Genomic DNA, 71,808 nt, shown 5'->3' with positions numbered 1-71,808 from the left:
AAGCATGTAATAGTTTGGTGAGTGCTCAGAATTGTAAAAAGTGTCTAAGATGATATATTTATATGTGAACCTCTCTTTCCTTATTACTTCTTATTAATTGCAACAATGAGTGGGGTCTATGTTGGTCTATTCTCAACAAGTTTCAATCATCATACTTGTCATATGTGAAGCTATCACTTTCCATAAGATCTTCTCATGATCTTTCATGCTATCGTTCTTTTAATACTTTTGATCACGGCACAAAACAAAGCCCTTGACTAAGATACTCTTTATTATATAGCTCGCAAGCTCGAATACATCGGGGAGACACAAAGCAAAAGACTCAAACTAAACACTGAAGACTTATTCCACTAATTGAAGAAATAAAAACTAAAAAGGAAAGAACCAAAACAAAGGTAAAAGCAAATATAAAGGTGATACGATACCAGGGCAACTCCCCCAAGCTTGGCAAAAGCCAAGGGGATTGCCCATACCAATGCTTAGTTGTCTTCCTTTGGTGGTGATGGTGGTGGTGTTGTTGAAGTAGTCTGATCCTCCGTCTTCCAAGGAATAGGTGCTCCATCATGGAAGGATGAACGAGTCGCTGGAATCCTCAAATCTGCAGCCAACCATATTGATTTAAATCTATACTCATACTCATAGTTTTGGTTCTGCAGGTCATAGATCTGGCCCTGAAGTTGATCAACCCTGTCATAGAGCGTGGAGAGGTGCTTCCCGATGTCAATAGCATCCATCTTGTGATTGTTAGTGAACTCCGTGATCATCATGTGGTTGGCGTTGAGTCCATGCTCCACCATCCCTTGGCACTTGAAGACTTTTTGCTCCATTGCTTCGAGCCTCGTCTCCATGCTTCCGGTCTTCTTAGGCCCCTCAACATCACGGATGTGTAACATCCCCTCACTCATCTTGATAGATTGATGGTGTTTCAGCACTCTCGTGAGGTAAGGATTGATGACTTTCTCGAAGATCTTGTCCTTAGGAGCTTTTGGGGAAGTCATGACGATCTAGATCTGCAACAGAAATAGGCTCGAAACGAAAACAGAGGAAAACTGCGCGATACGGATATCAAAACCCTCGGGCGTATATATAATGATTTTTTTTCTCGACCAGAAGGAGTCATCCGCAAGAAAATGGAGTCCGGGAGGCACACGAGGTGCCCACAAGACCTGTAGCCGTCAGGGGGGTAGGTGGCGGCTACCAAGCTTGTGGCTGCCTCGTGCACTCTCCGGACTGCTTTTTGTTTTTCTAATTTTCCAAAAATGCCAAAACGGAGAAAAATTCCTATTGGAAAAGTTTCGGAGTCCAATTACTTACCGAAACACATACCTCTTCGTTTTCAGTGTCTGAAACAGGCAGATAAACCTCCCTTATATACTCCTCTGGAGTTATAATATTGATGATATTGGTCTCAACATTTATGGGAGTACCAGAGATATAATGCTTGATTCTTTTCCCATTTACCACTCTAGGAAAATTACCTTCCGGGTTATTGATTTTGATGGCACCGGAATGATATACTTCCTCGACAACGTAAGGACCTTCCCATTTGGAGAGAAGCTTGCGTGCGAAGAATCTTAAGCGAGAATTGTATAGCAGGACATAATCTCCTACAATGAACTCTTGTTTTTTTATTCTTTTATCGTGCCATCTCTTAACCTTATCCTTGAACAACTTGGCATTCTCATATGCGTGGGCCCTCCATTCATCTAATGAGTTGATATCAAACAACCGCTTCTCACCGGCAAGTTTGAAATCGAAGTTGAGCTCTTTGATTGCCCAATAAGCCTTGTGTTCTAGCTCAAGAGGTAAATGACAGGCCTTACCGTAAACCATTTTATACGGCGACATGCCCATGGGATTCTTATAAGCAGTCCTATAAGCCCATAGTGCATCGTCAAGTTTGCTAGACCAATTCTTTCGAGATCTATTGACAGTCTTTTGTAAGATCAATTTGATCTCCCTATTACTCAACTCCACTTGACCACTAGACTGAGGATGATAAGGAGATGCAACTCTATGGTTGACATCATACTTAGCAAGCATCTTGCGGAAAACACCATGAATGAAGTGTGAACCGCCTTCAGTCATCAGATATCTAGGGACTCCAAATCTTGGGAAAATGACTTCTTTAAGCATCTTAATAGATGTGTGATGATCAGCATTTCTAGTGGGGATAGCTTCTACCCACTTAGTGACATAATCAACAGCGACTAAGATGTGAGTGTACCCATTGGAACTCGGGAAGGGTCCCATATAATCAAAGCCCCAGACATCAAATGGTTCAATGACAAGTGAATAGTTCATAGGCATTTCCTGACGTTTACTGATGTTCCTTATTCTTTGGCATTCGTCACAAGAGAAGACAGACTTACGGGCATCCTTGAAGAGAGTGGGCCAATAGAAACCTGATTGCAATACCTTATGAGCAGTTCTATCTCCAGCATGGTGTCCTCCGTAGGCTTTGGAATGACACTTCTGCAAGATCTGTCCCTGTTCATGTTCAGGCACACAATGTCTAATAACACCATATACTCCTTCCTTATAAAGGTTAGGATCATCCCAAAAGTAGTGTCTCAAATCAAAGAAAAATTTCTTCTTTTGCTGGTAGCTGAAACTGGGTGGTATGTATTTGGCTACGATATAGTTTGCGTAATTAGCATACCACGGTGCACTATGTGAAGTGCATATGACATTCAATTGCTCATCAGGAAAGCTGTCATCAATAGGTCGTGGGTCATCAAGGACATTCTCTAGCCTCGACAAGTTATCTGCTACAGGGTTATCAGCACCCTTTCGGTCAACAACGTGCAAATCAAATTCCTGTAGCAGGAGAACCCATCTGATTAGCCTAGGCTAAGCGTCCTTCTTCTCCATAAGGTACTTAATAGCAGCATGATCAGAGTGAATAGTGACTTTAGAGTCAACTATATAAGATCTGAACTTTTCTCATGCAAACACGACTGCTAAAAACTCCTTCTCCGTAGTGGCATAGTTTCTTTGGGCACTGTCTAGAGTTTTACTAGCGTAGTGAATAACATTCAAATTCTTGTCAACTCTTTGTCCTAGAACAGCACCAACAACATAATCACTAGCATCGCACATGATTTCAAAGGGCAAGTTCCAATCAGGTGGTTGACCTATAGGTGCGGTTAGCAAGGCCTTCTTAAGTATTTCGAAAGCTTCCTCACAATCCTCATCAAAAACAAAAGGAACATCCTTCTGCAAGAGGTTGGTAAGAGGCCTAGAAATCTTAGAGAAGTCTTTAATGAACCTTCTATAGAAACTAGCATGACCTAGGAAACTTCGTATACCTCTGATATCTGTGGGTCAAGGCATTTTCTCAATTATATCAACCTTAGCCTTATCAACTTCAATACCTTTCTCAGAGATTTTGTGTCCTAATACGATGCCTTCATTAACCATGAAGTGGCACTTCTCCAAGTTCAAGACGAGGTTGGTATCTTTGCATCTCTGTAAGACTCGATCAAGGTTGCTGAGGCAATCGTCAAAGGAAGAACCGTAAACGGAGAAATCATCCATGAAAACCTCAACAATATTTTCACAAAAGTCAGAGAATATAGCCATCATACATCTTTGAAAGGTGGCAGGTGCATTGCATAAGCCAAAAGGCATACGTTTATAAGCAAAGGTACCGAAGGGACATGTGAAAGTGGTTTTCTCCTGATCAGATTGTGCAACAGGTATTTGCGAGAAACCTGAATAACCGTCTAGAAAGAAGAAGTGTGTGTGTTTAGATAGCCTTTCTAGCATTTGGTCGATATATGGCAAAGGATAATGGTCTTTCCTGGTTGCCTTGTTCAGTTTCCAGAAGTCTATCACCATCCTATAGCCAGTAATAATCCTCTGTGGGATTAGTTCATCTTTATCATTAGAAACGACGGTGATACCTCCCTTCTTAGGTACGCAACGTACTGGACTTACCCAATCACTATGAGCAACATGATAAATGATTCCTGCTTCCAGAAGCTTTAATATTTCTTTTCTCACGACCTCTTTCATCTTAGGGTTTAATCTCCTTTGATGATCAGCAACTGGTTTAGAATCAGGGTCAGTTTTAATCTTGTGCTGACATAGAGTGGGACTAATACCCTTAAGATCATCAAGAGTATATCCAATAGCATCACGGTGCTTCCTCAAAGTTTTTAATAACTTCTTCTCTTCATGATTCGAGAGGTGAGCACTAATAATAACAGGATGTATCTCCTTCTCATCAAGGTAGGCATATTTAAGAGTATCTGGTAACTGTTTTAGCTCGAACACAGGATCACCCTTTGGTGGGGGAGGATCCCCAAGCAATTCAACAGGCAGATTATTCTTGAGAATAGGATATTGTTCTAAAACAATTTTATCTATCTCATCTCTTTCATCCATATGCATATCATTTTCATGCTCAAGCAGATATTGCTCTAAAGGATCCGTAGGAGGTACGACAATAGAGGCAAGAGCAATGATTTCATCCCTACCAGACGACTCTTTTTCATGGGGTTGTCTTCCAAACTTGGAGAAGTTAAATTCATGAGACACACCCTCGAAACTAACAGTGACAGTCTGTTTAGTGCAATCAATATGAGCATTGACAGTGTTGAGAAAGGATCTACCAAATATGATGGAACAAAAGCTATCTTGTGCAGTAGCAAGGACGAGGAAATCAGTAGGATACTTCGTCTTACCACACAAGACTTCTACGCCTCTCACAATTACCAGAGGGCACATAGTGTCTCTATTAGCTAGTGTAATAGTGACATCAATGGGTTCTAACTCAGCAGGTGCAATTTCATTTTTGATTTCATCATATAGGGACCGGGGTATTGCACTAACACTAGCACCCATATCACATAAACCATGATAACAGTGATCTCCTATCTTGACAGAAACAACGGGCAGGCCAACTACATGTTTGTATTTGTCTTTCGCGTGAGGTTTAGCAATTCTAGCGGAGTCCTCACAGAATTTGATAACATGCCCGTCTATGTCTTCGGCTAAGAGATCTTTGATAATAGCAACACTAGGTTCAACTCTAATTTCCTCAGGGGGTACAAGTGGTCTAATGTAACCCCTACGTGTCACAGTTGGAGCTTTAGAATAATCCTTTTTCCTAGCAGGGTAAGGTGGTTTCTCAGCGTAGGCACAAGAAACAATAGGATCACTAAAGGCAATGACTTTATCATCAACTAGATTGGGTTTAACTATGTTGACTTCTACAGGGGGATGATACTTAAACCACTTCTCTTTGGGAAGATCAACATGAGCAGCAAAAGATTCAGATAGAGAAGCTACTATCTCAGAGTCAAGTCCATACTTAGCGTTAAAATCTCTAGAAGTGTTTGTTTCAACAAAAGATTTAATGCAATCAAACTGGAAATTCATACCTGATGTTGGGGAACGTCGCATGGGAAACAAAAAAATTCCTACGCGCACGAAGACCTATCATGGTGATGTCCATCTACGAGAGGGGATTTCCGATCTACGTACCCTTGTAGATCGCACAACAGAAGGTTAAGAAACGCGGTTGATGTAGTGGAACGTCCTCACGTCCCTCGATCCGCCCCGCGAACCGTCCCACGAACCGTCCCGCGATCTGTCCCACGATCCGCTCCGATCTAGTGCCGAACGGACGGCACCTCCGCGTTCAACACACGTACAGCTCGACGATGATCTCGGCCTTCTTGATCCAGCAAGAGAGACGGAGAGGTAGATGAGTTCTCCGGTAGCGTGACGGCGCTCCGGAGGTATGTGGTCGGGCTGCCGTGGCAAAAGTTGTCTCAAATCAGCCCTAAAACCCCACTATATATAGGAGGGAGGGAGGGGAGGAGGCAGCCTCAAAACCTAAAGGTTTGGCCGAAATTGGAGGTGGAGGAGTCCTACTCCAATCCTACTTGGAGTAGGATTCCACCTTCCCACTTGGAAACTCTTTCCACCTTGTGTTTTTTCCTTCTCAAACCTTATGGGCCTTAGTGGGAACTTATTCCAGCCCACTAGGGGCTGGTTTATCTCTTCCCATAGCCCATGAGACCCCTTGGGGCGTGACACCCCTCCGGATGGTCCCCGGCACCCCTCCCGGCACTCCCAGTACACTACCGATGAGCCCGAAACTTTTCCGGTAATGCACGACAACCTTCCGGTAACCAAATGAGGTCATCCTATATATCAATCTTCGTTTCCGGACCATTCCGGAAACCCTCGTGACGTCTGTGATCTCATCCGGGACTCCGAACAACATTCGGTAACCAACCATATAACTCAAATACGCATAAAACAACGTCGAACCTTAAGTGTGCAGACCCTGCGGGCTCGAGAACTATGTAGAGATGACCCGAGTGACTCCTCGGTCAATATCCAATAGCGGGACCTGGATGCCCATATTGGATCCTACATATTCTACGAAGATCTTATCGTTTGAACCTCAGTGCCAAGGATTCATATCATCCCGTATGTCATTCCCTTTGTCCTTCGGTATGTTACTTGCCCGAGATTCGATCGTCAGTATCCGCATACCTATTTCAATCTCGCTTATCGGCAAGTCTCTTTACTCGTTCCGTAATACAAGATCCCGCAACTTACACTAAGTCACATTGCTTGCAAGGCTTGTGTGTGATGTTGTATTACCGAGTGGGCCCCGGAAATGCTCCAAATAATCCAACTAGCATGATGAATATAACTCGTGATGCAGCCGGCTGTAAATCTACGAACGGGCGTGGCTAGAGATCATGTGACTGAATTTACAATGTCGTTCAGTCACTTCTCCGGTCCGGCGGCCCGGTCGTTTGTTCGTCCCACCGCGCGCGTACATTCATGTTGCATGCCTGCTCAGAGTGGCTTAAAAGCAGAGCCACTTCACATTCTAGTGGATTTAGAGAACGAAATTACTTCACGTGAGCCTTTTAATTTCAAAGAAACGGACTTCTACAGTTAAAAATCATACTTTTATGTACGCACTCATGTAATGTCGTATATCCTGAGAATTTGAATAAAAATGATTTTTGCACACGACAGATATAAAGAAGATAAATAATAATGAATATAAAATGTGAAGACATCTGAAAATTAAAAAGGGTGTGTCTAGGGCTTATCTAGATGAGACTTAACGAAGTCACATCTAACTCATATGCCACTTTATTTTTATGAAGATTCGTGTAGGTTTTTTATTTTTTATAATAATAAGCATATAATAGTGAAGTTTCAACAAAAATCAGAAGAAGCAAAAAAATTAACGGCATTGGTATTATCATTAAATAATAAATAAAATACAATAAAAACTAAGAAAAGTAGTTAAGCAAATCTTCTAAGGGAAACTAATTTGTGGCATTGGTATTATCCTTTAAGATACAACATATTAAACGAAATTAAAAAATTAAATATAGAAAAAAATCAAAATATCAAATTGTCTAAGGAACAATGAATTAGTGGGATTTGTATTACCCATCACAAGGAACGGGAAAAAGAAATAATCCAAAACAAACAATACCAAAATTTGCACATAATTTACCTAAAATAACACCTTTTATACTATGCAAGAACGTGCATATAATATTGGAATTTTCACAAAAAATAAAGTTTCCTAAGCAGGAATGAATTAGTGTCATTCCAATTACGATTAAAGAAAAAATAATAAAACTAAAATTAAACAAAATCAAAATAATGAAGCGGTTGAAAGAAAGAATGAATTAGTGGCTTCGGTTTTACCCTTTAAGAAGAAAGAAAGTGAAATAGAAACTAATAATAATAATAATAATAGTAATAATAATAAAGTGCTCTAAGTAATAAAAAAATGAACTAAACTCAAACAAAATCAAAATAATGAAGTATTTCTTTGAAAGAATGAATTAGTTGCTTTGGTGTTACCTATTAAACCGAAAGAAAATGAAACAGAAGGATTCTAAGGAAGAATGTATTAGCGACATTGGAATTACCCTTTAAGAAGAAACAAAACAATAAAATAAATAAATAAAATAATGCATGCAATATTCGTAAGAAATGTGCTCTTTACTAATATGCAATAATAATCATATAATATTAAAATTCAACAAAAAAATGGCTCCTAAGTAGCAATGAATTAGTGGCATTGGAATTACCCCCAAAGAAGAAAGAAATGAAATAAAAATTTAAATAAAATCAACATAATAAAGTTTTTAAAGAAAAATAAATTGTGTCATCGGTATTACCCATTAAAATGAAAAAAGCGACCAAATATGCATACAATATTAATAAATGTGTTTAAAAAAAAAGAATAATCATATAATATTGTAACTTTATCAAAAACAATTCGTAAGAAGGAATGAATTAGTGGCATTGATTTCACCCTTGAAGAAGAAACAAAAAAATAACAAAAAATTTGAAGAAACAATGAATAGTCAACAAAAGTATTATCATCTAAAGAAGAAAGATAAGGATTTTTTTTTACAAAAGCTTGCACAGAACTTGGCTCCAAAAGTGCACTTTTTGTAGTATGCAATAATCATATAATAGTATATTTTTCACACATATTGCATAGTATTTATCTGTATACATTTACACTCATCCAACATCCCAAAAATACCCTCAAAGAAAAATAAAAATCAACCAACAAAGAAGAACAAAAGCAAAAAAGCAAAAACACAAAGAAACAGGGAAAAAAGACAGAAAATAAACGAGGGCAGGATTGCACAGTTAATGGACATCAGCGCAGTAGCAAATCGAATGGGCCAACAAGTTTAGTAATAAGCATAACGACCCTATTTTTCGATGGAGAGAAGAACCGATAATTTAGCTTTTCGGGAAATTTCAAACGAACAATTTCAATGAAATCTTTCAATTTGTCATTGTCTACCGCTTACAAGAAAGATCTGATGATAGTCCATATGGTCTCTCTAGATTTTTATCGGATTTTTTGGTGGTATGGCCAAGGATATGGCAGGGGACTGCAAATTATTCACCCCCAGTTCAAATCTGGATGCCGCTAGTTCAATAAAATACTTATGCATTCGATCAATTTTTACTCTGTATAAGTTCGGGCAATATGGGATCAGTAGAAAAAACCAGCACAAAAAACAACACATGCCATAAAAAAATGCAGCATCTGTGAACAAAAATTAATGGCCAAAAGATCGACTAACCCAAATTCAAAATTCAGGCAACTTACATGTAGCTAAAATGTAAATCTACATTTTATTTCTATTCTCTCTTTCGACACAGCAATTTTTTATAAATCTACATGAATAATATATAAAGTCCTTATAGCCCCTTCACATCATCTTATGATACTTGCTCTATATGCATTTTACTCGTTGATTTTGATAGGCGTTTAAGATGACCCGAGACCCGGGTCATCGTTGGCCGGTCATGCGCAGTCCTAATCATAATTTTCCTGGTACCTTCTTTTCTGAAAAAGACGATGATTATCGGCCTCTACATATGGAAGATGCATGCAACTATTTTATTAATTATTTATAAAGAGTTAAAGACCTTGCAAAGTAGTACATCAGAAAGACTGAAGCAACCATCTTAGCAACATTTGTTGCTACTCCTATTCACTTGATGAAGGGTTGTCGATAGTCCGAGCCTAATACCAAACATACATCGCACACATGCCTAATATCTAAAGCCGGATTCCCAAACCAAGCCCCATACTAGGTTTGAGATGCAAACCAGTCCGACACCATCTCATAGGTCATCGTCATCATCATCCACTGATCCATCTTCAGAGTAGGTACTGACGCATCAACATTGCCAAGTCTGTCGTCGATGCCCACACGGCGCCTGACAACGCCTTCTTCCACGCGCGTCCATCATCACGCATCCTTCATCGAGTCCCTGTCGTTCCACGCTCCCAAGAATCCATGCCGTTGATGCGTCACATTGAATGTTGCTCCACCGTTGGAACCGTCCACTCGTCCCTCAAGCCAATGCACACCTTTAAGAACGACGCCCCCAAGGGGCGAACGACACAAGTGCGCCGCCGTCATCCGATCGACTGATCTTGGGTGTCCCATGAAGGTAGCGGAAGGAGTTGGGAGCTTCACCTCAATGATGCTTTCAAGAAGGAAATGACGCCGAGGGCGTCACCATTACCGGCTCCGTCCACCGGTTGGAGACGAGGTTTTCACCCTAATTAAGGTTCCAACACCGGAGCCTCATCTTCTCTCTCCAATTCCTCACCGAAGCCGTCATCTCCTGCCGGTTCTACTCCCTCACCAGAGTCGTTCAGAAGTTGTGTGGTGATATCATCATCTCCCCTCGCGGATTATCCCCCCCCCCCAACATCTCTTCTTGTTATTTGTCTCTGCCTTGTTCCATAGTTTCTGCAAATATTACAACATGGCGTAAACATAGGAGCAACGGGTTCATGGGAATCATCAAGGCAATATACAACCGTGAGATGACTATTTTTAGACTTAATGAAATCATATGCATATGAGCAATGGATTAGTGGCAAACATCATGCAAAGTTGATAAGTTTTATAATAGGCAGTTTCAGACTTAGTAGTTTTTTAGCAAGTGTAAAACAACAACAATATCATAGCATGTTTGCAAGCTTGTTAGAGTGCCTAACCAACTCCTGTAAGGCAGCGGGGAGGACGCCGGTGGACACAAGGATTCCTCCGGCGATCATCAGGGACTCCTCCTACGATCCTTGGGGACTCTCCTCACTACCGATCGTCGGGGACTCCTACGACGATCTTCGGGGACTCTCCTCACCAGCGATCGTCGGAGACGACTCCTCCGACGATCTTCGAGGACGAGTGAAGCGATCATCGAAGACTCCTCACGGGCGATCATCGGGGAATGGTCACCGATGACCGTCGGGGACTCTCATCACCAGCGATCATCGAGGACCCCTCCGTCAATCACCGAGGACTTCTTCGGCAATCGCCGGGGACTCGTCACCGGCAATTGTCGGGGACTCGTCACCGGCAATCGTCGGGGACTCGTCACCGTCTATCGTCGAGGACACCTCCTACGATGGTCGGGGACTCCTCACCGGTGATCATCGGGGACTCCTCCGACGATCGTCGCGGACTCCTTCGGCAAGCGTCGTCTAACTAATCCTTCTCCCGAGCAAAGTTTCTAACAACAACCACAACATTTTTTTAACCAAATCATCTTCCCTTCACAGTCACATTGAGCATTCACAATAGAGAAACTAATTACATGATTGGTCCTTTAATCCATCCATCTATGAAATCCCTAGCACCATGCATCCATCCATCAAGGAAATCATGTACTAAGCATCTACATACATACATCTTAGCCAAATTCCACCGTTCCATGTACAAGACAGAAAAGAAGATGAACAAACCAAAGGAGGAGGAGAGGCTCACCAGGCTCGTTGGGGACGGGGGACTAAGGAGGTTGCCGGGGGGATGGGCTCGTCAGGGCAGGGATGACTTGGGGCCGGCGGGATGCTGCGTGGGGGCGTGCTTACTAGCTCCTGTAGGGCAGCAAGGAGGACGTCGGTGGACAGAGTACGGGCAACGACGCGCGCGTGGAGGAGCGCCGTTGCGGGCTCGCGCAAAACATGGAGGAGAGCGGCGACATTGAGGCGGCGGCGCGCATGGAGGAGCGGCGGATGGAGCGGACGCATCGACGGCGCGGTGGGGTAGCATGAAGGCGTCGCGTGGAGGCCGACGGCGAGAGTGGTGTCGAGGGCGCGATCAGGCGAGAGAATTGAGGAAAATTGGGGGAGCGAGAAGGGGTCGAGACTAAAGGTGAGCCTTTCGTATAAATTGGAGCCACCAACCGGGACTAAAGATAATATTCAGCAGCCTAAAAGGGTGCTAAAGCTTAGGCCTATAGTCCTGGTTGGTGGCAGCAACCGAGACGAAAGGCTCACCTTCAGTCTCGGTTGGAGCCACCAACCGAGACTAAATCTATTTTTTAGTTTTATCAAAAACGGATTTTGTTTAGTTCTTTTAGTTTTATACATGTTTCCTTTGTTTTAATTATTTTAGTTTAATTAATTCTACCACATTTATTCTCATTTAGCTCAAATTTTTACAAGAGCTCACCCTAGTCATATTAATTCTACCTCCAATAACTCTCTCTCTCTCTCTCTTACATAGCTCAAAATATTGGTCAAAACACTCAATTACCCTTTCTAGTTTATTCAAGCTTTTAAAATATTTAGAAAGGAAATATTCACCATAAATTCCAAGAAAATTCTATCATGTCACAAATGTCATATTTAATGATCTTGCCAAGTCTCATGTGTTGGAGAACAAGATAACATCCTCAAATTTCCTCAAAACCATCTCTATCCATTTTCTAGTATGAGCAACTTTACATTGCCAAACATGTCCAAATGATCTCAAACTTGGTACACCTGCTACAATTGCCTAAATATTCATCTAGGCCAAGTGGTGCATCAAGGAGAACAAATTACCTTGGTCAAAGTATACCAAAACCAATTCTGCCCATCTCTAGGGTTTGACAAAGTTACATTGGCAACTTTCTCCCATTGATCTCCAATTTGTACCACATTGCCAAGAGCATCACCCCCATCAAGTGCGACAAGTTTGAGAACAACTTAACTTGGTCAAAGCTTGTCAATACCATTTCTGCCCATTTCTAGGGTTTTAAAAAAATTCATTGCAAAGTTTCTTTAGATGAGCTACGTACAAATTTGTAAACTAGCTCAAATTGATACCAATCTCATTCCTGTTAAATTCCAAAGTCATTGGATTCCTCTAAGTACCTCTATTCATCATCAAACACCTTCTGCAAAAAATCTTGTGATCAATGAATGGGGTACCAAATGGATTCTCCTTTAGCTCATTTTTTTACGAGAGCTAACCCTAGTCATATTAATTCTACCTTGAGCAACTCTCTCTCTTACATAGCTCAAAATATTGGTCAAAGCACTCAATTACCCTTTTTGGTTTTAATCGAGCTTTTGAAATATTTAGAAAGTAAATATTCACCATCAATTCCAAGAAAATTCTAGCATGTCACAAATGCCATATTTGATGGTCCTGCCAAGTCTCATGTGTTGGAGAACAAGATAACATCGTCAAATTCCCTCAAAACCATCTGTGCCCATTTTCTAGTTTGAGCAACTTTACATTGCCAAACATGTCCAAATGAGCTCAAACTTGGTACACCTACTACAATGGTCTAAATATTTATTTAGGCCAAGTGGTGGATCAGCAAGGAGAACAAATTAGCTTGGTCAAAGTATGCCAAAACCAATTCTGCCCATCTCTAGGATTTGACAAAGTTACATTGCAACTTTCTCCCATTGATCTCAAATTTGTACCACATTGCCATATGGTCATGAGCATCGCCCCCATCAAGTTCCATAAGTTGGAGAACAACTTAACTTGGTCAAAGCTTGTCAAGACCATTTCTGCCCATTTCTATGAAAAAATCACATTGCAAAGTTTCTTCAAATGAGCTACAAATTTTCACACTAACTCAAGTTGATACCAAGCTCATTCCTGTCAAATTCCAAAGCCATTGGATTCCTCTAAGTAGCTCTATTCATCATCAAACACCTTCTGCCAAAATCTTGTGGTCAATGATTGGGGTACCAAATGGATTCTCCTTTAGCTCAAATTTTTATCACAGCTCACCCTAGTCATATTAATAGCACCTCCACTAACTGTTTCTCTTACATAGCTCAAAATATTGGTCAAAATACTCAATTACCCTTTTAAATTTTAATCAAGCTTTTGAAATATTTAGAAAGGAAATATTCACCATAAATTCTAAGAAAATTCTAGCATGTCACAAATGCCATATTTGATGATCTTGCCAAGTCTCATGTGTTGGAGAACAAGATAACATCTTCAAATTCCTTCAAAACCATCTCTGTCCATTTTGGTTGAAATAGTAAAAGGATAGGATAATTGAAAATTCAAAACGATATTTAGTCCCAGTTGGAGACACAAACCGGGACTAAAGGGTTAGTCCCGGTTGGTGTCTCCAACTGTGACTAAATGTCCCATCCGAACTGGGACTGATGCCGGCCGAGCCCCGTCCAGCGTCCCCACCGCTCGAACTGGTACTAATGCCCATATTAGTCCCGGTTCGTAACGCGACCGGGACTATTGCTCCGATCCAGCTAGAATGAAAGCCCTATTTTCTACTAGTGTTATGTATTGAATATTTTTGTAGTGCTAGCATCTTAACGAGTATAAGTACTTCGTCGACATAGTTAGACTCCTAATGTTATTGCTAAATATTATTGTGTTGTTCGTCATATAACTTTTTTACATTCATCATTGAAAAATGTCTTGACTTGTGCTAAAGTTAAATCGTATATGTAACAAGAATTAATCTTATGGTTTTTTTACAACTGCACAAAGTATATAGTGTGAATTCGCATGTGTGCGCATATTTTTGTACATTTTTCACATTCTTAAATATCATGATAAGACATATCTAAAGCGTAACATATATCTTAATAATAGCAACATTCTATTAGTATATGATTAGGCAAACATATTTATAGAAACTTCTAGAATGTAAGTTTAACTATGTGTATTCTTTATCGGTATTTCTGTGGTTAATATGTCTTGCATATTATAATGTATTTAATAATTAGTTGACAACACATGCATGACACATACTTCGTATCGAAATAGCAACGCTTACATTATGACTGCTAAAGAAATTGTAGAGAAGTGGGAGTAATGTGTCAATTAAGACTACTGAATTGAAGTGGTGTTAGGATTCAAAATTTCAATAAACTTCTTAATAATTTAAATGGATACCAAAAAGTATAACCTTGAAAATACTGAATCAGATTCAAACTAATTTCAATCAAATTCAAATTCAATAAAAATAGTTAAGTTAAGTGAATTTTGACAAATAAATTCCAAACCATTTTTAAATATGTTTATGAACCTAAAAACCCCTCTTCTTGTAAGAACATGTATGTGGTAACCATTTTTTTCTAGTTGATGCACCTACATACTAGCAGGCTCATGCTCCACATTGGGCGGGGGTCATCCACCAGCCCCCTCCGCTATGGCTTGCTCAGATATGGGCCAACCCATATTCGCGAATTCTCACCTGCCTTTCTCCAGCCGGTTTTGGGAAGAATGTTCTAAAACCTTCCTTAAAGAAGGTTTTCGAGGAAAAAATAGGTTTTCTATTTTCTTATTCCTTTTCCTTTTAGTTTTTATCGTTTTCCTATTTTTGTTTTCGGAAAAAAAAAATCAAATTTGGGAATATTTTTTGAATCGATGACATTTTTTAAATTTTGGGAACAAATTATGAAATTGCTAGTTAGAGAGTGCTACCATCACCTTCCTTGAGCTACAATAGCCTAGATCTAGGTTGCGTGATTGTTCTCTCTAGTGAACTCAGGCCGAGCAGTTTTCGTCTAAAGGTTCTCCTCAAGTTCACCTCTTCCCGGGACAGTTTCCGTCCCCACATCCAATCTAAAAATCGCTTGGATGACAATAAGAATTTGCATTTTTATGTTGGCGATCTAACGACTGCTCCACCTTGAGAGAGCCTTAGAAGTGGTCCCCAATTTATCGTGCAACTCGTTGAAGGGACACCCGATTGACGGGATAGAGTTCCACGCCGCAGCCACTACTTCCTGCAAGCCTTCTGCCCGAACCCAAAAGCTCTAGGATCTGAAGCGTTTGCCCAAGTGAATTCTTGTGTCTAGGTCCAGAAGCAACGGACAGTGATCAGATGTTGTCGTGCTAGCCGTCGATGAGAAACACTCATGGTAGCGCTCCTCCCAAGAGATCATGGCAACTACATGATCCAACTTGTTAAAGGTGGTATGCTCATGCTCAGTGGACCAAGTGTATCGACGCCCGATATATCCCTTTGAGCTCAAGCTTGTTAGCAGCTTGCGGAATCTGGCCATCATCCTATGGTTTAGATTGTCCAAGTCTTCGACGCAACCTTGCGGGAAGGTTGCAACGATTCAGCATTCGACCCGAAAACGCCTGGAGCATTGAGCCAGCACGACAGAGGCTGTATACAACCAGGTTGCGGGAAGGTTGCAAGAGTTGAGGCTGCATCGGGTCATGAGGCTTACCCCCTCCCTCCCATTCAGGATCTCCCAAAAGTGCAATACGGCGACGTCTCCCTCCCTCCCAACCCTAGCCGCCTCCACCTCCCCCTCCCTTCCTCGTCGCCGCCTGAGGCAGCCGCCGGGCAAGCCCGGGGCGCCAAGGATGGTGGCGGCGGGGCCTAGGCTGCCCTGCATCTGCATGCGGAGGCCCGGATCTGGAGCGGCGGCTCCATTGGCGAGACACGGCAGGCTAGCAGCCATGCGGGAGGTGGATCCGGCGTCTCGGCCGCGCGGGCGGCGAGATCCGGTGGTCGTTGGCGTCCTGCGACGGCTTTTGCGGTGGCCGGTGCGCGCGATCTGGCGCCTCTCCCCTCCTCCCCTGTTCGGCGTGCGGGGCAGCCTGGTCGGGCCGCGCTTTCTTGGATTGCCGGTTTTGTACAGAAGGTGCTGCTGGTGGTGGGGATCTAGTTCGGACGAAATCCCTGGTCGGCCATGGCCGGCCGCGTCGATGGCGACGCCTGAGGGCGCCGTTCCCCTCCTTGGAGGCGTCGGTATGGACTGATCCCCTCACTTCCCCTTCCCCTAGGTCTCCCGGGCGAAAGCCTTAACTTTGTTGGGCGGCGGCGGCGCTCACGGCGTCGTTCCCTTCTTGAAGGCGCCGCTTTGGGAACCTTGGGGCTGGGTGGCGCTTGTGGGTGGTGGGCGACGGCGGTGGTGCGGCCCTATCCTAGCATGGATCTCCGTCCGTTGCTTGGAGAAGGACTCGCGTAGGTGGAGGTCGTCGTTTGGCGTCATGATGGCGTCGATGGCGGAGGCACCTGCCAAGGCTGGTACCTCAATCTGATCTGAAGATGGACCAGTGGAAGATGACGGCGATGACACATGTGAGTGCGTCGGATCGGTTTGTGCCCCGGACCCGGTATGTGGCTCGGTCAGGGTCTCCGGCTTTAGATGTTAGGCTTAGGTGAGAGGTCTGGGTATTTGGTCCAACTTGCACCCCTTCATCATATGAATAGGAGTAGCGACAGATGTTGCCAAGATGGTGGATTCAGACATATTGTTGTACTACTTTGTAAGGTCCTCGAAAATAATCAATAAATGGTCGCATGCATCTTCCAGATGCAGAGGCCGGGGGTCATCCTCCTTTTCTAAAAAAAAGGCTTACCCCCCTTTTCAGAGCATGGTTCATAAGGTTCTCGCAAAAATAAAAAATACAACCAGTTGTTGGCTATATGATGTTGACACATCATCTATAGTCAAGTTTATAGCTGTCATGTACAATAAGTACATGTTAATCAGTACTACTTTATTGATACAAGGCTCACCGGCCTTCATCTTTCATAAAATGTTTAGGAGCACGTGTTACAGCTGGTTGTTAGTTTGTAGTCTGTTTTTTTTTCTGTCCTCTTTTTTCTATTTCAACTCAGCATAAATATATCATTTTAAGTCTTACAGACTGTCTATGCCATCGTATTATACTTACTCTCAGTACTTACATGACAAAAATACAAAGTTACAGACAATAAAAGGCACAGGAGGAGGAAAAAGAAGAAACGACTTCAATGCATTATCAGGAAACCGCTATGCACGCCAACAATCAGCTTATGCACCTCGGGCAAAAACCTAACAACATTACTTTAGAAACCTACAAGTTACACACAGAACAACTCAATCAAAAGTAAACATATAGGAACACTAATAACCCTCCCCACGCGACCAAATCCTCCCGCACCGCGGGCGAGGCGATGGGGAGGGACCTTTCGATCTCCGCCTCCTCCTGCCTCCCTTTCCCTCTCTACCACCCAAGGGCGCGGACGGGACGTCTTCTTCCCCTCGCGCGATGGGGCAGCGCGGGCCGACCTCCTCGGGCCTGGGCGCGGCACAGGACATCACGGCGCGGAGGCTCGTCGGCGTGGGGTGCTTGTGTGGGTGATGCGGCGGCGTGGAGGACTTCGTAGCGGTGGTGACCCGGTGCGGCGGCCATGGAAGGTGGTGGCGGGTGAAACCCAGGCCTCTCGCGGCGGCATGGCGTGACGATATCCCTATCCAAGGTGGAACTACACCGGCGATCTGGTGACCTTGGCTCCGGATTAGATCAGATCACAGCCGGTGACGAGCGTACGGGATTCCTCTCAGCGGCTTTCGTGGTTTGGCGAGGTGGGGTGGCAGACCTCCTCACAGGCTCCAGTAGTGGCACACACAGGCAGTGGCCAGTGTGCCGGGGCTCCCATGGTGGCAGTGCAGTTGTGGATGGTCGACGGATCTAGGTGGCCAGATTTGGAGCTTTGAAGGCAGTCTGGATGGTGCACATGTTGTCGGTTGGATGCTCATGGGACAGATTCGGGTGAAAACCTGGTCTCAGGCTGGTGGTCGAAGCCGGTGATGGTGACGCCCTCGGCAACGTTTCCTTCTTGAAGGCATCATCGAGGTGAAGCTCCCAACTCTTTCCGATACCTCCAAGGGAAACCCAAGATCAGTCGATCGCATGACGGCGACGCATTTGTGTCATCCCCTTCCTAGAGGGTCGTTCTTGAAGGTGTGCATTTGCTTGAGCGGGCAGTGGACGCAGCGATGGAGCGGAATTCCATGTGATGCATCGACGACGTGGACTCTTAGTGGTGTGGCGCGGCAGGGACTCGACGACGGATGTGTGATGATGGACGCGCATTGGGAGGAGGTGTTGTATGGCATTGTGGGGGCATTGACGGTAGGCTTGGGAAGGTTGATGCGTTAGTACATCCTCTGAAGATGGATCAGTGAGAGAAGGTGGTGATGACCTATGAGAGTGCGTAGGACCGGTTTGCACCCCATACCTAGTATGTGGCTTAGTTGGGACATCTGTCTTTAGTTGTTAGGTATTTGTGCGATGTATGTTCGGTATTAGGTTCGGACTATCGACATCCCTTCATCAAGTGGATAAGATTAGCGACAGATGTTGGTAAGATGATGGCTTCAGACTTCTTGATGTACTACTGTGTAAAGTCTTTGTAACTAATTAATAAAATGGATGCATGCATCTCCTAAATGCACATACTGGATCATCCTCCTTTTCGAAAAAAACACTAGCATGTAGGCCCGCCCACACGATCAGCGGGAAAGCATCTACCAGCAGCAAAATGGGACTACAACCTTTAGTTGAGAGCAACTAATAAAGGAGCGCTCTTTCGGAAGCCTCCCAAGGGTCACTCTCAGACGTCATCATTAATCGCGTTCTCAGCCATCGTCACATGTCGTGCTCTAAAAGCTCCCTCTGGATTTTTGTTCTTTTTTTTTCACGCGTTTTCGGCTTTTTAGATTTTTTTGGGGAGGGCGGGGGGGGGGCTTTTCGGTTTTTCCTCGGTCTTTCTTACCTTTTGTACCAAAAAATATTGAAAAAAATCATAAAAAAAGTGTTTTCCTTTTTGCCCTTCTTTTAAAGGCATGGTTTTGCTTCCGCGAAAGGCACGGTCATGCCTCTCAAAAACGATTCCTCGAGAGACATGATTTTGCTCCGCGAGAGGCAGCCTCTCACAAACGAAAAAAAATTGTGTTATTTTTCCCCACGAGAGGCCATGCCTCTCGAAAACGATTCCTCGAGAGGCATGGTTTTGCTCTCGCGAGAGGCACGGTCGTGCCTCTCGAAAACGGAAAAAATGTCTTTTTCCCATGAAAATATAGTCATGCCTCTCGAAAATGAAAAAAAAAATGTGTTCCTTTCATGAGAGACACGGTTTTGCTTCCGCGAGAGACTTGGATTTACTCCCACGAGAGGCCATGCCTCTCGAAAACGATTCCTCGAGAGGCATGGTTTTGCTCTCGCGAGAGGCACGGTCGTGCCTCTCGAAAACGGAAAAAATGTCTTTTTCCCATGAAAATATAGTCATGCCTCTCGAAAATGAAAAAAAAAATGTGTTCCTTTCATGAGAGACACGGTTTTGCTTCCGCGAGAGACTTGGATTTACTCCCACGAGAGGCCATGCCTCTCGAAAACGATTCCTCGAGAGGCATGGTTTTGCTCTCGCGAGAGGCACGGTCGTGCCTCTCGAAAACGGAAAAAATGTCTTTTTCCCATGAAAATATAGTCATGCCTCTCGAAAATGAAAAAAAAAATGTGTTCCTTTCATGAGAGACACGGTTTTGCTTCCGCGAGAGACTTGGATTTACTCCCACGAGAGGCCATGCCTCTCGAAAACGATTCCTCGAGAGGCATGGTTTTGCTCTCGCGAGAGGCACGGTCGTGCCTCTCGAAAACGGAAAAAATGTCTTTTTCCCATGAAAATATAGTCATGCCTCTCGAAAATGAAAAAAAAAAATGTGTTCCTTTCATGAGAGACACGGTTTTGCTTCCGCGAGAGACTTGGATTTACTCCCACGAGAGGCCATGCCTCTCGAAAACGATTCCTCGAGAGGCATGGTTTTGCTCTCGCGAGAGGCACGGTCGTGCCTCTCGAAAACGGAAAAAATGTCTTTTTCCCATGAAAATATAGTCATGCCTCTCGAAAATGAAAAAAAAAATGTGTTCCTTTCATGAGAGACACGGTTTTGCTTCCGCGAGAGACTTGGATTTACTCCCACGAGAGGCCATGCCTCTCGAAAACGATTCCTCGAGAGGCATGGTTTTGCTCTCGCGAGAGGCACGGTCGTGCCTCTCGAAAACGGAAAAAATGTCTTTTTCCCATGAAAATATAGTCATGCCTCTCGAAAATGAAAAAAAAAATGTGTTCCTTTCATGAGAGACACGGTTTTGCTTCCGCGAGAGACTTGGATTTACTCCCACGAGAGGCCTGGTTCATCTATGTCAACCCAAGTACTCCCACCATTCCTAAATATAAGATGTATTAGTTTTTGAAAAAGTCAAACGGTCTCTATGTTTGACCAACCGTACAAGAAAATATATAAATATTTGCAATATTAAATATATAAAATCTAAAAATAAACTTCATGGTGAATCTAGTGATAATGATTTGGTATTCTAGATATTGATATTTTTTGTCTGTAAACCTGATAAAAGTTAGAGAAGTTTGATTTTTTGAAAAAATAATACACCTTATATTTAGAAATGGAATGGAGGGAGTATGTAGATACGGTTCTACTCAAGAAAAGAAAAAGTATGTAGATACGGTGTCTCTCTGCCTGTAGGGAGACACCTGTGGTCAGGTGTTCCGCATGACACCCTTGTAATAGCCACAAACATCCTTTTTGTTTTCTTTTTAATGGTTTGAAGAGTGATCACCACGCATGTCGCACGGTACCCACAAACATCCTTGATCAATGAAGACTAGCTATCTTTGCTCAAAAAGAAAAAAAATGCTCAAAAAAAAAGCATCCTCATTGAATTGAGAACAAGAATCGAGAGCACAAAAAAGATATAGAGAAGAAGACAGAAGAAACTATAAGAGAAATAGATTGCACTTTTTGTTTTTGTCTTTCGTTTTTAGCTGCGTTCTACTGTGGCTACTAGTAGCATCATCGCCTCTCACACTCTCAACGTAGGTAGGTAGGTGCTGGTTCAGTGAGCGAAACACAGACGCTCAGCGCAGCACCATCGCCTCTCACACTCACTCAACTTTCTTCACATCCATCCATCCATCCATCGGTGCCGGCGACGATGGAGGCTGGCGACGACCCTGCGTTCGTCGCGGAGGGCACCATCACCTGCATCAGGCTCGCCGTCGCTTCCAACGAGGAGATCGTAACTACCAAGCCCTTCTTCTCTCCCTCCACTTCTCTTTCTTGATCCCAACCAACGATCAACATTGGTGACCGTGTGTAGGTGAAGGCGCAGCCGATGATGGAGGAGTTTCCCGTGGCGCACCCGGGCCAGCTGACCAGGAACCCGGCGCTGGGCCTGCCGCTGCAGCTAGGCCACTGTGACTCCTGCGGCGCCACCGACCTCGCCAAGTGCGAAGGTAACTGGCTCCCTGCTCTCTGTTTTACCTGCTACTAACTCAGCACAGTAGTAGTAAGTAGCCCATCAACTGATCTACGCAAAGAGAAAAAGAATGCAAGTATATCACTGAACGTCTGCAAGCATGCGGCAATAATTTTCAGACAGTTTTAAGTTAGAAACCAAATTGAAGCCAGATAAAACTGAACTAGCTGTTAGGGTAAAGCTGCAGCTCTGTTTGACAGTTCTGCATTGCCAGAGACTTTCTAGCTGAATTTTTTTGGCTTGCTGCTTGCTCTCTGTTTTACCTGCTACTAACTCAACACAGTAATTTTCTTGAATAACTCGTCAATTAATCCATGCAGAGAGAAAAATAATGGAAGTATATCACTGAACGTCTGCAAACATGCGGCTATAATTTTCAGACAGTTTTGCATGTGTTAAGCTAGACACGGAATTGGAGTTAGATAAAACTAAACTAGCTGTTTGTTTACTGGAGCATAGGTAATTAAGTTGGGGTGTGATAGGGAAAGCTGCACCTGTTTGACACTTGCACATTGCCAGAGACTTTCTAGGTGATACGTAAATGTCAAAAGAATATCTGAACTTTTTAGGTTTCTACCAAAAGCTGTGCCATGAGACTCGTCTCATCTTCTTTGTGAAAACAATGTTGTGTCTCTCTCTCTCTCTCTTTAATTTAGCATGGATGGTGCCACTTCAGCTGACTACTCACTTGAGAGTGATACATTATAAGAGATATTCCTGGTAAAATTACTTCTGCATCAGCATTTACCTCAACTGATAGACATCTCTTGTTCCTAAGCTTTCGGCAATACTCAAAAAACTCGGCTGAAATAACAGCATCTCATTCCACCTGCAAAATATTCAGCTAAGTCAGTTTACTGGAACATAGCAAAGTTAGCTACCTCAGTTAGATCACTTTCTAGCAATATAATAAACTGTCAGATATGATAATGGTCGAACCTGGCCGTTCAGTTTATTGTTGTACACTGTCAGAGACATTGTTGGCAAAAATCAATGCTGCAGCATTTATCTCGACTGATATATGGTGTGTTCCTCCTGAGCTTAGCTGTCAAAAAGCATGGTGTAAGAGCAACTTAAACGGGGCGACCCATTTCGTCCGCCGTCGTCTGTTTGAGTCGGTGCGGACAAAAATGATTGCCCAACGTGTCGACTCATTGCCAAAACGCGTCCGCGCCGACCCATTTCCGGCCCAAATTTGGGACTGAAATGCGTCAGCGCAGACGTGACCGGACGCGCGCGCGCCTCCTCGGTGTCCTCCCCCAACCACCGCGATCAACATAATTTATAACGGCCGCCATCCTCGGGCCCACGCGTCGGCGACCGCGGCTGGCCTTTTTTAATCCGAGCGTGCGGTGGGTTCCGTCATCTGCTTTTAGAACCCGCCCCCATCCCCATCTCGCCACCTCCTCGGCGACCGAGCGACCAAACCCTAACCCACCATGGCCGGCGACTTCGCAAACAAGGGCAAGGCCCCACTCTTCCCCCGCGCCACCTCACCGACGTCGTCTTCACGGCCTCGTCGGCGCGTGAGCGTCCCGGTGCGCCAAGCGCGGTGGCACTGGGAGCACCGTGTCGCACTCCCTTACCCCGACGTCACGCTGCCGCACGGCTGGCACCTGGATCCGGAGAGGATTCCGGTGTCGGCCGTGCCGCGGTCGACGCGGGTGCATCTGGAGGAGGTGACCAAGCGACGGCGTCTGCTGACCGCGGAGCAGCGGCGAGACCCCACATACGTGGCCGACTCCCCTAACTGGGAGGTGTGGTTCGCGGTGGAGCACGAGGAGCAGCGTCGCCGTGGCGTGCGCCAAGTGCAGCCAGGAGGCCTTCCGCCGCCCCCGCCTGTCGTCAGCGATGAGGACCAGGAGGCTGAGGCCGCCTACCAGGCGGCGCTCGCTGGTGTACTCCGCAACAGCGAGGAAGAAGCGCGGCGCATGGCCGAAGAGGAGGAGGCGTACCAGCGGCAGCTCGCGGAGGCCATGACACTGTCGGCCGCCAGCGACTGCATCGTGCCACCTCTGCCGGAGCCCGAACCCGCGCTGCCGCGGCAGGTCTACCAGTGGACCGACGTCGTCCAGGAGTTCGTCAACGCGCCGCCCATCTGGCTGGGCGCGACCCCGCTGCAGGAGCAGGCCTACCTCGAGCACTGGAGGTCGGTGCACCTGCAGGCGGAGCGCGCCGAAGGCCTGCGACTCATGAAGCTGGAGAAGGAGGAGGAGGAAGAGCGACGGAAGGCAATGGAGGAGGAGCGTGCTCATGCTGCTGCGCTGCCATCGCCACCACCACAGCCCGCGCCGGCGGGGCAGACGACGGAGGTGCGGGCAGCTGCACTCTGGAACTCGGCATTCCCCTGGGCCGGCCCTGCGCCAACGCTGGTCGACCTCACGGGCCCCGACGCCGCCGCCGCCGCCTAGGGCTGCATGAACACAGTTTTAAATTTTTTTAAAAAAATTTAATTTAATGTGATGCGGACACGACGCGTGGACTATCGCCGGCCTTCGTGGCCGGCTTTTAATGTTTAATTATGTTTTTATCTTCTTTTTTCTCGCCGGCAAAAAATAGGTCCAGCCAACGTTGGACGCACAAACCGACCCATTTGCGGAAGCGGACGTCCGTGACCACATGGCCGACCCAAACGGACAAAAAACGGACGAAATCGTTGTCCGTTTGGGTCGGCCGGTTGGAGTTGCCCTAACGACCACAATTCTGCCCACCTGGAAATTTTGCATGCATACCTATGTTAGGTTCAGCAATCTTTGATCTAAGATTCTGAATCAGATACATTGCCCATATGTGTGCATACTGCACTTTCATTTATTTTTTCTGACAAAACTCGTCTTCTCATGGCTGGCTGAAGGTCACTTCGGGTTCATCAAGCTGCCTGTGTCCGTCTACCACCCAAGCCATATCGCCGAGCTGACGAAGATACTCAACATGATCTGCCTCAGCTGCCTCCAGTTCAAGAACTGCAAGGTACATGCAGGAATTAAACCCTCCCCAGGCATACTTTTATCAGAGATTTAGTGGCTAGAATTAACATGAAGTTCTGTATTTTGCAACAGAAACAGAAAAATGTGGAAAAGGAGAGCAACTTCACCTCATGTTCATATTGTCAGGTAATTAAGTGATAAGTGACGAAGGAGATCAAACTCTTCAAATCTACTTTAAGATTGCATTAGTAGGGTCAGGTTGGTCTGCACAATATGCACTTTCATATTTAGCTCACTCTAATTTCCCGAAAGAATCCTAAGGTACCGAATCGATTGATAGATACATAAATAAATGAAATGTGATGGTGAGGAATAACTTCTCTGGAAAAGTTGCTAGCAGAGACAGCATTGAGCAGTTAAATAGAAAACAAGTGCAAGTAGTTCAGCTTAAACACTAGAGTAGTCAGAAAAGATGATGAGCTGAAATTTGGAGGTGACACTAGCATAACTTGGATCTTCTCAGAAAGATGTATGATCCAATTCAAAAGCAACACGTGCAGAGTTTAAAATGCATGCAGCAACTACAATGTCAATTATCTCCAAAGGAAGCAGATGTCATGCTTTATTTAACACACATTGTTCAGTAGCCTAGACATTTGTTATGGCTAAATTCCACCACATTACCCAAACAATCAAACAGTACAAATCTCCACTCAAAGTTCAAGTTTAAATTAAGACTGCTAGTTATTAGTGGCTGGTGTTAGTTTCTAGTTTTAGGTTTCTGAGGAGCATTCCCTGTGTACGGTACAAGCACCAATTAATTATGTTTTGCCATGGTTCAATTTTTTTTAGCTGGAGTATTTCCCCCTTAATCCCTCTAACTAACCAGCCATTATCTTTGTCGAATTCTGCAATCCTCTCCTTCCAGGATCTCCCACCACTCCATGTTGCAAAAGTCAAGAAATCCAATGGAGCCCTTACCTTGGAGCTGAGAGTGCCATCCAGGAAAGAACTAGAAGAGGGATTTTGGAGCTTCCTCGATCAATTTGGCTTTCACACGAAGGGCAGCTCTCACTGTCGCCGTTTATTCGCAGAAGAGGTACTAGTACTAGGCAGGGACCTGCTGTTCCCGTAGCAAAAGCCATCCTGCAAGGGAGGAGATATATAGAACAAAAGTCTCAGAACTTAGTTGCTCTGCTTTGCATTAGAAATGGTTATGACAAGACAAATTAATCAATACTTCAGGAATTAACAGGTGCTAGAGGTACTAACATTTTGTTCTTCTGTTTCGTAGGTTCATAAAATAATGGAGAAGATCTCTGAAAAAACAAGAAGGCAGATTGCTGCTAAGGGATATATTCTTCAGGATGGATTTGTGATGAGCAATCTCCCTGTTCCACCAAACTGCCTCCGCACTTACAATGTTCTAGATGAAACACTCATGTGCTCTCCCGTAAGTACCTTTTGGGACTCGTGTACTTTTGGTTGCATCAGAAGTTCATTTGTGTCACCCTCACTCCCGACTTTTTTTTCCCTTCTTTAGGATGCCTCCACAAACTTGCTGAGGAAAGTCGTACTCAGGGTACATGAAATCAACAACTCAAGGGTTGGCCCCCCAACCTTCCAAGAACATGAGGTGGAAGCAGATGATCTTCAGGTTGCCATTGCTGACTACATCAAGCATGCAGGAACAGCAAGGGTATGTAGATAATATGCAAATGAAGTGCATATCATATACTTGATCAAAACTGTATGTTGATATCTGGTGTCATGTATCTTTTGTAGGGTCCTCAAGATATCACCTTTAAAAGTCTGTCTGCAACAAAACAATGGCAGCAAAAGATCAAGTCACTCTGTATCAGCAAGAGGTCAAGCTTCTCATGCCGTGGTGTGATAACTGGTGACCCATACATTCCTATGAATGTGGTAGGAGTGCCTGATGAAGTAGCAAGACGAATGTCAGTACAAGAGCATGTGACAGACTACAACATTGCTCAGCTGCAAGACATGATGGATAGAGGTCTTTGCCTGACACATAAAGATGCCAACTCCATCACGCACTCCTTGGATGTGGGGAAAGAAAATAAGAAACGCACCATACTGAAGGTTGGTGAAACGGTCAACCGGAGAATTCTGGATGGAGATGTGGTGTTTATCAACAGGCCACCAAGCACCGACAAGCACTCAGTCCAAGCAATGTATGTCCGTGTACATACCGATCACACCATCAAGATCAACCCGCTCATATGTGGCCCACTTGGAGCAGATTTTGATGGCGACTGTGTCCACATTTTCTTCCCAAGGTCAGTGTCAGCAAGGGCAGAAGCTATGGAGCTCTTCATGGTGGAGAAGCAGCTGGTAAGCTCGCACAACGAAAAGCTGAATTTTCGACTGAAGAATGATTGTTTACTAGCTTTGAAGAAAATATCTGGTAGAAAGTATTCCAGAAGGGAGGCCAACCAACTTATGAATGCAATGTTCACCGGAGGGTTGATTCCCAAGAAGCGACTATCAGGTGGACCAGAGTGGAGTTTCGCTCAGATCCTAGAGACGGTACTACCAGAGGAAAACAAAATATTAATCAGAGACTTGGCTGCTGGCACAGTTACTATATCATCAGTTCTGTCCACGAAGAATCCAAAGGAGGCCATAGAATTTCTGAATCTTCTGCAGCCCCTACTAATGGAATCATTATTTACCGATGGTTTCAGCGTAAGCCTGAGAGACTTCAATTTTCACAATCCAATACCACAGACAACTCAGCATCAAACACTTGACCTTGACAAGTTACGGAAACCAATTGTGGACTTAGTTACTTCTTCTGACATTCGTTTCTTGGTTGACCAAAAGAGTGATTCTGCCATGACCAAAATAGTGGAGCAGATTGGTTTCTTGGGTCATCAGCTGCAGCGCAACGGAAGATTATATTCTAGCAGCTTGGTGGAGGATTGTCTATCCAAGTCGCTGAGCAAGTGTGGCAGCAGCACCAATGGTTGTCATCCTTTGGAGGCACATGGTTTCGTCAGAAACTCATTTTGGAATGGACTGAACCCATATGAGGACCTACTCCATTCAATATCTGCAAGGGAGAAGACAATACGCGCATCTAAAGGACTTGTGGAGCCAGGCGATCTCTTCAAGAACATGATGGCAATGCTCCGAGATGTTGTAGCATGCTATGATGGAAGCATAAGAAACTCATGTGGAAATTCAATTATTAAGTTTGATTTGACAAACTCGTCTAGTTCTGTGACACCAGGAGATCCTGTTGGTATCTTGGCAGCCACTGCAGTTACAAATGCTGCATACAAGGCAGTGTTAGACCCAAATCAGAACAACATGACCTCATGGGACTCAATGAAGGTGAGACTCATTTGATCAGTTCCATCTAAGACTTCAGTTCATATGTTCTAACTTCTGGATGTTCCATTTACAGGAAGTACTACTAACAAGAGCTAGCTCTAGGAATGAAAATGACAAAAAAATAATTTTGTATCTGAACAAATGCTCTTGTGGGAATAATTTTTGCATGGAAAGAGCATCACTCGCAGTTCAAGCCTGCTTAAAGAGGACCAAAGTAGAGGACTGTGCTACTGAGTTCTCAATCCAGTATGTACCACTCATACTTCCATGATTATTTATCATACTACAATGTTCCTTATGCCCCAAGTTACATACTAATTTCCCAAACTATGCGGTTCAGTATTAGTTTCATATAAGTGAATCACAAACATGAACAAGACTAGCAAATTGTTGTTTCTTGACATCTTATTGAACTTAAAATCTTAGATCAGTCTAATTTAGCTTTATACTGTGTTATACAGTTAAATATCAAAATCAAATCAGAAGCACATTCCAGTGTATACTGTGCTAGCCTAACAATCACTGTCTTGTTTCAGGTATCAACAACAAAATATTCAAGCAACACATTGTCTTGTTGGCCACATTCATCTTGACAAGGTATTTTCTCCTACTTTTCAAATAGTATTATTCTTTCAGCATTAGCAACAAGATTACACGTTGAAGAAATCATTTTGTGCCCTTACAGAAGCAACTGGATGAAATGAACATAAGTATGGAAGATATTCTTCAGAAATGCCAGGAAGAGATATATAGATGTGGAAAGAAGAAGGGGCAGGCGAATCAACTTATGAAGAGAGTTGCTGTGATCTCAAGGTGCTACGGCCTTTTCTTGTGTTAACCTTGAAATACCATGGGAGGCTTTATTTTCCGATTCTTCTGAAAGAATACTCCCATGGTTGGATTTATTTTTCAGGTCCGCTAAGATTTGAGTTCTTTATTTGGTAACTTAAGTTGAATAATGTCTTCCATTGGGTATTTAGGCATGCTATATTGAGAAAATCAAGCATGAATTTCAAATGATATATTCTCTAATTTCTGAACATAGTTTGGTATTTCTTCTTTGCAGTGAATGTATGTGCTACCAGGATGCAGATGACAAGGAACGGGTCTCCTGTTTGCAGTTTTTCCTAACTGAAAGTGTCACGACAAAGATGTCTGAATCTTCTGCGCGAGTTGTCCAGATGATGGCCAATACCATTTCTCCTATACTCTTGGACACAATGATAAAAGGTAAACCAAAAAAGAAAATCCAGATAAATATGCTGATAGTTAAGGCTTATGCAATTCTGCTTACTAAAGAGATGGTCTCTTGCATCTTCTCCCAGGTGATAAACGAGTCCAGGAGGTGAACATAGTATGGGTTGAACCACAAGAGACATGTTGGGTCCAGAACTCCGGTAAAGAACAGAAGGGCGAATTGGCGCTCGTAGTCACAATGGATAAAAACTCAACTGGAGAGAGTGGTGATGTCTGGGGAACAGCAATGGATGCATGCATCCCAGTGATGGATCTGATCGACACTACCAGGTCTGTGCCCTACAGCATCCAACAAGTTCAGCAAGTGTTTGGAATTTCCTCTGCCTTCGGTCGAGTCACGCAGGTCCAGCTAGTTCTTTCCTTTTTACTTTCTGATGAATTTAGTAGCTTCCATTAAAGCATTACTCATGTTCTACTTTCTTCTTTTTATGCTTTCGACCATCCTTACAGCACCTTTCCAAGGCAGTTGGGATGGTTACAAAATCAGTTCTCGAAGAACACCGGACTACTGTTGCAAGCAGCATGACCTGCACAGGTAACTTGCATGGCTTCAACAGCTATGGTTACAAGGCCACATTCAAGTCCCTCAAGATTCAGGCACCCTTCATGAAGGCTACACTCGCTGTAAGTCCTCCATTTCATTTTGTTTTGAACTCACCATTTTAATGAGCAAGTGTTGGCATTGATTAGAAAACGAGAAAAACATGTTGCAGAGGCCACTGCAATGCTTTGAGGAGGGTGCGGAGAAGGTCTATTCGGATCAGTTGGATAGTGTTGTGTCTACCTGCTCTTGGGGCAATCCTGCACCAATTGGGACTGGTTCAGCCTTCAAAATCCACTGGAATGATGGGAACACGGTACAACGAACATTTCACCTGCCTATGTTCTCACATGTGTGCAGCACGCAATTATGTTCTCCCTTCTCTGAACCTCTTGTTCTTTTACAGTCAGCAGGCAATGAGAACCTTGGAGGGTATGGTTTATATGAATTCCTCGCAGAGGTAGAAGCAACAAGAGCCACTGAAGATAATATAATTGTGCCATACAGTTCCTGCTTGTATGATGTTGACAACCTTCAAGATGATGAAATTGAAGAGGATGGCATCTTACGTTTGGGAGGAAACAGTCCAATCGCTTGGACAGACAGGCCACAATCAAATCTCCTGCTGCAAGATCTTCAAGGTTCGAGGGCTGAACAAGGGCACCAAACAGTGCCAGTTGCAAATTGGCGACATGGTAAACATGTTGCCACAAAGTCAAGCGGCACTAGTGGATGGAACCAGAGCAGTTGTACAATGAAAGTGTATCAGAGAAGGCAACGTAATAGTAATCCGAGCTCAGATGCAACGCAACAAGATGGTAACCCAAGTTGGAACAAAGCATATGTGGCAGGCCCGAGCAGCTTTGCCATTACAGGGCCATCAAGTGGCACTAGTGGATGGAACCAGAGCAGTTCTACCACGAAAGTTTATCAGAAGAGGCAACTTGATAGTAATTGGAGCTCAGATGAAACACAACAAGATGGCAACCCAAGTTGCAAGAAAGCAAATGTGGCAGGCCAGAGCAACTTTGCCATTACAGGGGCATCTAGCTCTGATGGATGGAGTAGAAAGAACAATAACCTTGGTAGAGGTCGAGGTGGTGGTAGAGGTGCGGTGTGGAAATCAGAGGGATCACACCGTGGAGGTAACAGTAGGTGGAAAGCCCAAAGAGCTAATACCACAAGTGCCCCGAACTTCCGCATTTCAGGACCATCCAACTATGGTGGACGGAACATCAAGACCGGCAATCCTGGCCCATACCGTGGCAGAGGAGCAGCATGGAGATCAAACGGACCAAACCGGGGAGGTAGCAACAGTGGACAAAGAGGGAGTTCAAATTTTACACTAGTGGAACAGCAGATACATGCACAAGTTGATCCAATAATGAAAGAAGTAAAGAGGATCATCCGTGAATCAAGGTATAATATCCAGCCTGTTGCAACTGTAAAAAAACACAAAGTACTGAAAAGTAGCTACACTTTTTAAAGTAAATGATGATATGACTGTTGGGTTTAAGTTTGAACATCACAAAGTCCAAGTAACTGCAATGATTGAAAAGTGCACCTTCTCTTGTAGACCCCAAGTGGCTTCTTCTCTATGTTCGTAATCCTTACTCGCAGTCCATCTATTCCCGTATTTTTCAGGGATGGCATCAAGCTTTCTGGAGACGACGAGATGTTCATTGTTAAAAATATTCTCATGTACCACCCAGAGAAGGAAAAGAAGATGGCAGGGAATAACAATTACATAATGGTAAGCAGCATACCTTTCTGTCTTCCAATGCATCACAAGAACCAAAATCCATAATGGAAACTTCATGAAATTTCTTCCCCTGCTTGCAGGTTGCTAAGCATCAAAAGTTCCATAGCTCCAGGTGCTTGTACGTCGTGTCCTCAGACGGCCCTCCTACAGATTTCTCCTATAAGAAGTGCCTAGAGAACATGATCAGGATTCACTACCCACGTGATGCAAGTTCATTCTGCAGAAAGTACTTCCAGTGATGAACCATAGCATGTCCATTCGCGTCGAACTGTGTGCGTTTGCAGTAGTGCAATGTCTAACCCCTTGCAATGACCTCATCTGGCATACACGATTTATGTGGACTCTGATGTCCATAGACTTGTATAATTCGGTGTGCTTGAAATTATTCTACAACTGTTATGCTATTTCTGAACATTAGGAAACAAAACCTGGCATACATGAATTTCTGTTGTCTCAGTGTCCACAAACTTATATATTGCCGCAACAATATGCTTTGAGTTAGTGGCAAACACAAAAAAATTCAGGTTTGTGGGCTTCATTGTAATCGTACACGCACGCACACTGCCACAAATACACATACATGTAACAGAAAGAGCAGGGTACGGAATGTTACTTCAAGAACGCCAACCCGAAAATGTATGCCTCAAAATAACTTAGCGCTAATCAAAACCAATAACAGATTCACAACTGGTTCATATTATTATTACTAGTCATATCCTTCGAACAACTCTATAATTGAAATTAAAATGATGCTGAAGCAAATACGTTTAACGGGTACATCATCTGCATAATACCATAGCTAGATGGCTACAAGAAAACTGCACACTACCCAGAACAAGCGATTACCTTCCTGAAAGAAGGAAAGGAATCGCACACACTCAAGCAGCGGCAACTCCGGTCTTCATCTCGTCCGCGGCTTTCCTTTCGCACGATTCGAGGTACGACTTGAGGATCATGAGCCTGGCCGTCTCAAATGCGCAGTAGCCAATCGCAGCGAAGCATGCGCTGTGCAGGACCCTCGGTCCGATCCCCCGGGACAGGCCCATCAGGCCTTCCTCGGCGATGACCTCCTGCATCGTGCCCACGACCGTGCGGCTCCCCTGGGCGCCCACCCTGGTCATCAGCCGCGTCTTGACGACGTCGAGCGGGGTGGTGAGCCCCGCGGATATCGCGCCGGCGAGGGCGCCGCAGAGCACGCTCTCCCCCGGCGTCAGGTTGGGGGCGTTGCTCTTGCTGAGGGCGAAGGCCTTGAGGTACTCGAAGGAGGAGTAGCTGAGCACGCCGGCGGGGAGGTTGCGGAGGAGCGTGGCGGCGTAGCCCGCGTAGAGGCCGAAGAAGCCGTCGGTCTGGAGGATCTGGAGCAGCACCTGCCAGGAGCGGCCCGTGGCGGCGCCCGACTGGAGGCGCTGCGTGATGAGCTCCTTGGGCACCATGATGGCGGAGGAGGAGATGTTGCCGCTGGCGCCGGCGAGCGGGGGCACGAGGAAGGGCGGCAGGTGCGAGCGGAGCAGCGACTTGGCGAGCTCGCAGGTGCCGAAGTAGATGGCGGAGGAGGTGGCGGAGCCGATGATGACGGCGGAGAGGCCGCGGTAGAGGCCGAGGGGCCCGTCCGTGCGGAGGATGTCGGCGAACACCTGCCAGGAGCCCCGCGAGGCCGCCCCCGCCTGGAGCCGCGTCTTGACGGCGTCGAGCGGCAGCAGCGCCGCGTAGGTGAAGGCCCCCGCCGCCGCCCCCGCGCACGCCCCGATGGCCGCCCGCTCGAGCGGCGTCGGCACCTGCGCCGGAGCGGCGGGAGCGGGGGTGGGGGTGGGGGCGGGGAGGGGGATGGAGAGCGTGGAGGAGGAGAAGACCGGGGCGCGGCCGTGGGGGGCGGAGGGCGAGTGGTGGAGGAGGAGCGAGGTGAGGTCGGAGAAGAGCGAGGGGAAGTCCTGCGAGCGGCCGGCGCCCGGGAGCGCGACGGAGAGCGGCGGCTCCCTCGGGCGGGTCGACGACGGCATCTCGCCGGCGCCGCCGCGGGGGATTCGGTGGCGGCGGGCGGTGGGATCTGGAGCGGTGGAGTGAGATTCGAGGAGGATAATGCTGCCCGCGCGTGGTGTCTTGATTATTAACCACATGCCTTTTATTCATTTCAAAAAATTGCAGTTGGAATTTAAAACCCTCCGTTTGAAAAACGATCTGCTTGCATTTGAATTCCAATCGCAAGTCCGAAAATTATGTTGTACTCCTTCACATTCTACTCCCTCCATAAGTAATCTAAACGTTTTTATATTAATTTATCAGAGGGAGTATCTTACTACTGTATTTGTTTGTGAACACGGTAGCGCCGCGAGGGTCAAAAGTTGAAAATGACATAAATCAGAAAAATATCCATGACAATTGCATTTAACGATGGTTTCGAATGTAAAAAATAATTTGCAACAGTGATACCATGATATCAACTCCTAAATGCTAGTAATTGAGTAGCACATGGGTAATCATGAACTTATTTTACTCATCTATCGCCGTAAATTTTCAAATAAGATCTTCGAATAAGCAAACAAAAAAAAACAACGTTAACAAAAGATGTCAAAAAAAAATAAAAAGAAAAAGAACCTGATGCATTATTCATTGAATTTTTTTCTCTTCTATTTATCTTCATATAAACTTTTTTGTTTTTGATTAAATTCACTGATGATTCCCAGATAACCAATCCTTTTCACATGGATGAATGGCCAGCTAAGCCACTGCTCTGAATTTGGTACACCCTCTGTTTCTCAATATGTTTTTTCAGTTTAAATTCAACTGCAAAGACGGCTTATAAATGCCCCACAAAAGAATATACGGCTTACATAACTTGAACTGCAAAGATGTTTTATATTGAGAAACATAGCTACTTCCTCCCGTCCAAATTAATTGAGGCAACTTCAGTTTTGAGGGAGTGGTAGATATCAAATACTCCCTCCGTCCCGTATCAAAATAGTAAAACAATACTAAATACATTCATATCCAGACAAATCTAAAACAAGAATTTTGGGAAGTCCCGTATCAAAATAGTAAAACAATACTAAATACATTCATATCCAGACAAATCTCAAACAAGAATTTTGGAAAGGGGGGAGTAAATGGTTGCACCCCAACATGCACCAACATGGTATCCCAATTGTATCAGACAATATTGTACCACAACATCATCATGTATCAGACAAGATTGTACCACAACATCATCATGTATATTAGCTCTGCTCAACGCCACATCAGCACATACAAACACACGGATGCAACGGAGAAACTCCAGCAGATGATGACTGAAGAATTTCTGCGGATTTTACAACAACAACAATTGACTACAGAATTGGGGAAAAGGGAGTGGGTCCAGGCTCTGATGAACACACCCTCTTTCCCACACTAACAATTGTCACCTCTATATATACATTACATCAGGGCAGCGCTACAAAGCCCCTCCCTGTATGCCTCTGCCCGCCTGCCTCGACAGAAGATCCGGCCACGAAACAAGAAAACGGTTCATCGGCGTTACAGGAGCAAAACTGAGGCCTACCCAGAAGCTCACGCGATCTCTGATGAATGCCGGGGCGGAGCAGGTCCGTCCTCAGGTCACCGAGCTGACCGGGTCGACGCGGCCGACGACACTCGCTCGGAGCTCCTCACGCCGTACCGCTCGTAGACCTTGTCGTGGTTCTCGTTCCACCAGCTCTCCGCTTGATGCTCGCCGAACCGTCTTCGGCTGGGTAGGAGTTCAAAACAAAAGGGAGGTGAGAAACAGCCAAAATTACAGGACACGGACATCTCGTGGTTCTCAATGAGATCCTGCCATGATTAACCGACCGAATTAGTTGTGTGACACAAAACATTCAAAGACACATGTGGTGTTTAGACAACTGAATCAGGAATAGAAAAACAGTCTTCTGTTTGTATGCTCTGGAGCATGCTGCTATCAGCCAGCTACTCTCAGAGTGAAAACTGAAAACCTACCATGTTATATTTATCAATGAATGAAACAAGACAGGACATGACAGTATTTTTAAGAGAGAAGACGAGTAGAATCTCAAATTACCTGAAGCGTACCCTCTTCAGATCCCGAGTCCCATCAAGAAGCGTTGTCAGTGTGATGTATACACCTGGTTCATACTGTTCAATCCATTCGGCCTTAACTTCGGTACTGGACAGTGACAACGTACCTCTAGATTTGTAACCATCCTCGCCATTTTGGAGGGACATAGTATCCATGCTAGCACTATCAGCTGCTCTGCGGCTAGAGGCGAATAATTCATCACTACTGCTGTGTGCTCTTCGATTCGAAAGTGCACCATCATGGGGGCTTGAAACCCTATGTCTGTGAGCACTCACTTCATTATTTCCACTAACATCTGGCGACCTCTGTTGACATGAGATCCCGTTTGGGTGCAACGATCGTCCAGTGTTCAGGCTAGGCATGTTCAATGCATTGAGAGACTCATTTCGTGACTGGTGTACCGAATCCATGCTAGAGTAAATGGAAGCATGAGACTCGATTCCATTTGGAAACTGTGACTGCTTTGCATCACTGCCATCATCTGGAGGCAGTCTTTCAGCCATATCCTTGAGCTACACAAGCCACGGAAAAGGGTAGATTCAATAATCAGTAGAGAAACAGATTTCAGTAAAGAGCCAACGGAAGTAGTACTAATTATACAAAAGTTTACATTATATCACTAGTTTTTTAAGACTAAATGGGTATTTGTGTAATCTGACAACACTAAAACAATTGTTCTTTCAATGTTAAAAATATGTCTTCTCTTTCTATGTCGAACCTACACCAGCACCATTAACATGTTTATCAGTCAACCTTAACAACCAATGATTTTATAAGCATGGAATACTGCAGTTGCATAACAGTTAATTGCTGAATCATGTGTTTTTAAGGAGCTCGGGCAATAATACCTGTGCTGTTAGGGCTTTTATGACTTCCTTTGCAGCTTTGGACTTCGCAGACTCCTCTGCAACCATCGCCATGGCCTCCTGTACTTTCTTAGCAGACTTCTGTAGCTCAAGTTCTTGAACCTCACACCGGTGCCTCAGACTATCGACCTACCAAGATGCATAAATTAGGTTTCTGTTAACTAACAAACTAAAAACCAAGCCTACGTACTGACATATGAATATTATGAGATACCTGTCCACGGAGTCTTTCAACTTCCTGATTTAACATCTCATTCTTTTTCGTAAGATTGTCAGTGGCACTTTTCGCAATAGAAAGGCCATGAGTTGTCGGAACTGGTGTGGTAGAACGTGGCGGGCTAGGCCTACGAGAGAAAGGGGAGACAGCCCTGGAAGTATTCACTGATCGAGTTGCTGGTGTGCGAGCTGCTCTTGGAACCGGTCTGCTCATATCAGGCCCACCAGATAAAGCAATATCTCTCAACTGAAGAAGTGAACTCATTTGAGGAGACCGAAGAAATGAAAGCGCATCTGTTTTCTTCCCTTGTTTTGCTGCCTTGCTATCCAAACTTCTAATCATATCCAGATTACTAGGGATGATTGCTTTAGCTAATTTAGTATCAGAATTGCTTTCACCTGAGAGGCGAGGCACGGTATCTTTCCTCTTATTAATCGCACTAGAGTCTATGGCATTGTTCAGTTTCAGAAAACAGGAATCACAAACACGGTGAGGCTTTCCAGGATTGGCAGCCAACGCTGCCCTCAACACCTTTCGCGAAGTGCACGCATTGCAATGGACATGTCCACAATTATGGCAATTATGCCTCTTCCGGGTGAACCCAAATGGTTGCCTGCATGAGGTGCATTGCGACTGCTCTGCCCCTGGCATCAACTTATGTTGGCATATGGCTGCTGTGAAGTTCGCACCACATGAAATGTGCCTAACAGCTCTGTCTCGCAATGCTTCAACCAGCGTAGGTATTTTCCTGTCGTCTATATCTCCATGGCCCAACCTTCCATTGGCTCCTTTTCCCCATGTAAAAACTTCACTCTTAACTGTTAAAACCGCAACATGGTAGGAACCACAAGCAACTTGAACCACCTGTTCACCCATAATCTCTTCAACTAAACATGGGAGCTTACCATCTGAACGAGGATTTCCAAGCTGGCCATAAACAGTATTACCCATGCTCCAAACCTGTCCAGATGTTGTCAGACCCACAGTAAGGCCATGACCGCATGCTATCCTGTGAAAATCGTAATCGATAAGTGAAGCTACACATGTCGGCTTAACTCGTGGATCCTTGTCACCGTGACCAAGTCGATGTTTGTCGCCATCTCCCCATGTGAAGAGCTTTCCAGAAGATAAGCTTGAACTCGACTGAGTCACTATAACTTCTACAACAGCTGCAGTGTGCCATACGCCACAGGCGACAGCAATTGTTCTCAGCCCCGATAAAGACTCGACCTCCCTCGGACATGAAATACTTTCTCGGTTTCCATGGCCTAAAACTCCAAAAGTACCATCACCAAAGGTAAATAACTGGCCGGTTGTTGTAATCAAGGCTGTATGCCAGGTTCCACAAGAAACATAAGCAACTTGCAGACCATCGAGTGCCCCTGAAATCCTTTTAGGAATCCAGTGGCTTATGTCAGTACCATGGCCTAAAAGCCCAATATTGTGTGTTCCATCTCCCCAGGTATAAAGTTCCCCAGCTGTTGTCACAGCACAAGTATGGAACTCCCCACAAGCAACGAAATCCACATTGGAAACTGCTAATGAATTGACTAGGCTGGGGCGAACATAATCTTCTCGTGATCCATGCCCAAGGCGCCCACCAGACTCTTCACCCCATGTGAAGACTTCCCCATTCTTCGTGACCAAAGCAGCATGCTTGACCCCGCAATCCACATGATACACATCAAGAACTAAATTGGACTCCAGGGGCTTCGGTAGTAGGACATCCTGCCTCACAGCCGACTTGATTACCACATCAGAACCAGCTCTTGCAGAGCTTTCACAGATAACTTCACCCCACACGTACACGTCGCCTGAGGAATCACAGTCATCTTGTGCGGAACCGTGGCTTGATGTGCTGGGGGCACTTGAAGTGCTTACTCTGATGACATCTGAAGCAGCCACTTTGGTGGGCATTTGTCACATCCAATTACCAAATGAGCTGTGGTTCTAAGAACAGTACCGCCACACGCAGACTGGTTTCACACAGAAATGGGATTAATAAGATTGGCCAAAGGTGGAACAACCTGCACACACATTTTAACAACAATGAGGTGAAGAAAATCCGCTGTATAAAATCAAATAACCAAATTATACAATGAAGTAAACACAAACAAAATTATGGGGATTGGGGAGAGGAATGGAAATTTCAGATGCTCTGGCCACAATGGGCAGGTTTATGGGGAACAAAGCACCAGCACCAATCGAGCCTGAATGGCAGAAGTACAGTGAGGTTTATTGTAAATGCAATACAGGTTACAGGTACAGAGTTATCCCGCCATGAGAGCAGGACTCAGGAAAAAACATAATGCCATGCATCGCATCCACTCCCTCCGTTTCTAAATATAAGACCTTTTAAAGATTTCAATGCAGACTACATACGGATGTAAATAGACATATTTTAGAGTACAGATTCACTCATTTTGCTACGTATATAGTCCGTATTGGAATCTCTAAAAAGCCTTATATTTAGGAACGGAGGGAGTAGTTACTTGTGATGTACTACCCCCGTTTCGAATTATAAGATGTTTTGGACGTTTCAATATGGACTACACACGGAGTGAAATGAGTAAACAAAACACAGTAGAAACGCGTCTACATACATCCGATTTAGAAAAAAGTTAAAACATCTTATAATTCGGAATGGAGGGAATAGTAATCTTCTTTTCGAGTAACGTGTGCCATCAGCCCTATGATTATGACGAGAAGCGGCATAATTGGCCGGTTCAGGTTCCAGCTTCCTCAAAGTGTAAAACGGCACACTTCTAAGCTGATATAGTGTATCGAAATGCATGGACCGGCATAGTCGCATCACAACTCCATATCCTACAGGAATCCACTAGCCTCCATCCAAAATGAATCGACACTCATCAAGCTCTCAGGAGCTTGGGCAATACGCACTAATCAAGCTACCCTGAGAGCCGCCATGACCAGCTTGCTCGCATCTACTCGTACAATTCTAATCATGGGCAATACGCCGTGTTGTCACACAGAATAAGTCAATCCCCACCAACCCACCCAGCGCCGCCGCAGCCGCAACTACGAGCTAAGCGCCCCCCGGCTCCCCCGCCGGGTTCCGGCGAAGAAAACCTCCGTCCTCCGTCCATCCCACGGCGCAAGCAACCACCGCGGGCGGGAGGAGGAGCCCCCCTGCTCCAGCCAGCCATTTCGGCGCCCGACGCAGCCCCCCGTCCCGGAGCACGCCAGAAAGAAAAAAGCTGAGATTTTTCGCCGTACCTGAGGAGGAGCAGCAACTGCGGGGCGGCCGGGAACCCTAGAGGCCTCGCACCTCCGAGATCCGGCCGAACTGGGGGTGAGGACGGCGCGGCCGGGCCGCAGGCGGCGTGGGCGGGACGGGCGGGCGTCCGGGCACAGGGAGCCCCGGCCTTGCTTCTCAGGGAGGAGGAGGCGGCGGTGGACCGGCGGGCGGCGGGCGGCGGCCGGAGGAAGGGGGAGGGGAGACCGGAGGCGGCTGCGCGGCGGTTCTTCTCTCTCGCTGGTCTTGCACGCACGCGACGAAGGGGGCCGCTTTGCTTCTAGCGCTGCCTTGCTCTGCTTGCCCTTGTTTTTTCCTGTTATTCCCCACTTTTTTTTTCTCCGTTTTGTTAATTTATTTTTTGCTCTCTCTATTCTGAAATAAGTTTTGAAACAAAACCATGACACTTATTTTAGGATGGCAAAAGTTTTTTTTAACAAAACATAGTACATAGATGTAGTCGCTCACACACCTACCGACTGTAAACACCTTCGAAAGACCGAGTCGGTACGTCTTAAAAAACAATGCAGTTACTGACTTCAACCGTTAAAAGTGTTATGACAGGTTATGAAAACACAAGCTACTTAATCGCTAATATATCTATAAAATCTTCCGTGTCACCGAGATCGATACCATGTAATCTTGTCTCCTCCTGAAGAAAATGGATCAAAATTTCAACTCTTCTGATCGATATCGATCTCGGCTCCGTTTCATATGCATAACTTACAAGTTACAAATTGCACTAGCACTTCAGTGAGATTTCATAATTATTCCAGCAAAAAAATAAGATCGCATAAATGCATGTAATGGTATGAATTAAGCTTAGGAGTATAGCAAGGTGAGCACGGTTTTGATAAAGTCTAAACAACCAAGAACTAGCAAACTCGGTATTCTCGAGGCCTTAATTTAAACATGATGATGCCGTCGTCGACAGCCACGGTGATGGAAACTGGTTTGATGAAGAAAAAGGCATGAAGTGCCGACCAAACTTAAAGAAAAGTCATATCCTCCTCAAAAGAGAAACAACATTCTTTCTTTACTAAGTGGCAATTTTTGGACCTCATCCTCGAGTATCCAACAACTGATGTACCTTTCATTGTAGGTCTTGACACCTAACATTTGTTGGTATGTCATGATGTATGCCTACAAATCTTGAATTCTAAATGAGCACATTTGTGTGGTCCCATATTAATGGCTTGCAACGAAAATAGTTATCAGGTAACATGGTCTAAATCAACGGACTATAAAATCAATTTCAAGCAATTTAGGGCAACCATATCATTTTAGACGACTCGCATGTGGTTGAATGGTTAGGGCGATGCTTGTATCCTACCTTGCAAGGGACCATATCCCGGGCTTTGACGTATCCGTGTCTCATTAATGCTGGATAGTTTTTTCAACAGGAAAATGGCAATCATGTCGGTGACTCTATACATGTGATTATTTCATCAACCTTAAGACCCTGCAGCGTCTATCATGAAGACACCCGGCATGAGCACCACGTCATGGTGGTGTATGTCTCTCAAAAACTCGGACCACGCTTCGGTGCCTTTGTGTGCATGACATGTGGGTTCAATAGGTGGCTGGCCCACATGAGAGGGGCACCCAAGTTGCGTCCTAAAAACTCGTATGTCAATAAAAAGTGTTCATAGTGGCTGTTGAAAAGGGTATACTGGCAGTTTTGGATTAACCGTGACGGGTAAGATGCACGTCCTCTAGTTCGAATTATAAGAAGTTATAGATTTTTCAGAACCAGATTTATATTGATGCGTTTGTTGTTCGCTCATTTCAGTTTGTATATAGCATATAACTATAGAGAACGGACGATTCGAATGCCGAGTTCCATGGGGGGTCGAAATTTTTGAGAAATTCAAATTTTAAACTTTTTGGTTTAAAAAAAACTGAAAAAAATATGCAACTAAAGAAGGATGTTATGTGTATGTGTGTAAATTTTTAGGATGAAATACCTTGAAATACGATCTGCAAAAAAAAAACAAATTCATGTCCTGAGACGATGAATAGTATCATGTGTTAAAAAGCAGCAGATTTGTCTTTTGGTACATGCCCCATTTCTATATTTTTCTAAAAATTTACACACATTTATGTTTCGTCCTCACTTATCACTATATTTTTAAGATTTTTTTGAAAAAAATGAATTTTCGTGAAATTTGGATTTCAAATTTAAAGACCATCATGGAGGCCGAGCTCCAACAGCAATTTCCCATTACTATATATATTGAAATATCGAAAACGTATTATATAATTCAAAACAGAGGTTGTATTATGTAATGTCACGTGACTTGTTCCCCGCAGAAAGGAAGAAAAAAAAAACAGGTGACTTGTTCATTGTGTGCAGCTGATTTGTCGTCTCCGACCGAGCCAAACCCCCAACGAAGAAAACGTCGTGTCCTGGCTGCCCTTACCTGGGGCCCGCGGTCAGCCTCACGTACGTTGGAGGACCCACTTGCAGGCAGCAGAATAGTGCAGTTCATAGTGCTACACTCGAGCTGTCAAGGTAATTAGGCAACTAAATTACTGCTACTCTATAGTATTACGTTCGGGCCATTTTCTTTCAGAAAAAAACTTACTGCTCTCTTTGATTCGTATTAAACATTCTTGCGCGTAACAATTATATTTTTATATGTAAAATCAATGAATTTTCTGAAGAAACAGATGATTAGTCACGTAGCTCGTTCTATTACAGCCTGAGCTAATCTTGTCGTCTCTGGCTAAGCCAAAACTCGCAGCCACCAAAGAAGACGTCCTGACTCGTGACTGGCCTTTTCGTGGGACCGCTGTTCGACGACGTTCAGGCCCGCGCCCAGTCTCACGCGCTTTCGGGCCCATCCGTCGGTGACGGCGTGGTAGCTTTAGGGTGCGTTTGATTACAGGGATATCCCTTCTATGCGAGGGACGTCACCTGTTTGGATCCGAGGCGAGGGAGGACAGGGACAATCAGATGTCAAGAATATTTCCTCAAAACAGGGATGGGGTCAACCGTCCAAAACGGAAGGGTCGCGACATCCATCCCGTGCGCTGTGTTCACTGGTCGGCGCTCCTCTCCTTCCTCCACGCCGCCGGCCGCTCCTCTCCTTCATCCGCGCCGTCGACCGCTCCTCTTCTTCCTCTGCGTGCCGGCCGCTCCTCTCCGCCCTCCACGCCGCCGGTCGCTCCTCCCCTTCCTCCGCGTTGCCGGTCGCTCCTCTCGTTCCGCGCTGCCGGTCGCTCCTCTCCGCCCTCCACGTAGCCGGCCGCTCCTCTGCTTCCTCCACGCCGCCGGGCGAGACCACCGAAGAGAGGTCGGCCCGCCATCTGCCGCTGAAGGAAGAATTGTTGGCGAAAGTCAGGGCGCTCCTCTGCTTCCTCCGCGCCGTCGGCCGTTCCTCTCCTTCCTCCGCGCCGTCGGTCGCTTCTCTCCTTGCTCCACGCCGCCGGACGCTCCTCTCCTACCTCCGCGCCGCCGGCCGCTCCTCTCCTACCTCCGCGTCGTCGGTCGCTCCTATCCTTCCTCCATGCCGCGGCCCCTCCTCTTCCTCTGTCATCAGCCGATCGTCTCCTTCTTTCGCACCGTCGAGGTCGCACCCTTATCCTTCATTTATATCCCTTAAATCAAACAAACACATGAGATAACACCACCCTTTCAACCAAACAAAAAAATGGCTATCCCTAACCAGGAGGGTGGGGATGCCCTCAACCACCCTAGCATGTCCCTGTATGTTACGCTCGAGCCTCCACCACAACGACTGCTTTGCTATTGCTTGCTTGCGACTATTTGTTTTTTCATACTTCCTTCATCTTAAATTTAATGTTTTAACAACTTTAATGAAAGAAGGAAGTATTTTTTTTAAAAGGAGTTTCAGTACAGCCTATGAAGATCTTAAAAAGAATTGGCGGTGAAGTGCTCCGCCTCCTCGTACTAGTAGATAGGAGTAGATTAATTGCATATATATATATATATAAGATTAAGAGCACCGAGCAGACACGATCATGACGAGCTCCTCCTCTCATTACTCGAAGCGAGTAATCAAACGCGCCGTGTTACCCACTTAACAGGCAGCAGATCCTTCAGGATCATTGCAGACTCTCAATCTTCATCGTTACCTACAAAAATAATAATCAAGGCTCATCTTTTCTTCAAAGAGGAAAAATGTCCACCCCTGGTAAACCAGTCAACTTTTCCCCTCAACGCTTAACTATTACTCCTTCGGTCCGTAAATATTTGTCATAAAGATGGACGTACCTAGATGGATTTTAGTTCTGGACACATTATTTTTTATCCATTTGTGTGACAAGTAATTGCAAACAGAGGGAGTACTACTTTACAGAGTTGGTAATTTCCAGTGAAAAACAAAAGACAACTAGTGTTTGGGTTTCATTTCGTTTTGATTGGAGTGATTGCAGAGTTGGTAATCTTTCTGCTCGGCCATGGCCGGCCCCTGCAAGTAATGTGGTTGCCTTGTCTGTCGATGGCTCTTATAACCTTGTGGATGGGACAGTGGGTTCTGGTATGATTCTCCGGGACGATAAAGGACCGTTATCTTTGCATCCTATCGTAAATTGTTTCATTGTAACGATGCTATCATTAGTGGGGACGGGGCCTTTAGCTCCGGCCTGTAAGGGGCTTTAGTCCCGGTTCACCAACCAGGACTAAAGGGGCGGGACTAAAGGCCTAACCTTTAGTCCCGGCTCTGTTCCAAGCCGGGACTAAAGGTGCTCCACGTGGGCGCCTCGTAGCGCCCTCACGGGCAGGCCATTTATTCCCGGTTCGTTACACGGACCGGGACTAAAGAGTTTCTGATTTTGTTTATTTTTGGGTTTTAGGGTTTTAGGGTTTAGGTGTTCGGGAGATTAACATGATGCCTCGTTTGGTGTTCGGAAATTAGTTTTCATATAATTTAAATAGAAATAATTATGCATATATATATATAAGATTAACTTATCTTACAAGCGAGCATATATATACAATTATATGGAGATCTGAATTATCGGGACTAGAGCCCGTCTATTCGATTACATGGACGAACATCAGTAATGGCCCCTAGCTACACTAAATCGTCATTTGTCATCTATAGCTTCCGTCCTCAGAAAGGTCGCAAGCTCCTCTGCAACAGCAATCGCGCGTTGCTCTGGTAGGACCTTCGTCCTCATGGTCGTGTACTATATAATAAGAGGAGATGAATATGAATATCAATCATGATAACAAAGAATGACGGGTAAAAATAGAGGTGTGAATGTTCATTGCTTACGTCGAATCTGTGATCCTTGTGCTCAGAGGTAAACGTGCGAATGGTCTCGCAAACATAGTATCCGCATAGATGCGTCCCCCATGGCTGCTGGTCGCACTTTACGAGAATAGAATATATATAATCAAAATAATAATCTAGCATCATAAATGTATTGAAAATAGAAGTATATCATACTACTACTTACCTGAGCCGCTCTAAAGGTCAGCTTCTCAAGCTCGATATCGGGAGTCACGCACTTGAACCGCTTCCAAACCCTGCCCGACAAGGATAATGATTTGCTAAGTTTTTCATTAATTGATATATCAGAAAATCATCGAAAGAGACCGATAGAGCGCAAGAATGATTGAAATTACCCTTGGAGCATGTCCTGCAGGCTTTGGAACTGTTCCAAGGGTCTCGATAATGGGTCGAAGGCATCAACTCTTCCCTTATCAATTTGAATGTCCAACAGAATCCAATGAAAGTTGCACATGTATGTATATATATATATATATATATATATATATATATATGTGTGTGTGTGTGTGTGTGTGTGTGTGTGTGTGTGTGTGTGTGTGTGTGTGTGTGAGTGTGAGTGTGTGTGTCAGTAACTTATCAATTACACTTATAAGTGAATGGACACAACAGAGTAAAGACCCTCACATGAAGTTGTATGGAAACAGTATGTGGTCACAGAAATTTTGATCTGTTAGAAACCTTAGAAGGTTTCCCCCCGTCTCCTTGGGTTTATCAATTAGCGTCGCTATATGTATTTTATCTGGGTCAATAAACCCAATATTTAGGATGTTCCTACTTTTACAATCCAGAATCTTCATTCTGCATAATAGAGTACAAGTTATATATAGACAATGAATTGAAATAACTAAACAAGTTATATGTAGACAACGAATTGAAAAACTTACAAATAATAGCAACTCATAAGCGATTTGTCGAGGGCGTCGCCATTGTACATCTGGAAGAGTTCATCAAAGTCGATATGGATTTCTTCGGGGCGGCCGTAGTACTCCCGTGGGACACTCACCACGATCATCGTTCTCCCATTCTTTGATTCACTTAAGTACCATGTATGCAAGTAACACGTATTTGTTGGGAGATCATCTTTGCTGACCAAAGGCGCTCCCATGACAAACTGTGGCTTAGGGGCTACCACAGCCTTGGGTAACCTGTCGTCTTGGGAAGCCAGAATGTCTTCAACCGGGATACCCCATTCAGCCGCCCACTTCTTTGCTAATTCCAAATCTTGCCCCTGCACCGGAGGGGGGACATTCTCGGTTAACACCCTGAGGGGTGGGATCGACTGTTTGGCCTGTTGTCCAAGTTGAGGAACGTCTGGTTTTTTCTTGCTTGTGGTTGAACTTGATTTGCTCCCACTTGCACTTGCACGTGATCTGCTCTTTTTCACTTCCTTCTGCAATGTGCGTGTATAGTCATCAGGCTTATGGTGTAAGTCATACTGTGATGGAAGGGTCGTGAAGTATTTTGCAAATGCTATTTGCTTCTCGGTGTATTCCGGGCGGGGCTCGGGTTCCTTCTTTTTCATCTGTGCATCATGATGTTCCTTTGCTATCCTGGCGTTTTCCTCGGGGGTACGATCATAAGGTCTGATAGGAAGATTAGCATGAGTTACCTTTGAGAGGGGCGACCGTTTGCGCTTTGGGGGGCTCCGTCGCTTAGAAATCGTCGGCGGAGCGTTCTTGCTGGCACGCTTCCGCTTAGTATCCGGAGTGGGCGGCGGCGGAGGCGGACGACCCAAGTCCGGCGGCGGTGATCGAGATGGACTCGTGTTGTGCTGGTCGGCGTCATGTGGAGGGCTTGGGGCCGAGCCTGGAAGCTTGATGTAGTTCTTGTCCCATAGGATGACTCCACCCAGTACTTCTCCGAGTGTCCTCTCATCTTCGGGTCCATCTATGTCGAGCTCCATATCATGAAACCCCGCCATGATTTCATCCACCCCGACTTTAGCAAAGCCAGCTGGAATCTCACGGCCATGCCACCATGCATCAGGGCCAGAAGGTAAAGCTTGTCCGACGGCCACCTTCATGGATATCTTCTTGAATTTCTGATGGAGTTCACATGATGTTGACTCCTTGATTCCATCCACGGGGTAGCCGGGACAGCCCTCCATCATTCTTCATGCATCATCGGGCGGGGCCTCAGATTCAGCCACGCTGCTTTTCCCCTTAGATGGGGCGCCGGTAATATCGAGTGCAGAATCTTCCTGGCGCGCTACTCCTCTAAGCTCATCAATCTGCTTCTGTTGCTCGTTATTCCTGGCAAGCAACTGGTTGAACTTGTCATTCTCCTCATCCTGCTGTCGCTTCTTTGCTCTCGCTCGGCTTCTGTAAGTCTCTTGGTCTCTGGCAAACCCAAGCCACCACGGGTAAGAGGGACCGAAGCCTCGCGTTCGTCCTCCATGTTCGTCATTGCCGAGGACCAGTGTGAGCAAATCTTTCACTCTATCTGCAGTGAACTTTCTTTTTCCCTCCTTAATTTCTTTCACTATCCTTTTCCAATTCTCCCTGGGTATCCTAAGACCGTCACTGCAGATGAGGTCAACTGTTTCTTCGTTGTACGAACCATCATGCGCAATGAACCAATTTCTTGCTCTCAACTCCCACTCATCACGGAGTGGTTCAGGTACGATGCCTTGAGCTAGCAGATCTTGCTCTTTCTTATCCCACTTTGGGATGACAGTCTCATAGCCCCCTGGCCCCAGCTTGTGGTGATATTTCTTTTTGTCGGCATTTATCTTGTTCTTTTCTGATAATGGCTGGGCATCTTCTGACTCCTTGTACTCTTGAAATGCCTTCCAGTGATTCGCCTGCTTGGCTAGATACCCCTCGAATACTGGCACTTTCTTTGTCTTTAGATAGTTTTTCCATAGCTTCTTCTTCCAGCTACGGAACAGTTCGGCCATCTTCTTTAGAGTCCACTGCTTGACTTTGGCCCTCAGTTTGTCTGCGGCGTCTTCATTCTCACATTCTGGCAGGTTGAAATGTGACATGAGATCATTCCAAAGATTATCTTTGTACCTTTCGGCGACATAGTCACTATCGGCTGCCCCTTTGCGCTTGTTCCACTCCCGAACGTTGATCGGGACGTGATCCCTAACGAGAACTCCGCATTGTTTTTTGAATGTGTCAGCAGCATTCTTAGGAAGCCTGGGTTCGCCCGTAGGCAATATCACCTCAAAGGTGTAATGCGTCCGTGCATCCAACTTTCTAGTCGGGCCTCGTTTCGTAGCTTTGCTCAATGTGGAGGCCTAAGAGGGAGAAACGTTCGTCAAATGAATGTATATGTATACAATATAGAGCTATCTCCAATATTTTTCACATATTACAAGTGATTGTCGAACTTCATATGTATACCTCGCCGGACTTTATTATTTCTTCACCGGCTTCTCCATCAGTGGAGCTATCACCTTCTCCGTCATTGGACCTATCTCCTGCCCCATCGGCTTCATCTTCGTGTCGCTCGACCTCCATTCCAACGTCGTGGTTTAGATATGACGACGGAGATTCAGCTGGTTCAACGTCGGGTCCGTCTTTGATTATATCTTCGAGAAGTTCTTCCTCTTCGAGGTTCCTGATATGTGGATCCATAGTTCTGCAAAAAACGGACATTTGATTAACTAATAAACTAACAAACTATATAAGAGGGGTTGGAAACTTCGAAGTGTCGTTTTATATAGGAGGACCTTTAGTCTCGGGTCTTGGCTAGAACCTAAACTCTAAAATATGTCTAACGGATTCTCTTAACCTTTGTACCAAAAAAGAATTATTCTATCAGGAACTCCGTTCCAAAACAACTTTAGTCTCGGGTCGTGGCTCCACCCGGGAGTCCTAGATTTCTGCATAGTATTTAAAGTAGGAGTACTTTTCCAATTTGAGCATTCAATAAGCAAAACCAAATCGTAAAATGAAGTAGTATTCAAATTAGCATGCATTCAATTATAAGCAAATACATCATCTCTTTTGTCCGTACATCGTCGAATATTATCACTAATACTCCTCGAATACTATCATACATATAGCATCACTGATACATCTAGAACCGTAGCGCCCGACGGGTATCGGCGCGGGCGGTGGACACCCAAAGAGAAGGAACCATCACAGGATCATAGCTCCAATGAGATCCCGGAAGAACCTGTCAGGTATGCTCGAACCTGCCCTCCAACGCAACCATGTAGCGACGGACGTGTTCATCCTCCTCGCTGACACGGTGACGTACCACCTCCGCGGTGTCCGGAAGCCTCGGCACCCTCACTGGCCCACGCGACCGCCACCAAACAAGGATCGGGTCAACGACGGGCTGGCTCCTCACCAACCTACGCCCCCCGGAAGGTAGCACCTCCCAATACCAGCCGGGCGGAGCCCAGTCCCCGACAGGGCCCCTCTGATCAAGCAGGTGTCCTCCGCCGAGTCGACGACGAGGTTGCGGGATAGGCATCGTAAAATGAACTAAAAAAATAAACTAGTTCTATTAATTTTCTTGCTAAAAATAAACTATTAACACTTAAGCATATACAATAGAAAAATTAAACTATTAACACTTAAGCATATACAATAGCAAAATTAAACTATTAACACTTAAGCATATACAATAGCAAAATTAAGCAATAATCTAAGAAACACTATTAACACTTAAGCATATACACTATACAATAGCAAAATTAAATAACAAAAAAAATATTTCTTCTTCTTGTAACCCTAAACTAATTTTTCCTCTTCTTCTATTTCTCCTCTTCTTCTACTTCTTCTTCTACTTCTACTTCTCATCTTCTTCTACTACTTCTCCTCTTCTCTTCTTCTACTTCTCCTCTCCTCCTCTTCTATTTTTTTCTCTTTTTCTACTTCTCCTCTTCTTCTATTTTTCCTCTTCTTCTCCTCTCCTCCTCTTCTTATTCTCCTTTTTCTTCTTTTCTTCTCCTCCTCTTCTTATTTTCCTTTTTCCTAATCTTATTTTCTTATTTTTGTTCATATTTCTTCTTCTTGTAACCCTAACCTAATTCTAAATATTACTAACCCTAATAATCTAGCACAAACCTAATAACAATAGGAATTAAATGACAAAAAAATCTTTTTCTTTTTCTTCTTTTCTTCCCTTTTTCTTCCTTTCTTCCCTTTTTCTTCCTTTCTTCCCTTTTCTTCTTTTCTTCTCCTTTTTCTTCTTTTCTTCTCCTTCTCCTTTTTCTTCTTTTCTTCTCCTTTTTCTTCCTTTCTTCTCCTTTTTCTTCCTTTCTTCTCCTTTTTCTTCTTTTCTTCTCCTTTTTCTTCTTTTCTTCTACTGACCGGAGTTTTGGGGAGGAGGGGGCGGGGGGCTTACCGGCCGGAGGTGTCGACGGCGCGCGGCGAGGAGGGCGGCGCACGGCGAGGAGGACGACGGCGACGGCAGGCGGCGGCGAGGAGGACGACGGGCAGCCTGACGACGTCGTCGAGGTCGTCGGTGTGCCGCGCCGGGCAGGAGAACGAGAGGAAGAAGACGAGAAACGAACGATTTGGGTTGGAATTTTTCTAACTCCCGCTTATATAGGTGGATCTTCAGTCCCGGTTCGTGGCTCGAACCGGGACTAAAGACCCCCTTTAGTCCCGGGTGGAGCCACGACCCGGGACTAAAGGCCCTTTTTTGGGCAGACCATAAGGCGGGAAGCAGGGGCCTTTAGTCCCGGTGCGGAGCTCCAACCGGGACTAAAGGGGGTCTTTAGTCCCGGTTGGAGTCACGCACCGGGACTAAAGCCCCTCCTCGGCAGGCGGCAGGCGAGGGGCTTTAGTCCCGGGTCGTGGCTCCACCCGGGACTAAAGCCCCTCCTCGCCTGCACGATAAATTTAGTCCCACCTCGCCCAACGAGGGGGACTAACACTTGTTTATAAGCCCCGTCGCAGCTACTCCAACGAGCTCCTCTCTAAAGCACGCTTACGGGCCTAAACTGACTGTAAATTAAAAAATTAAAACTATATTTAAAATTGTGGAGAAACTTAAACCTGAATTCAAAGTGAGCTCACTTTGAATTTAGGTTTAAGTTTCTTTACAAATTCTCATATAGTTTCAATTTTTTTCTATTTTCAATTAAAAACTATGTTTTATTAAAATTCTTTTTGCATATTTGAGAATTTGACAAAACTATGATAATGAAAAGTGTTTGAAATTGAATAAATAATTCAAAACTATTTTATATTTTCAAAAGTAATTATTTTGACTATCCAAACTATTAACTATTTTGTTATTTTCAATTAAAAACTATGTTTATTAAAATTCTTTTTGCATATTTGAGAATTTGACAAAACTAAGATAATGAAAAGTGTTTGAAATTGAATAAATAATTCAAAACTATTTTCTATGTTCAAAAGTAATTATTTTTACTATCAAAACTATTAACTATTTTGTTATTTTCAATTAAAAACTATGTTTATTAAAATTCTTTTTGCATATTTGAGAATTTGACAAAAATATGATAATGAAAAGTGTTTGAAATTGAATAAATAATGCAAAACTATTTTCTATTTTTAAAAGTAATTATTTTGACTATCCAAACTATTAACTTTTTTTTTGAGCTGGTTGACTCTGAAATTGAAAAGCACTACAAATGAACTCTGAAAATGTTGAAAGTTGGCATGCTATCATCATTTCACCCACATAGCATGTGTTAAAAAGTTGAGAGGGCTACGACAAAAACTGGATGCACTTCGTGTACAAAACGGACAATCTCTCTCGAAGTATCAGGGTTTCGAACGAGAACTCATCTCTTACAAAGGGATTTCATTTTTTTGAACTTATTTGAACTCCATACTTTTTGTGTGTTCAAAATGCACCATTCAAAGGCACATCACAAAATTTCAACAATTTCTGACTTCATTTGGTATTCTTCGTGCATTTACTTATTTTTTTTGAGCTGGTTGACTCTAAAATTGAAAAGCACTACAAATGAACTCTGAAATGTTGAAAGTTGGCATGCTATCATCATTTCACCAACATAGCATGTGTTAAAAAGTTGAAAGGGCTGCGACAAAAACTGGATGCACTTCGTGTACAAAACGGACAATCTCTCTCGAAGTATCAGGGTTTCGAACGAGAACTCATCTCTTACAAAGGGATTTCATTTTTTTGAACTTATTTGAACTCCATACTTTTTGTGTGTTCAAAATGCACCATTCAAAGGCACATCACAAAATTTCAACAATTTTTGACTTCATTTGGTATTCTTCGTGCATTTACTTTTTTTTGAGCTGGTTGACCCTGAAATTGAAAAGCACTACAAATGAACTCTGAAAATGTTGAAAGTTGGCATGCTATCATCATTTCACCCACATAGCATGTGTTAAAAAGTTGAGAGGGCTACGACAAAAAATGGATGCACTTCGTGTACAAAACGGACAATCTCTCTCGAAGTATCAGGGTTTCGAACGAGAACTCATCTCTTACAAAGGGATTTCATTTTTTTGAACTTATTTGAACTCCATACTTTTTGTGTGTTCAAAATGCACCATTCAAAGGCACATCACAAAATTTCAACAATTTCTGACTTCATTTGGTATTCTTCGTGCATTTACTTATTTTTTTTGAGCTGGTTGACTCTGAAATTGAAAAGCACTACAAATGAACTCTGAAAATGTTGAAAGTTGGCATGCTATCATCATTTCACCTACATAGCATGTGTTAAAAAGTTGAGAGGGCTGCGACAAAAACTGGATGCACTTCGTGTACAAAACGGACAATCTCTCTCGAAGTATCAGCGTTTCGAACGAGAACTCATCTCTTACAAAGGTTTATTCAAATTCTTTTTGCGTATTTGAGAATTTGACAAAACTATGAAAATGAAAAGTGTTTGAAATTTAGTACATTCCGTACATGCATTACATAAAAGGTTTAATACATTATTACATTATTGCACCAATATTCCTATCTATTATTTCTGTTTTCTTCTGGGTCGTAGCCATGGAGAATCTTCATCATTCAGTAGGATGTTTGGGTCAGTTTTCACTTTGAAGGGCGGAATTTCATGAAACTTATTATAATCTTCTGACATGTCTGTCTTGTCATCTACTCCCACGATGTTTCTTTTCCCTGAAAGAACTATGTGGCGTTTTGGCTCATCAGACGATATCTTCTTTTGCTGATTTCTTTTTCTCGTTTTTGTAGACATGTCGTTCACATAGAAAACTGTTGAGATCATTGGCTAGGACAAATGGTTCGTCCATGTACGCAAGATTGTTGAGATCCACTGTTGCACTGGTAGAAAAAGAGGCTTCCGTCCAGCCCCATAAGTCGCGACACTGTAGGAACCGCGACTAATGATTTCTTTAGTCGTGGTTCGGCAGACGAACCGCGACCAAAGGCCTGGGCCAGGGCGCTCGGTGGCCAGCTGGTGCACGTGAGGGGATTTAGTCGCGGTTGGCCAGGCCAACCGCGACTAAAGGTGCCCAAAGGCCTTTAGTCGCGGTTTGCCATGCCAACCGCGACTAAATCTCCTCCCCTATAGATACCAGTTCAGCACACTCACTTAGCCATTTGGTGCCACTTCTCTTCACAAGCTTCACAAGGGGGTGTAGGTTTGCTTTTGGTTCCTCTTATGCACACAAGGTGTTTGATGAAATGCCCAAGAGCGTGAAACAAACATGATATGAAGTGTTGGAGCCACACTTGAGGTTCCTCATTTATTTTTTCCTCCTCGATCGCGGTTAGCAACTTGAACCTTTCATGCATGTGTGTCATTGATAAAATATGCATGTGTGTTGTTCATTGTTTAATTTCTATTGTTTATAGCTAGTTAGTTTAACAAATGCATGATGGTTAATTATATATTTTATATTATAATAATGCAGATGAATCGGCAATGGATGTACGGTAACCGACTCTCCCGCGAGTTCACTACGGGTTTGAAAGATTTCCTCGTAGTGGCTAATGCGAACAAGCAGAAGGGTTTTGTTATCTGTCCATGTGTTGACTGTAAGAATCAGAAGGGTTACTCTTCCTCAAGAGAAGTTCACCTGCACCTGCTTCGGCACGGTTTCATGCGAAGCTATAATTGTTGGACCAAGCATGGAGAAAGAGGGGTTATAATGGAAGAAGATGAAGAAGGGGATGATTTCATGGATGAAAGCTATCTTGCTCATTTCGGTGATACTTTCATGGAGGATGCTGAAGGTGAAGGGGAAGGTGAAGGGGAAGGTGAAGGTGAAGAAGAGGCACGTGATGAGACCGTTGATGATCTTGGTCGGACCATTGCTGATGCACGGAGACGCTGCGAAACTGAAAAGGAGAGGGAGAATTTGGATCGCATGTTAGAGGATCACAGAAAGTCGTTGTACCCCGGATGCGATGATGGTCTGAAAAAGCTGGGCTGCACACTGGATTTGCTGAAATGGAAGGCACAGGCAGGTGTAGCTGACTCGGCATTTGAAAACTTGCTGAAAATGTTGAAGAATATGTTTCCAAAGAATAACGAGTTGCCCGCCAGTACGTACGAAGCAAAGAAGGTTGTATGCCCTCTAGGTTTAGAGGTTCTGAAGATACATGCATGCATCAACGACTGCATCCTCTACCGCGGTGAATACGAGAATTTGAATGAATGCCCGGTATGCACTGCATTGCGTTATAAGATCAGAGGCGATGACCCTGGTGACGATGTTGAGGGCGAGAAACCCAGGAAGAGGGTTCCCGCCAAGGTGATGTGGTATGCTCCTATAATACCACGGTTGAAACGTTTGTTCAGGAACAAAGAGCATGGCAAGTTGTTGCGATGGCACAAAGAGGACCGTAAGTCGGACGGGGAGTTGAGACACACCGCAGATGGAACGCAATGGAGAAAGATCGACAGAGAGTTCAAAGATTTTGCAGCTGACGCAAGGAACATAAGATTTGGTCTAAGTACAGATGGCATGAATCCTTTTGGCGAGCAGAGCTCCAGCCATAGCACCTGGCCCGTGACTCTATGCATCTACAACCTTCCTCCTTGGTTGTGCATGAAGCGGAAGTTCATTATGATGCCAGTGCTCATCCAAGGTCCGAAGCAACCCGGCAACGACATCGATGTGTACCTAAGGCCATTAGTTGATGAACTTTTACAGCTGTGGGGCAGACCTGGTGTCCGTGTGTGGGATGAGCACAAAGAAGAGGAATTTGACCTACGAGCGTTGCTTTTCGTAACCATCAACGATTGGCCTGCTCTTAGTAACCTTTCGGGACTGTCAAATAAGGGATACAATGCATGCACGCACTGCTTACATGAGACTGAAAGTGTACATTTGCCAAATTGTAAGAAGAACGTGTACCTTGGGCATCGTCGATTTCTTCCGAAAATTCATCCAGTAAGAAAGAAAGGCAAGCATTACAACGGCAAGGCAGATCACCGGCCGAAGCCTGCGGAACGCACTGGTGCTGAGGTATTTGATATGGTCAAGGATTTGAAAGTCATCTTTGGAAAGGGTCCAGGCGGACAATCAGTTCCGAAGGGAGCTGACGGGCACGCAGCCATGTGGAAGAAGAAATCTATATTCTGGGAGCTAGAATATTGGAAAGTCCTAGAAGTCCGCTCTGCAATCGACGTGATGCACGTTACGAAGAATATTTGCGTGAACCTCCTAAGCTTCTTGGGCGTGTATGGGAAGACAAATGATACAAAGGAAGCACGGCAGGACCAGCAACGTTTGAAAGACCCTGATGACCGGCATCCGGAATGGTTTCAAGGTCGTGCCAGCTACGCTCTGACCAAAGAAGAGAAGGTCATCTTTTTTGAATGCCTGAGCAGTATGAAGGTCCCGTCTGGATTCTCGTCCAATATAAAGGGAATAATAAACATGGCGGAGAAAAAGTTCCAAAACCTGAAGTCTCACGACTGCCACGTGATTATGACGCAATTGCTTCCGATTGCTTTGAGGGGGCTCCTGCCGCAAAATGTTCGAGTAGCCATTGTGAAGCTATGTGCATTCCTCAATGCAATCTCTCAGAAGGTAATCAATCCAGAAGTTCTACCACGGTTACAGAACGATGTGATCCAATGTCTTGTCAGTTTCGAGCTGGTGTTCTCGCCATCCTTCTTCAATATTATGACGCACCTCCTGGTTCACCTAGTCGAAGAGATTTTCGTTCTCGGTCCTGTATTTCTACACAATATGTTCCCCTTCGAGAGGTTCATGGGAGTATTAAAGAAATATGTTCGTAACCGTGCTAGGCCAGAAGGAAGCATTGCCAAGGGCTATGGAAATGAGGAGGTAATTGAGTTTTGTGTTGACTTTGTTCCTGACCTTAAGCCGATTGGTCTTCCTCGATCGCGGCACGAGGGGAGACTAAGTGGAAAAGGCACGATCGGAAGGAAATCAACGATATGTATGGACGGCCATTCTCTGACTGAAGCACACCACACTGTACTGACCAATTCCAGCTTGGTGGCTCCGTACTTTGAGAAACACAAGAATATTTTACGCTCGGACAACCCGGGGAAGCCTGAATCCTGGATTAGGAAGGCCCACATGGAGACTTTCGGCAGTTGGTTGAGAAAACATTTAATGAATGACAATGATGTTGTAGATCAGCTGTACATGTTGGCCAAGACACCATCTTCGACTATAACGACTTTCCAAGGGTACGAGATAAATGGGAATACATTTTACACGATCGCCCAAGATAAAAAGAGCACCAACCAAAACAGTGGTGTCCGCTTTGATGCAGCAACCGAGAATGGGCAAGAGGTCACATATTATGGTTACATAGAGGAGATATGGGAACTTGACTATGGACCCTCCTTTAAGGTCCCTTTGTTCCGGTGCAAATGGTTCAAGCTAACAGGAGGTGGGGTAAAGGTGGACCAGCAATACGGAATGACAATGGTGGATTTCAACAATCTTGGTTACCTTGACGAACCATTCGTCCTAGCGAAAGATGTCGCTCAGGTTTTCTATGTGAAGGACATGAGTAGCAAACCGAGGAAACGGAAAGATAAGAAAACGATCAGTACATCATGCGATGATCCAAAGCGCCACATTGTTCTTTCAGGGAAAAGAAACATCGTGGGAGTGGAGGACAAGACAGACATGTCAGAAGATTATAATATGTTTGCTGAAATTCCGCCCTTCAAAGTGAACACCGACCCAAGCATTAAGTTAAATGATGAGGATGCTCCATGGATACGGCACAATCGTAAGCAAGCAGGGACACAAGGGAAGAAATGATGTGTAATAATTTATTGTACCAAACTTTGTTGAATGGATCATGTGAATTATATTACCCGTGATGTGTTTGGTGTCCATTTTCGAATGATTCGAGATACCACTGATGATACATGAAATTTGGAGTGATTTAGTCATACTCCTGCCTAGGCGTATAATATGCATACTCGTAGTCTTCATAGCCGCTGTCGTCGTTGTATTGGTAGTCGTCGCCTTCTAAGTTGCCGCCGTCGTCGTCGCTGCTGTCGTCGCTGTTGTCGGGCGGCGCTCGTGGCTCGAACTGAGGGTAGCGCAGGCGGGGGATATCGCCGGCCGTGATGTAGTCCATGACGCTCTGCAGAGTCCGGCCGTACCACCATAGCCGACGGCCGGCCTCGTGGAAGTTCCCAGGAGGCAGACCGTCCTCCTCATACCTGGCGAGCGCCCTCTCACGCCGATTGATGAAGAAGGCGTCCCAAGTATGCTGGTTATCGGGATGCCAGCGGGGATTCATCCGCTGCTCCGGCGTGAGGTCGAGGTAGTAGTGGTTCGTGATGGCCGCCCGGCGCGCAGTACCCTGAGGGACGGGAGGGACCGGCACGCCGCCGGCGCTTAGGCTCCAGCCGGTGGGGACGCGGTAGCCCGGTGGACAAGGGTAGTTCGAGGCGCAAAGCTCCTCCACCTGCTGGTAGGTTAGAGTGGGTGCGGTGGAAGCCATGAGAGAGTGATGAGAGATTGTAGAGATGTGATAATGCTGGCCAAGCCGGGCTACATATATGTAGTGAGAAATGGCGGGAAAAATGGGAGCGGGAAGACAGGAGGCGGGAAGAAAGTGGCGGGAAGAAAGAGGCGGAAAGACAGGGAAGAAATGGCGGGAAGAAGAGGAATCCAGAGCTGGTCATCTAACCTTTAGTCCCGGCTGGTTGGTGCAACCGGGACTAAATGTGGTTTTGTGTCATCTAAGAAAACTGTCGGTGGGATAAGGACGTTTGAATTGAATTAGTGTTATTTTTCTGAATTTTTTGATATATTATTTGTATTTTTAACATTTTGAATTGAATTAGTTCTATTTTTCTTAATTTTTTGATATAATTTTTGTGTTTTTAACATATTGATTTGAATTAGTTTTATTTTTCTGAATTTTTTGATATATTATTTGTATTTTTAAGATATTGAAAACGAAAAGTATTTTGAAAAATACCTTTAGTCGCGGTTGGCCAGACCAACCGCGACTAAAGGTCGTTGCGCGCCGGAACGAAAAAACCCTTTAGTCGCGGTTGGTTTATCCAACCGCGACTAAAGGTTACCTTTAGTCGCGGGTCGCCTCCCCAACCGCGACTAAAGGGGGGGGGGGGCGCGGGAACGCAAAAACCCGCCAAAAACCCTTTAGTCGCGGTTGGGGAGGCGACCCGCGACTAAAGGTAACCTTTAGTCGCGGGTCGCCTTCCCAACCGCGACTAAAGGGGGGGTTATAAATACAAGGCGTGCCGCCGTCTTCTCCGATTCTCGTCTTCTCCGATCCTCGCCCTCGACGCCGCCCTCGCCGCCCGCCGTCGCCCTCGCCCTCGACGCCGCCCGCCGTCGCCCTCGCCGCCCGCCGTCGCCCTTGCCCTCGACGCCGCCTGCCGTCGCCCGCCGTCGCCCTCGCCGCCCGCCGTCGCCCTTGCCCACGTACGCCGCCCGCCGTCGCCCCTCGCCCTCGCCACCGGCCGTCTCTATCCCCACACTAATCCCCACACTAACCATGAGAAAGCTTAGTTAAAAATTTCATAAGCTTAGGAAACCTCATTAGGTTCAAATAACTTTGTCAATAACTTTGTCAAATAACTTTGTAGAACTTTGTCTATAAAACTTTGTAGAACTTTGTCTATAAAAATTTGTAGAACTTTGTAGAACTTTGTCTATAAAAATTTCATAAGCTTAGGAAACCTCATTAGGTTCAAATAACTTTGTCAATAACTTTGTCAAATAACTTTGTAGAACTTTGTCTATAAAACTTTGTAGAACTTTGTCTATAAAAATTTGTAGAACTTTGTAGAACTTTGTCTATAAAAATTTCATAAGCTTAGGAAACCTCATTAGGTTCAAATAACTTTGTCAATAACTTTGTAGAACACTAAAGGCCCCATTTACAATGAATATATAGTTTAGGAAACCTCATTAGGTTCAAATCCCCAAGATCTATGTTGCAAGTTAACCAACCTGTGGTTGGATGGTTAGAAAAATAGCCCTACGATCAAGGTCCTGGATCACTATGAAGATGCATATAAGGTTAGATCGGATCTTTACCAACTTCGAGATGCAGAGGAAGAAGAGTTGGTGTAGGTTGTTCTTGATGTCCCTTGAACAGTCCACAACAACCCCTCGAACAAAATATCAAAAGCACAACCTCTATAGATTGCAAGCATACAAACTTCACGATCCGGACACCCTCTCCCACCCCTTCCTCGCCCCCTCCTTTTGCCACCGCCCTTTCGCCACCGCCACCGCCACCGCACCCCTTCTTCACTTAATTAATTTGTTTTTACTACATGTTTTCAGGACTGACATAATGGCGGACGATAGAGATGACCCGATTATGGACAACTATGATCCGGACGGTGAAGCACATATGTTCGGCATCATAAACGGCGATATTCTATATGTGCCGACCGGACAAGATCAAGAAGATGATATCTCTTCTTATCTGAACCTTGACGGTGAAGATGAAGGGCGCCGTCAGCAAGATGATGCCGAACAAACGTCGATAAACGACGATCTTCAAATGGAAGTAGCAACCACCTCCGGCGCCGAGGTATATATATACATTGAGCCTCTGGTGATACAAACTAACTTATGAAGAGTGTACTAACGCGCGCGACTCTCTTTCTTATTTTAGCCCTCGGCCGGATCGTCGAAACAATCGAGTACGTCGTCAAAGCGTGGCGCAACCAAGACGATGAAACAAGGAGAAACATGCACCATCGAGGTTGTCGACAGTGCAACCGGCAGGCCGCTGGAGCCCCGCAAGAACGCCACCAAGTTTGTCAGCCAATGCGGAGCCGTTGTTAGAGACAACGTCTCGATCACCGTCCAGGAGTGGAATGAGCCAAAGAAGGCACGAAATGCTGGTTTCACTTTTGTCGATAAGAGAACAAAAAAAGATTGCTTCAAGAAGCTTATGGAACATTTCGTTCTACCTCCGGAATACAACAAATTCGATGAGGAGGGTAACAAGATTGAGGAAAACAAGGAGAGGAGGAGGCTAGTCAAACAGTTCGCCCTTCATAAGATGGCCGACGCATTCCGGAAATTCAAGCAAAATCTAGCCCATGACTTTGTCAAGCAGAACAAGACTCCGGATTTCAAAGGACAATATGAGAAACTGAAACATGATTGGCCAGAATTTGTGAAGCAAAAGAAATCGGAGCAGTTCATTCAAATATCGAAAAGAAATAAGGAAAATGCGGCTAAGAAGGAGTACAATCATATTATGGGGCCAGGAGGGTATCGCATTTGGGTGCCTAGGTTGGAGAAGATGGAGAACGAGCTGAGGGCGCGAGGAATCCGTCCAGGTACGGAGGGATGGGACCAAAGGGCCAAAAGCTGGTGGTACGGGCATGGGGGAACGCTGAACCCGGAGACAGGGGAGTGTGTTTACCGGGGCAAATTAATTAAACCCACCCAAGCCCTTATTGACGCAATGAGGGATGCTCAAGAGGGGAAGATCAAGTTCAACAGAGAGAACGACGCGCTGACAAAAGCCCTCGGGAATCCTGAACACGGAGGACGTGTACGAGGCATGGGGAACATTCCGTGGAAAATAGGGTTCCCCCAGAACGATGACCCGTACGGTTACAGAAGCCGTAAGAGAAAGATGGATCGGGAAGCAGATGTTGTGGCGCGGTTGGCATCGGAAATGGATGTGATGAAGAAAACCGTGAGTGTACTATTAGCCGAAAGAGATGTTCGGGCGCAGCATGAAGATCATCCAGCGGATCTCGGAAGCCAGCAGCGGAGAAGCAGCGTGGCTTCCACGGAGGCCCCACCAGCTGGTGCAGATGCACCGACGATCGAAATTACTGCACCGGAGCCTCTGGTGGTCGAAATTACTGCACCGGAGCCTCCTCGCTACCCCGTGGACGATATAAAGGAGATGAAAGAATGTCATCTGTATTATCCTATCGGGAACATGTCCATGAAGGTAGCCATCGGCAGTGCTTTACCATGTTTACCTGGAGCACTCCACCACAACAACCCTATTCAAGATGGCTATGCTCGTGTCACGATGGAGGACATAGTCCAAGGGTTTGAGGACCTGGAGATTGACATTGCTACACCTGAAGGGGAGAAAAGACTTGGAGATGTCAAGCGCCATTTCATTCTATGGCAAAAGAAGTTTATCAAGTTTCCAGGCGAGGCGCCAAGGACAACAAGTCCACCCCCCTACGGTGGTGGTGGTGGCGGTGGCGGTGGTGGTGGTGGTGGTGGTGGTGACGGTTCACCTACACCTCCGTCACGTCAGCCGACGCCCCCCAGTCCACAACGTCCGGCGGGTGATCAGACGCCGCCCCCCAGTCCTCGTCCGGCGGGTGATCAGACGCCACCCCCCAATCCACCTCCGGCAAAGAAGCAGAAGCAGTCCTGGATTATTAACCCGGACCCTTATGTACCTAAGACCACAAAGGTACCGGAGCCATCACTGAAGCCTCTCCCCACAAGGCCTTGGGAACGTAGTGCCGAGGAAACTGCCGCGAGGGCGGCTGCTGATCATGAGAAATGGAAGGCGGACTGCAAGAAGAAAAGAGAGCCCGAGCCCAAGCCAGTATTTTCTGATGAGCAAAAGAAGTGGGCTAAGTCATTTTTGAGCACACCGTCCCAAGCCGCGAAGAATCTGCCTGACGACTATGCACGTGAACTTCGTAGGCAGGCACTCATGTTGAAGGAGAAGAAAGAGCGGGCGGAGAACCAGGAGAACAAAGCCTTGGAGGAGGCCGAGAAAACGGAATTAGAAAGTAAAAAAAGCGGGAAACGAGTTGCCCAGCTCGGGGAACAAAGTAAACAATCGATTGCCCCGCTTATAGTGAAAGCCGCCGGTCCGGATGACCCCGATATCATAGCAGCTGCGGCAGCACATGGATTGACTGTAACGAGTGCCAGAGAACAAGCGGCCAACTTAGGTATTACTCTTCGTGAAATGTTAGGCCTTGATGAGGCGCCAGTGAAGGAGGTAGTAATTACATATGTGAAGAATGGGCCTCTCGTCGAGCCTGCGCAGGAAGAGGATCTACCTCCACAAATGAAAGGTCTGCTGAAATGGTACAAGGGTTACATAAAAAATAAAAACGCCAAAGATTATATTTATGCGGAAGTTAGATATGAGCATCACTTCAAACATTACTATGTACAAATTCATCTGAGTGAATTGTTCCAGCTTTTCAATCTGCGCGAGCTCGACAAATCTATCATCAGTTGCTACGTTCTGTAAGTGATTTATTTATACCCCATCTCGTTCATATTGCCTGCACTATATATATGTCGTAACTATATTGTTGTGTCCGCTATTATACATGCAGAATGAAGATTAAAGAATGCAGAGTAAGGAACATCCATGATGTTGGGTTCATTGACCCACACATCGTTAATGGATATGTGTTGGAGCATCACCCCGCCGACATGGAGGCAGACCTGTGGCAGTTTCTTACAAAGCAGGAACTCAAAAGTGATATTCTATTTCCTTACCATTTTGGGTGAGTGTTTCTGTCTTGAGCACATTCTCTTTTGTTTACTCCATGCATGATATGTGGCCGGCTAATCGATGAGTTATGCATGACGTACTGTGCATGTATCGTGTCCGCAGGTTTCACTGGATTCTGCTAGTAATTAAAGTTGACACCTCAGAATGTCTCGTCCACGACTCTCTGAATATGGATCCAAAGCTTTGGGGCGGCATGAGAAGAATGCTGCAGAAGTAATTATTTTCATTCATTTGCGCTCTATATCGATCGGCCTATTTCGTTCATTTCCTAATATCAAGTAACTAATAACTCTCTTGTTCATTTAATTTTCTTTGCCTCGTAGGGTTTGGAGACGGTTCGTAGATACAAAGGTCGGTGAATTCAAAAAAGAGCTAGAATTCAAAAGGTCAAAGGCTAAGAATGGTGGGGATATTCAGCCAGCGGGGACCAATCTATGTGGATACTATGTCTGTGAGATGATCCGGAGATACACCTCTGAGCGGGTTCCGAGTGATACCAATGCTCAGCGGAATAACCTCCGGGTGATGCTTAGTCCAGAAGCTCGCTTCCGACCACTTCAAGAGGAACTAGCTGGATGGTTCAGGAGGGAAGTCCTCCATCGTAAAGGAGAACACCATTACGAGGACGTAGAACTTCATATGCATTAAATTATGTATGGAAACTTGTTCAAAATTGTATATGATCATCCGATAATATTGAATATATATTGTATATTCCTCTTGAATTCTTTTTGGTTCTAATTTCAAATTTGTTTGAAATTGTACATTCATATGCATGTATGTAGTACCGTAGAATATGTGAAACTCCTTCAAAATTAAAATAAAGCACAAAAGAAATAAAACAATACAAATTAAACAGAAAACAGGTTTAGGGGGGGGGGGCTAAACCCTGTGGCCTTTAGTCGCGGTTGGCCAGAAGAACCGCGACTAAAGGTCCTCCGCCCCGACGGCCGCCTGGCGCCCACGTGGACGGGCCTTTAGTTGCGGTTCTTAAGCAACCGCGACTAAAGGGGGGGGCCTTTAGTCGCGCCTATTTGGTCGCGGTTGCGCAACCGCGACTAATGGCAGTTGCGAACCGCGACCAAAGGCCCTTTTTCCACCAGTGTTGTCATGTCGTACTTTTGGTCTACAACTACCCCGCCTCCTGTTAGCTTCACCCATTTGCACCGAAACAAAGGGATCTTAAAAGTAGGTCCATAGTCAAGTTCCCATATATCCTCTATGTACCCGTAATATGTTTCCAAATAGTGCCCATTCTCGTCTGTTGCATCAAAGCGGACACCACTATTTTGGTTGGTGCTCTTTTTATCTTGGGCAACCGTGTAAAATGTATTCCCATTTATCTCATACCCTTGGAAAGTACATATAGTCGAAGATGGTGGCCTGGCCAAACAGTACAACTGATCTCCAACGGTGTCTTCATTCATGAGATGTGTCTGCAACCAACTGCCGAAAGTCTTCTCGTGTTCCCCTTTAATCCAAGAGTCAGCCTTCCCCGGGTTTTTGGAGCGTAGAATATTCTTGTGTCTCACGATATACGGAGCCACCACGGTGGAATTGTGTAGAACTGTGTAGTGTGCTTGAGAGAAAGAATGCCCGTCCATACATACTTTTGCTTCCCTTCCTAGTGTGCCTTTTCCTGTCAGCCTACCCTCATACCGAGATTCAGGAACACCAATCGGCTTAAGGTCAGGAAGAAAGTCCACACAAAACTTAATGATCTCTCTGTTCCATAGCCCTTGGAGATGCTTCCTTCTGGCCTAGCACGGTTACGAACATATTTCTTTAAGACTCCCATGAACCTTTCGAAGGGGAACATATTGTGTAGAAACACAGGACCGAGAATTCTAATCTCTTCGACTAGGTGAACTAGGAGGTGTGTCATTATATTGAAGAAGGATGGCGGGAACAACAACTCAAAGCTGACCAGACATTGGACCACATCAATCTGTAACCCTGATAGACTTTCTCGATCGATTACCTTCTGAGAAATTGCATTGAGGAATGCACATACCTTCACAATTGCCAGGCGAACATTTTCCGGTAGAATTCCCCTCAATGCAACCGGAAGCAATTGCGTCATAAGCACGTGGCAGTCATGAGACTTTAGGTTTTGGAATTTTTTGTCTTTCATATTTACGATTCCCTTTATATTCGACGAGAAGTCAGTCGGGACCTTGATACTGAAAAGGACTTCAAAGAAGATTTCCTTCTCTTCCTTAGTAAGAGTGTAGCTGGCATGCCCTTGAAACTGCCCTGGATGCATGCCATCTTTTCCTTTATGACGTTCCTGGTCCTCCCGTGCTTCCGGTGTATCTTTTGACTTCCCATACAAGCCCAGGAAGCCTAGAATATTCACGCAGAGATTCTTTGTCAGGTGCATCACGTCGATTGCCGAGCGGACCTCATGGACTTCCCAGTAGGGTAGCTCCCAAAATATAGATTTCTTCTTCCACATGGGTACGCGCTTATCAGGGCCGTTAGGAACAGGTTGGCTGCCAGGACCCTTTCCAAAGATTACTTTTAAATTTTGACCATATCAAATACTTCAGCACCAGTACGGATGACAGGCTTCCCCCGGGGTTCTGCCTTGCCATTGCAATGCTTGCCTTTTTTCTTTAAGGGATGCTTGGGCGGAAGAAAACGACGATTGTACGGGTACACATTCTTCCTACATTTGTCCAGATATATATACTTTCTGTCTGATCCAAACAGTGCGTGCATGCATTGTATCCCTTGTTTGACTGTCCTGAAATGTTACTAAGAGTAGGCCAATCATTGATGGTTACGAAAAGCAACGCTTGAAGGTCAAATTCCTCTTGTTTGTGCTCGTCCCACACACATACACCTGGTTCGGCCCACAGATGTAAAAGTTCATCAACTAATGGCCTTAGGTACACATCAATATCGTTGCCGGGTTGCTTTGGACTTTGGATAAGCACTGGCATCATAATGAACTTCCGCTTCATGCACAACCAAGGAGGAAGGTTGTAGATACATAGAGTAATGGGCCAGGTGCTGTGACTGCAACTCTGCTCCCCAAAAGGATTCATGCCATCTATACTCAGACCTAACCATAAGTTCCTTGCGTCAGGTGCAAATCTTGGGAACTCTCTCTCGATTTTTCTCCACTGCCGACCATCAGCGGTGTGCCTCAACTTATCGTCTTTCATACGATCTTCCATGTGCCATCGCAACAACTTCGCATGATCTTTATTTCTGAACAGACGTTTCAACCGTGGTATTATAGGAGCATACCACATCACCTTGGCAGGAACCCTCTCCCTGGGTGGCTCGCCCTCAATATCACCAGGGTCATCTTTTCTGATCTTATACCGCAATGCAGTGCATACCGGGCATTTATCTATATTCTCGTACTTCTCACTGCGGTAGAGGATGTAGTCATTAGGGCATGCATGTATCTTCTGCACGTCTAATCCTAGAGGGCAGACAAGCTTCTTTGCTTCGTACGTGCTGGCGGGCAATTCATTCTTTGTTGGAAGCATCTTCTTCATTGGTACCGGCAACTTTTCGAATGACGAGTCAGTCACACCGGTCTCTGCCTTCCACTTCAGCAATTCCAGTGTGCTACCCAGCTTCTTCTGGCCATCTTCACAACTTGGGTACAACAATTTGTTGTGGTCCTGTAACATCTGCTCGAACTGCAACCTCTCCTTTTCTGTGTCGCAACCTCGCCGTGCATCAGAAATGACCCGGCCAAGATCATCAGCGGGCTCATCTGGTTCCCGTTCTTCATCCTGATCTTCTTCTTCATTGTCTTCCATTGCGGTATCAGCATACTCAGGGAACATAGATCGGTAGTTGTCATCATCGTTCTCTTCTTCTTCATCGTCGTCTTCCATCATAACCCCTCTTTCTCCGTGCTTGGTCCAAACATTATAGCCCGACATAAAACCGGACCGAAGCAGGTGGCTCTGAATGACTCTTGAGGAAGTGTAATCCTTCTCATACCGACATTCAACACATGGACAAAACATATAGCCACCACCACGCTTGTTCGCATCGGCTGCATCTCGAAAAGAATGCATGCCTTCTCTATAAGCGGCTGTGCGTCGATCACCGTACATCCATGGATGGCTCATCTGTGTTATACTATAGTATATCAAATACAATAACGATCCTAAAAATTAGTACCGCACGGTCTAAACGAGGAAATATAGTTGCTAACCTTTTAGAATAAGTAGAAATAAAGAGGAAGAGGTTTAAGTGTGGCTCGGGCATCTCATATCGTAGTTGTGTTCGGTGAACTGAAGCGGCATCGCTCTAACACACATTTCAACAAACACCTCTATTTCATCCAAAAAAATGGAGAGCTAGCACACACCCACACTCTTCCATCCAAGAAAAATGCAAGGAAGAGGGGAGAGGGGGGTTGTGCTATATATAGGCAGAGGACTTTAGTCCCGGTTTGAGACACAAACCGGGACTAAAGGTGGCGCACATGCGGGCTGCCCACCGCGTAGCCCTTTAGTCCCGGTTTGGGACACGAACCGGGACTAAAGGCTCCTTACGGGCCGGGACTAAAGCCTCGAGGGAGGCATTGTGAATTGGGGCGACGTGGCCGGGCCTTTAGTCCCAGCCCAGAGGCAGGCCGGGACTAAAGGGTCCCAGCCAAAGGCCCGTTTTCCACTAGTGTATTGAGGCATAATTACAAGCAATGAAAGAAGGGCTTCAGCTGGCGATTACACATTCTCCATTCCCGGTGGTTTTGCAATCTGATTGTGCTGTTGCAATCAAGATGATTACTATAGACTCCTTTGATAGATCGGCTTATGGTCACTTAGTTTCAGAGATTAAGAGTTTTCTTTTGGATAGGGAGGTTTCTCTTCTTAAAGTTAGTAGGAAACAAAATAGAGTTGCTCATTGTTTAGCAAACTTTGGTAGATGTGGAGATAGTACTGCTTGTTGGTTGGGTAGACCACCTCCATGCATCACCATGTTGGTTGCTGAAGATTGTAATTCTATACATATGGAATAAAATCACCCTATTCTGCGGCAAAAAAAAAAGACAATGGAGCTCATATGCATGCATGCCCTAAATATAAATCCTTTTGAAAAATTTATTACAGACTACATACGGATCAATCTGTCATGAAATGTGTTTCTATATATTCCATCAAATTATAGATAATGATGTAAGAATAGTACACATTTGACGAGCAGGATGTGATGTCACGTGACTTGTTCTCTACCTAGCTCGAGCTAATTTCTAGCCATTTATTTCAAATTGAATTTATAGCCCCGCACAAAGCTCTCCATGAAGAAAAACGCCTTGATCGTGACATGCCTTCTCGTGGGGTGGTTGCTCAACAGAATCGGGCCCGCAACCAGTCTCACCTGAGGTACATACAAAGGACCACCTGCCAGCAGCACAATGAATCTGAATTTCTTCTTAAGTGGCATTTTCTGCTGCTGGCAAAAGTAAATAAATAAATATGAGTATTGGTTCTACTTCTACTCACTTTCTTTTGGTAGTGTTTTGCCCTCTCAACTCGGCCGAACAATCTCTTGCTTCACACAGTGAAGATTACAAAATTGAACCATGTTTGACTTCTCTACATTTTTCAGTGAAAAAATGAAATAAATAGTGTCCCTGTCGTTTCCGCCATCTATCGATTTCTTATCTTACTGAAAAAAGGAGAAAGGTCACACCTGATTGTGCATCCAATTCCTGGCAGCACCATTGCTTTTGGTTGTGCTAACGGTACCTAACCTTTCGGCTGCAGCTTAATCAACCATCCAAAAGACAGAAAATGTAATCATCTTACTTTTGTTTGGTGAGTTTAGTTGCAAGTGCCGTAGATGCAGACGACAGAAACGGAACAAGATTGCACCGCACACATCAGGCCATCATCATCATCATTATCATCATATAAAATTGATCTTTCGGCAATAGGAATTAATCTTAAGCTGTAACTAAACAACTTTATTAGGGCGACTATTCGGTACCAGTAATTTAGTTTGTTTTACTTCAGTCGATTATTGAACAAGACAGTGGAGCTGACATGAGCAAAGCATGGCAGACCAAGTAGGTTAGGTTAGGTGATCACCGGCGGCATATATACATACAGCTCATAAAACAAAAATAACCTTTCAGCTACTTGTTTCAGAGAATTACTTACTAATTAAATAGGTAAATGAAAAGGTCCATGGCTCAATTAGTTGGTTGCTGGCACTGGCATTGCACTGCACCACATCAATCCACACCTGCTCCACTGTATTAATTAGCCAGTTGCTAAACTTTCTGGCTTGTGTTTTACAGACAAGCAGCAGCATGGACTGAACATACTGTATCAGACTCTTATGTGAAATGATTTACCCTTTCCATCATTCAACAACAGTACCACTCATCCAGTCAAAGTTTGCATGCATTTGAGTTTTGAGCTGATCACTGAAGGGTAGTATGAGTTTGTGGTCACAGGTGCTTGGAATCTATCTGGTGGCCATGGCCCTCTAGACAAATCCTGCAGCTGATTTGGGGCATACAATGAGCCCCAACCCCCATGTGAACTGCAAATCTAAGCAAAAGCTCCTCATGCCATTTTGCCGAAAAAGCTTTCCAGGTTGGCTCTTCTCCTGCCGTGGGGTATGCTCCATCCAAGTTGCCAAAGCCTCCGAGCAAGGCAGATAAACAAATTTATGCTCTCACCATAGGAGCAACATGAACATGGCAATGGCGGCAGAAGGAACCACACGTCAGCAACAAACACATCTATGCTGGCATCTCGGCCTTGGGAATCAACCCTATGGCTTCTGCAACCTTGAGCTTCTTCTTGGCGTACTGTGCATACGCCTTTGGCAACGCGCGCTGAAATTGGAAAGGTGAGATACTATACTACAAACAAAACATGTGGGGGGAAACAATACTATACAACATACCTTGAATCTAACTTCCTGAGAAATCAACTCTTGGGCTATCCAATCGGGAACCTATAGACACAAAGGAGCAACGTCAGACACGAGGATATATAACGGATTCCAATTGATGCAAGAACACACCACCACACTACATATACTTATTTCCTTACTAATGCCCTCTGTGCACCGGCGGAACTGCAAGGGAAGACGATTAAAGCATTTGCATCGTAAGAGATACTGATTAGCCAATGAAAAGTTGAAAACACACACATAACGCCTATGAAGCAAAAAAGAACCTACTTGTTGCTCCAGTTTTAAAAAGCCGCCGGGGTGCTGCAGCTCAGCCTTCAAAGTGTGTTGGCGCGATGGAACCAAATTCTCATTGCAAACTTCCTGCAGAGCATCTCTGAAACACATCTACAGGTCCTCCAAGGAAACAGAAAACAACATCACCATTCACCAAGCATAAATAGGGAAATAGCATTGAGAAACCCGATCGATTAAAAAACACTGTTAGAAACCCGATCGATTAAAAAACACTGTTATAGTTCTGAAAAAGGCTGATGTGCAATGCTGACCTGCTGCCCAGTAACCCGCTTCCAAATCTCAAAATAGGCGCGGTCAAGACCTTTCACAAACACAACATAAAAGCGAGTCCTCCATATATACTCCTAAATTTAATCGAAAGATTGCAATTGTCAGATACAACCATAACTAGAGCTGACAATTTAAATGAGCAAGGGACAACGGAAGCATACCATGAAACCGTAATATGCTAGACTGAAATTAATGTTGGGAAACTCGGCAGCAATCTTAATTGCTTGATATAAACCTTTACGACGGATTTGATCCCACTAAATAGCAGAACAGGAAAGTTAGTGTGATGCTACAAATGCGTATGTAGAGATTAGTTGTCATTCCAGGGTTTTGAGAGGTCATATAGGCCTACCTCAGGAGTATCTTCTTTATGAACATGGTTTTCAAGCCACTGTTAAGAAGAGAAGGTTGTTAATTAGTCCAACTTCATTTTTTACTGAACAGAGAGTTAAACTTGGACTAGCTGATCGTTGCACCATGCATACCTTAATTTCCTTGACCATCTTTTCCCAGTACAGCACATAGTCTCTATCAGCTTCAGGGGTGTTATAAAACGACATGTATTGACTCAAGCTTTCATACTCACTCCAAGCCTGCACCAGAAAGGAAAGAAAGCAACATATTAGAGTTAGAGCTGTCCTGAGAATAACAGGGACTGGGCATAAGGGCATGGAATGTTCTTAGGATTATTTGTGTGTAGCTATTATTGGTTCTAGTACTTGCTCACTTCAAGAAATTCCAAAAGAGGAAAAACAGTATTGTAACATGTAAAATACACGGAGAATCCGGGTATCAGGCAGAAATCCTGTTTACGCATACTGAAAAAAAAGGATAGGACTTGTATTTTGGGAGCAGTCTGCATGTGGACCTCTTATTGCTCCTTGCAAAAAATGCATCAGTATATTAAACTCTATTTCTATTTAATTGAAAAGTCATGCTATCACAACTCTTGGGAAAGAAGGTATAATTCTTGTCCTTCTCTTCTACGATGCACATATTATGGGATTCCCCACAATCTATTGCAAGCACAAATATTTTCAACTATGCTTAATCTCCACAAGACG

The 71,808-nt window shown here is 44.9% G+C and overlaps 4 protein-coding genes and 1 pseudogene across 6 annotated transcripts; 3 read left to right on the top strand and 2 right to left on the bottom strand.

Annotated features, from left to right (window-relative positions):
* Positions 1-16,139: 16,139 nt before the first annotated feature.
* On the top strand, positions 16,140-32,208 carry LOC123442257 (annotated as a pseudogene).
* LOC123445627 lies at positions 21,559-24,332 on the top strand. 2 transcript variants are annotated; one of them, XM_045122640.1, is made up of 2 exons: positions 21,559-21,647; positions 21,729-24,332. In XM_045122640.1, exon 2 carries the CDS (start codon positions 23,327-23,329, stop codon positions 24,296-24,298), a length of 972 nt encoding a protein of 323 aa, XP_044978575.1. In that variant the 5' UTR covers positions 21,559-21,647; positions 21,729-23,326; the 3' UTR covers positions 24,299-24,332. The 2 variants fall into 2 exon arrangements, with proteins under 2 accessions (XP_044978575.1, XP_044978574.1); XM_045122639.1 differs by lacking the exon at positions 21,559-21,647 and having other exon boundaries at positions 21,679-21,864; positions 22,208-24,332.
* Positions 32,209-32,415: 207 nt separating the features above from the next.
* LOC123445626 (protein MITOFERRINLIKE 1, chloroplastic) lies at positions 32,416-33,866 on the bottom strand. The gene has a single exon (XM_045122638.1). It carries the CDS (start codon positions 33,849-33,851, stop codon positions 32,616-32,618), a length of 1,236 nt encoding a protein of 411 aa, XP_044978573.1. The 5' UTR covers positions 33,852-33,866; the 3' UTR covers positions 32,416-32,615.
* Positions 33,867-34,927: 1,061 nt separating this feature from the next.
* Positions 34,928-40,433, bottom strand: LOC123445625 (PH, RCC1 and FYVE domains-containing protein 1-like). Of its 2 annotated transcripts, XM_045122637.1 has the most exons (6): positions 40,127-40,433; positions 36,887-38,916; positions 36,655-36,801; positions 35,913-36,318; positions 35,789-35,802; positions 34,928-35,458 (listed from the first exon to the last, which is right to left on the bottom strand). In XM_045122637.1, exons 2-6 carry the CDS (start codon positions 38,804-38,806, stop codon positions 35,324-35,326), a joined length of 2,622 nt encoding a protein of 873 aa, XP_044978572.1. In that variant the 5' UTR covers positions 38,807-38,916; positions 40,127-40,433; the 3' UTR covers positions 34,928-35,323. The 2 variants fall into 2 exon arrangements, with proteins under 2 accessions (XP_044978572.1, XP_044978571.1); XM_045122636.1 differs by having other exon boundaries at positions 35,789-36,318.
* Positions 40,434-54,225: 13,792 nt separating this feature from the next.
* On the top strand, positions 54,226-57,510 carry LOC123442751 (the record flags this gene model as incomplete). Its single annotated transcript, XM_045118882.1, has 3 exons — positions 54,226-55,914; positions 56,029-56,278; positions 56,555-57,510. Coding segments are annotated over exons 1-3 (2,895 nt in total), but the record flags the coding sequence as incomplete, so codon positions are not given.
* Positions 57,511-71,808: the final 14,298 nt, after the last annotated feature.

This window comes from Hordeum vulgare, chromosome 3H, assembly GCF_904849725.1.
Source record: "Hordeum vulgare subsp. vulgare chromosome 3H, MorexV3_pseudomolecules_assembly, whole genome shotgun sequence".
Lineage (NCBI taxonomy): Eukaryota > Viridiplantae > Streptophyta > Magnoliopsida > Poales > Poaceae > Hordeum > Hordeum vulgare.
The sequence above is the reverse complement of the archived record's forward strand: the minus strand, read 5'-3'. Positions and strand labels throughout refer to the sequence as shown.

What these genes read in the sequence shown, in the direction of transcription:
- LOC123445627 (XM_045122640.1), top strand. Translation starts at nt 23,327, where the DNA reads ATGGCCGGCGACTTCGCAAACAAGGGCAAGGCCCCACTCTTCCCCCGC.
- LOC123445626 (XM_045122638.1), bottom strand. Translation starts at nt 33,851, where the DNA reads ATGTGGTTAATAATCAAGACACCACGCGCGGGCAGCATTATCCTCCTC.
- LOC123445625 (XM_045122636.1), bottom strand. Translation starts at nt 38,806, where the DNA reads ATGCCCACCAAAGTGGCTGCTTCAGATGTCATCAGAGTAAGCACTTCA. An exon ending in TAAAAGCCCTAACAGCACAG is followed by an intron (nt 36,319 to 36,654) that starts GTATTATTGCCC and finishes TGGCTTGTGTAG; the next exon opens with CTCAAGGATATGGCTGAAAG. An exon ending in CTGAAGAGGGTACGCTTCAG is followed by an intron (nt 35,459 to 35,788) that starts GTAATTTGAGAT and finishes ACTCCTACCCAG; the next exon opens with CCGAAGACGGTTCGGCGAGC.